Here is a 72,089-nt window from a genome sequence, read left to right on the forward strand (position 1 = left end):
AAATCGGGGAGTTTTGAAATTTGGCATGTGAGTTCAGTTTTACGTCCTGTGCAACATATCAAGTTTGCGACATCGTTCTATCTGAGAAACGCCGCTATTTTACTAAAATCAATGTATGCTTCCATTCAAAAAGTACTTAGGTATTACAAAAATTGTAGAGAAATTACAAGTTTTGTCTGAAGTATTTTTCCATTAAACAAATGGTTTTTGTGCTATATTATATCAAAGTGGGGCATATTTCTTAAAATCAAAATTTTAACCGATGGAGTTCCACTTTGACCTATCCGAGTACCTATGCTAAAATCGACCGTCTGCCGCCTCAGGTACCAATTTTAAATTGCTTTTTTTAGAAAATAAGTTATACCTAAACCAAATGAAAACGTTGATAATGACTCTTTTGGTAACTCTGTAAAAAAACAATTCTTAGTCGGTTTTTTCTGCGGATATAACTAGATTACGGTTGGATGAATGAAGCTGATTTTTTTACAGACAATGATAGGTACAGCCAATGACTATGATAGTGTTTCTTTTTTAATTTTTTTTTCTAATTATAAGATATGAGATAATCTTATAATTAGAGAAAAGATTTAAGTCAGTGGCAGTACCTACCTATCATTAGTCTGTAAAAAAATCAGTTTCATTCATCCGACCGTTAGCTAGTTAAATCCGTAGAAAGTTCGTGAGATACCGACTAAGAATTATTTTTTCCTGTGAAAAAGGCGCGTTTTCGCGATTTTAAGAAATATGTCCCACTTTAATATAATATAGCACAGAAAACCATATGTTTAATGGCAAAAATTTCAGACAAAACTTGCAAAGAATTTAGTTCTCTACAATTTTTGTAATAGGTATTTCTTGGATTAAAGCAACTGAAAAGGAGATAATGTCAAAAAACCGATTTTAAAACGGTAACGTTTCCCAGGGCAGTACGATTTCGCAAGCTTAATATGCTGTTCGGGAATTAAAACTGAAGTAATATGCCAAAAGCTCCGGTATATTTCACAAATAGTATTTTAACATCATGCCTATTAATACGATTGTTTGATATATTGATATAGACACCTCTCTATTTTTCAGCCCTTATTAGGCTATAGCCTATTGTATAGATGTATAGATAATCCGCTCTTCTCTCTGTGGAATAAAATGGGGAATTTCGCAAATTACCAAAAGTAGGACGAAGATTGGGCGGAAATTGAAAATCCTCCTGTAACTCGCATTATGCGGGTCACTCTGTAATTGGGCGCAAGCCTGTTGAGGGCCCAGAACGAGAGGGGGATAATAAATAAATAAACTCGACATTTTGCAATAATCGAGCACAAACTAAGAAGTTGGCGCCTAAATCAGCACAAAACGAGCACAGTTGAGATACGAAGATTAATTGCTCTTTAATCCATTTTGTTTCAAAATTTCCCTTATTCTTTATTAAAAAATAAATAGCATCCTTTCGGAATCCAAATTGTAGGCAAGTGGAAAGATTTTCGACTTACAACACCGCTCTGTTTAAGGTGACATGAAAAATTGGACAAGGCGTTTCACTTGAGCAAGTTTGGTTGTAATGTTTCTCATAAATAGAGAAAAACTACAATCTTATCTTGCAAATCATACACTAAAAACTACCCCTATTGTCTGATTGGATCAGAAGCTATTAACTGCTGTGCATGTAAGGTCAGTTGTGAAGCACTTTATTAGTTTTTTACTCGCTAATTATAACGTTGAATTATATTGACCTTCCTTCCGTGCTTCCTTATTTGTAATGCTTACGCTAAGAATGTAACTTTCACATAATCACGCTATTCAACGCGACCTGATATCTTCATCTTTTAATAACTTATCGTATACCCCAGTCATTCAATGATTTTTTGACAAAGTACTACCTATACGTTTTCAAATTTGGAGACACAGTTGAAGGTAAGAATAAACCCTAAGCCACAAAAAATTATTTCAGCAAACACCACAGGTCGTTGACGATCTTTTGAAATTCACGTAATCTTTAGATATAGACAAATTAATCGGCGCCAATTTTTGGAAATTTACACTTTTACTAGTTTACGGATTTTTGTTTTGGTATCAGCACTCGCACAAAATGTTGCGAGCAAAATACTAAATAGAAACAAACCTTATCAGACTTTAATCCAGCGGTGGGAGTGATATCACTAGGATCCGACTCGGGAATGGGCTCATTGTGATCCTCCAGATGTACACCGGGCCATCCTACCCAATAACCATCACCGTTAATAACAACGGGCGCAACGGCGGTCACCAAACCGCCCGCACTAAACAAACAAGAACACATTTTTATCACAGTTTACTCGCCAAAATCTAAATAATCCCACCTCGCCTTTCTAAACAACCGTCCATCTTCATCCCTCTGCAAGACGAAGGGAAGACGATTCGAGACGACAATCATGCATCCCGATGAGGTGACTGTATCTGCAACAACGGGATAATGTGCAGTTGGCATCTTTACACAAAGTACTAAACGTGGTTTATTGATACGCGAGCAAGTTTCATTTTCAAATCGGAACCGATTACTAAATAATCTTTCTTTGTTGTTTACTATATGTACAGCTTTGCTCCGCCTTAATTATGATTAGGTGTGGGCGATGGACGTTTAGGGTGATCTAACTTACCCGGGGGTGAATTTTTGGAAAATTACGGTTCGTGTCTACGAAGATTTAAAATATGTCAAGGTATCGACTATCGTGCAATACACTTACAAAATTATCTTATAATGAAATAATAGTGTTGCCAATTACATAAATGGAGCGTTTCACAAAACGTTTCTTTTGGTGATCCAAATTTCAACCTAAGTATAATAGTGTAGAACTTCTCTCCCGATCCTTTTTTCATTTGAGTCATACTTGTATCCTATATCCCGTGAATGAATATAAGGACAGACGAAACATTTTTTCATTCCTTCAGATGCTTATTTTCTCCCAAATAACCGTATCAAATATTTTGCTTCAATTCTGCTCAGTTTATAAAGTAGCTACCATTTTTTAATCTTAGCGGTAATTAAAAAACTACTCTTATGTGGTTTCTTTACAACATCTAAATGATCAAATTTGCATTGAAGGTAATTATGAATCCAGAAGACCTTTACGAAAGCCACATCTCGTTTCTTACCTGTTGCGATGACAAAATTATGTCGCAACCCCTAATTAATGTATTAATGATAGTAATTATAAACCATTCATCAATGGTCATAATAATAAACAGTAAATGTATAGCTAATTAGTTTAGTACGGAAGGAATTGCAAATGATTTGGTGGCATCTCATTAATATTTGATGAAAATTTGTTTATGCAAACCTTCATATTTGTAACCTTGCTATTGCTGTTTAGTTTTCTCCTTGGCGATTCGTCTTCCTGAATTTTAGGTAAAGGAAACAATTCTGCAAGGTGTATGGTATTCATATCACAGTGGGCTAGCGCTACAATTTTTAATACATGATTGTCAAGGAAGTATTGTAGAATAATATAATCTATACGAGGTGAAACACCTAATTACTCACTTGGTAGAACGTTCACTGCGTTTATGGTACTAATTCTGTACTTTTTTTCCTCTATATGCCGCTAGAACAAAATAATCTATACTTGGTCGGATCCACATATTTTGCCTCTACCTCCGTCTTATTACCAAGTGTAGTATTTGTAGTTTAAGTTACAAACAAAAATATGACTGTTTCATCTTTAGAAAAATAGTATGCTTACTCCAATGCGATATCTAATTTGACCTTTTACAATATTACTGGTGTGTTGATATTATTAGGTAATTTTTACAGTGTGAAATTCGGAAGTGGTTTTGGTGGTTCCAAATCATCTATTTAGAGGTTATTTTACAGTTTAAACAATTAAATCCAATAAACAAACATGTAAAATGTAGCCACTGAGTCATGTTTCAGAGAGTCTAACTTTTACAAGAGACAGGTAATTGGTTAGCATATTTTAAATTGCGGAAAAATGTGGAAATTGAATTGAAGTTTACTGGAATTTCTTACGTCTTGCTTTAACATTCGCAAACTCTACTAGTAAGTCTTTAAATAAGTCAAGATTTTGAGTCAAGTCATTTTCAATAGCTAATACTGCTAGATGGCTTCTGTTTTCTGGATTTGATTTGATTTCAAGCAGTTCGCTTTATTCTTATGAACTTGGAAAAGATCTTTCAGCACACAAAAACGCTTTTAAACATATTTATGCTTATGTTGGGATACAAGTTCAACAGGTCGTTTGATCTCACAAACATATTCAGATGTGTTAATGAAAAGTCTTCTTCCATTGCCATGTTCATTTTCAGGCCCAGAACTTCCCGATGACTCTGTTTCATCAAGAAATCTCTTCCTCTTTCTGAACCTCTGGGGTGTGTCTTCAAGTTTCAGATCTGACAGTTCACCATCAAATGCAAAACGTTTTTAAAAATATTCTTTAGTTGGTCCACAAGAGTAACGATAGATAGTTCTTTTCAAAAGTCCTGTAGCTTTGCTCTTTGTGGTGTTGTTTTCATCTTGACCATACACTCAAGTATTTTACGGTCTTTGAAATAGGCTCTAAATCTCTATTGAAACTTCCCTGGCCGATCTACTTGTTATGCTCAGTGATTTTATTGGTAAGTTCAGATTTGAAAATCATTCCAGTACGTTTCACCTATGGATCGAGGAAGAGAGAAAGGTGTACAGGCCTTGTAACAAGTAAAAGAAATTGTTTGAAAAACTGCAGCATTTTGCGCACTAGTCTCTACCAAATTAAGGGATTGGGCAGAGCATCATGGCACGTAAAATGTTAATGGGTTAACTTCTTTTAATCTAGCCTGTAATCCATATTAAATTCTACCCATATTTGATCACTGGCCCCGACAGTTGTGAATGTCTAAATCATGATCGTTTAGGAAATGTAGGACTTGGTTTTTTAAAAATTGGACAAAACATCGCAATTCGTAACGTTTCTTGTAAATCATTGTTTTTTCGTAAATCTGTTTTTATCTTTGTAAACCCTTTTAAATTTTTCAACATTTCCATCTTTATATTACTTAAATTCATTTATAGCAAAATGATCTCTAGTGGGGTCATTAACTGTCCAAAAAGTTGAATCGTAATCTAGATCAAAGATGTCAATATCACTTACAACACTTAGAACAGGGTTTTAAGAGCCCTTTTTGTAATCTTGGAGCTTCAGATGGAACTTGAACTTCCTCTTGTTGCTCCTTTGATGCTGATGCATAACAAGATCTTGGTCACCACTATCATACGATATAATTGTATCAATATTGTTGTTTTTTCAGAGATGGTGCCTAAACAAGTACTTGTTGGTTTACTTTAAACTTTAAAAAAATTTACTGTAATTAGCACAGTTAAAATACACTTTCTTTGTGCGAAACACTAGACTGAGCGAATAATAATCACACAAATCTTCACTATTTCGCTGATCTACGGACACAGTACAACTTCAATGGGGGCGAAGGGGGTTACAAGCCAACGCCTTTATAACCACAATATGCCAAGAATCTTATTTTCTTCATACCTATCAACAATATTAACTTATATACAGGGTGAGCTTTTCCGATGTTTAGAATGGGGATCTCGTAAATCGTAAGAGATACAAAGTCGCTTAGATGGGCAAAGAATTGCAGAATTTTATGTTGATTTAGTTTGTCTTGCAGATAGCAAAGATATCAAAAAATTGTATTAACATACTCTTGTTATTTTTCCTCAGAATTCTGATGGTGCGAAAATAAAATTTGTATCACTTGTAAAGTTGCGAGTAAATCACATCAATTTTATTATTTCTTATGGACGCCATATTGGATTTTTATGTCATTCGATAGAGACATTACAAAACGTATTTTATTTGGGAATCAACTTTGCATTTTTGCACTAGTAATATACAGGGTGACAATTTGAAAACTTACCACCCCCCATATCTTAGTAAATAAACGAGATATTTAAAAAAATCAAAATCCGTTTCGGTAGTTCGGAGGGGGAATCACAATGACATAGTTGGCGACGCACCCCCTCACACCCCCTGCGCCCTTGCCACCCCACCACCCCAACTTTTAAATCTTAAATTGTGACCCCCCCATGTGTGATACGTCGTCGGAAAGCTCTGAAAAAATGCTTTCCAACCATACCAAATAGCATTACATTTAGGTCGTGCAAATGAAAAAATAAACTAATATGATACATTTTCTAAAGTTGGCTTTTATTTCAATAAATGTTCAAAATGTTTTCCGTTATTGGTAAGACAGTATTACTATGCGATCAAAAATGAGTTGCTGTCGAGTCGCCCTTTGAAATTTTTGTTTACATGGAAAATCGTATTTAACTTGAACTTCCAAAGCCGACTCGACAGCAACTCATTTTTGATCGCCAGCTATAATCTATTCTCAAACTCTTGTCGAACCTTTTCAAATGTTGGTTTTGCAATATTTCGACATTCTTGAATTATTCTCTGTCTCTGTCGTCTATGTTCGCCGGTTGCGTTTTAAATACGACAGATTTCAAATGTATCATATTAGTTTATTTTTTGATTTTCACGATAATTACTAACCTAAATGTAATGCTATTTGGTATGGTTGGAAAGCATTTTTTCAGAGCTTTCCAACGACGTATCATACATGGGGGGTCACTATTTAAGATTTAAAAGTTGGAGTGGCTGGGGCGCAGGGGGTTGGAGGGGGTGCGTCGCCAATTATGTCATTGTGATTCCCCCTCCGAATTACCGAAACGGATTTTGATTTTTTTAAATATCTCGTTTATTTAGTAAGATATGGGGGGTGGTAAGTTTTCAAATTGTGACCCTGTATATTAGTAATGTAGGCCAACCAATCTCTTTGTCATTAATTGGACGAATCATTTTCTTATTTAAGGTAGGTAATACTTTACCTACTAATATTGTGCAAAACGATCGAATTGAAAAAAGTCATAAGAAAACCAAAATTGTATAATGTAAGTACTATAATAGCTGAATATGTTTGGGTATAACAGTTTCATCATATTCACAAACTATTTCCTTACAGTTATTCAGTCTGTTTCGTTTTTGTTGGGTCACCCTGTATGTTACACCGGCTATAAGCCTATATTGAATTGCAGTTATGCCAAACTTGATGGCTATCGGAAATCTTTGTTCCTAGTCGAAAAGTAGTAAAACAAGCACAAATTAGTGTTTCGGTTTAGGTTGGAATAACTTAATGCACTTGAACTGAGATGCTTTGAAATGTAATTCAGTCAGTTCATGTGTAAGTGGGACGTAAAATAATGAGTAGGTATTTAATAAAAACTTTTTAAAATTACAGTCGTGTAATCGATGCGTTCTTAAGTATAATGGACGTCTCTGAAACAAATGTAATGCAAGCAAATTTACAAATGGTGTCTTCTCAGTTACAAACGATGTTTCCGAAACACAAGAACTTATGTCAACCAAATTTCATTGGACACTTTCTGTAGGTGTTGCTACTTTATTTTAAAACTGCCACTTTCTAAATTAATACAAAGGAGCTTATAAGGCACTTTTAAATTTGGCATGTGGTTTATATTATACTCGCCAGAAGAGAATGCCGGTCGCAGAACACCCGATGCCGGACAATATTGTAGGTGGCATCAAGTATTCTGTCAGCGGGATTCTCTCGTGGTGAGCATACTTTTGCTATTAATTTTACGAAAACTTAGGCATAACTGTACTATGAAGACGTTTCGTGGAGTGCTAAATGGTAAAGCTAAGTGTAAATAAGCTGAAGTACCACATTTCATTCTCGTATCAATGCCGAATATTTCCACACACATAGGCCAATCGTACTGCACGCAGCGAAATGTCAGGAACATCTTCGCCTCACTAAACGACTATCAACATGGTCAGTTAAAAGTACTACCTACATTGCCTATTTATGGAAACGTGCTTCATCGCGGTTTTGATGTGATAATTACTGAAATAATTGCTAATTATACATTTGAAGATTAACGCACTCACAAACAAGCAATTACTACCGGTAATTTTATAGGAATTAGATACTACCTTGGTTGTATAAAATTTTGCAATACGCCAAAGAATTATTTACAACAAAGAGATTAATTTACCTTGATCCAATTCTCAAATAAAAATGCATTATGTAACAATACTTGCGGTTAATAACATTCATGGTCAATTATCTATAGTAATGAAATGGATTTTATGTTTACCAAAAAATTGTACGGTATACCAAAGGTTGTGGTCAGTTGAGTTGTATTTCGGGTGCCGGTCCCACCACAACGTCGTTACTCGTTGGTGTTTTTGTCTTCTTCAATCATAGGAACGCTAATCTTATCGCACTACGACTGCCAAAAACCAGAGCATAAAAAACAGCGATCTACTGTTAACATCCTATGTCAATACATTTGACAACTAGATATTGTAAGCATGACAATGGAAAATATTTCACCCTGGAATCGTTTCCTATCTTGCCATTTGCATATAAATATCTGGTCACTAATGACTTTAAATCTGTTGTTTTGGCGGAAAATTCCCTTCCTATATAAAAAAACATTTCAAGGTACAAAAATAGGAGGAAAATTTCTATACATAACATACACGAAACGGCAGAAAGATAATGATTAACTTCTGTAATTAACGGCAATCGTGAGTGAAAGTTGAAGTTACCGTCTGCATTGATTTGTTTATACCTCATTCCAATAAGCATGCGAAAAAGTAAAGAATTGCACGTAAAGACCTAAAGAGATTAATTGCAAAAAAAGGGCAATAATAGCGCAATCTTAATTAATTTGATGTAGAAGTTATCTTGTTTAAATATTTAAATGTGTACAAAGCAACGTGTACACAATTTAATAAGCAACTTCGCAAATGCGATTCGCATATAATATCTGTTAAACCTACGCGTTTTGATTTATGAAGGGATAAAGATCTGTCTTCAAGAACCAACTCCCAATCTCCCATTACTTCCATTACTTCCGATAGGTATTGATGCACGTTTCAAAATTAAACCTTGTACGACTTGTATTTGCAATAAAGATCTGTCTTCAAGAACCAACTCCCAATCTTTTTTTTTAAAACTTCTTACCAACTTCACCGCAATGTCAAGGGCATCAAAAGAAAAATGAACCAACAATTTTTATAGAGATATGGTGTCCTTTATAATTCCAGGAGGTACATACATTTTTTAAACAAGATACATAGTATTAAGTAATTTGTGATTGTAAACAGCCCGTTATCGTTTTATCTATTTAGTGAGTGGGTTTGTTTGAGGTAATTGTACTTGGTAAGATTCCATCATCTCGATAACAGATGATCCCAAATTTTCCGTTTCTTTCAAATTTAAAAACCGAGGAAAAGAGTTAAATATGTCTCTGTATATTAATAAATATATATAGCATCATTTGCTTTAATAAAGTATGTGTGCTGTCATCCAGTACCAACATGGATGTTAGAAATGATTAATCTAAAAGTACTTACCACCAACAGCAACCTCAGGTGGACCAGTTAGAAGCCTTCTCGAGACCATCGAAAATAAGTTTAATTTTTACTGTACTGTTGTCAAGCCTTAATTCTCAACAGCATACCATACACCAAGCATGCGTTGCACTACTATTCCCTAAACTCAAATAATGAGAGACTACCTTGCAAAGGTGGAAATGGAAATGTTTAACTATGGAACTTTCCGACGAGTTACTGATCTGTTCGTAGTACGCAAAGAGATTAGATTATTTGAATAGCATATGATCCATTTCATTTCATGGTTTTCAGAAGACCACAAGAAAATGTAGGGCAATCCCGTATTAATTGATGCACGTCTCAAATTTCTACGATCTATGTACATAATACGTAATACATTTTGTAAAAATGAAGAAAAGACGATTATCATGTTTTCTGAATCAACCAGTATGGAGATGGAGACTGTTTTCAAGACAGTTATTAATAGTACCTCCATCAGCTTCATACATCGATCATATTGTGCTGACAATAGAAGTCTTCTGATTAATGTCTACTTATAAAGCACTTATTTCTTCATAGCCTAAAAGGTTTACCTAAAACTTTTCTTAACAAATGTTTAACTATCCCTATTAGTCTCTCAAAAAACCCTACCCACCAAGATCCACTGTAGGTGGGTTTTGAACCGCCAAATAATTCGTTGTGTATTTGTGTCTTTCGTTATAGTATTCCAATCTAGAGTTTCGAAAACTTGTCCGAACCACGAAAATTAGTCCCGCTATCACTACCTACAGTATATAGCATTTTAAGTCTACCCCGTCGAGCAATAAAACTACCAAACACGTTGAATAAAATTAAGAGTAGATAATGATACGGTCTTTTCTATGTGCGCCGCACGAAACACGGCACAGGTAAAAAAGACAACACCGCGCTTTTATTACCGTCCCCCAAAAAGATAGATCCTAAAATATCGACACCCTGATCGACACCAATAATCTGGAAAGTGAGTGCATCGATAACTAAATCATTTGCTCATTTTCTCCTTCAGCACTTAAGAACTTCCAAGGGAGAGCCACCACTACCCTAGGCTGCCAAATCTTCAGTGTCATTAGCCTCGCACCACAAGAATTGAAGTTGGATCTCGCCAAATACGCAGTAAGTCTCGAGGCAAACAAGACTCAATCAAAGGAAACAAAAGTGCCGCATATTTGTCCGATGTAATGCCCAAAGTACCTGGACCCCTTAACTCGGTCTAAATCACATCATACAGTTTAGACAGGTCCTGCTTTTCTTTTGAAATCGCATTATTTAATACCAACTCTAACAACTCGCGAACATATACCTCGATTTGCAAGTCTTCGCGGCCAAATCTCGCAGTCAATAATTTTGTTAAACTCTCTATTTGACGAGCTCGGCTATCCGCAACGGTAGCTTGCACTAAGTAATCTATTTTATCGCAATTGTCTAAAGCAGAATCTGTATGAATTTTCAAAATGGAGCCTAGAAAGGCAACCGATCCTTTACATTACCGTCGTAGTTACAGTTTAAACTGAATAAGAGCTAACTTAAATTTACGTTTACCTCAAACTTAACAGCTTGCCAATCTTCACCCTGTAGGTAGTCATTCTCTTGGTATACGTCACACTGCTCCATTTCTGTGATTAAAGACTCTTCGGAGGTACCACTCTAATAACCAGCTGCAAATTCCAGAGTTGATCGTGGCAAGGTCTTCAATTTTAAGTTTAAAGCACTCCCAAAACACTTCTACTTCTTTTGTATTACCGCCTATTTCTTTACTAAAATGTCTAATTCATTAAGAAACTTTGATATGCATGAACAAAGTACTTTTCTGTGCTTTTTCTTGATTTCAATCACCTCATCCATATTACAGAATCTTTATTGCGAGGTCCGAAAACTACACAATCTAGGATAGGATTTTTTTATACTGTTTATGACCAACTTCTGCAAAGTATTTAGATATCACAATTCACCTCAGTCCTGTCACGGTCGCAAAAAAATATTAAATCCTTCGAAAACTACCCGTACTATACAATTATTATCAAATACAACTGACTCCATTTTATCTGTTATTAATACATTCCATTAATATACGACCAATCAGCTTGGTGATTGTTTCAAATTCTAACCAATCAGATGATTTATTTATTTATTTATTGAAATAAACAGGCCTGGGCCTAGTTACATATTTCCAATGATCAAGTGATTAAAAGCTAGGTAGTTTTTTTAATAGCGACAATTCAACTCATGTATAAAAAATCGCATAAGCCGCAGTGCAATTGTCACTTTGACAGCGGCAAAAGTTACCTGCATCTTTTCCAGCGACAAATGCACTAGTGGTTTTTTCACTATTCATTTTCGAACCAATTATCGCATTATCCTGTCTCATCTGACTAGTTCGACGTTTGTCAATAATTGATTAGTTTCGTGAATTTGTTGTTCGTTAAATTGTCCTGCCGAATTACACTCGAGGTTTGTATTTAAACCGAGTAAATTTGGGTTGTGGCAATTCAAATCTGTTTCCTTTTAGCAATTGGACTCGAAAAACTGTCAACCTAAAAATGCTCTACCTGCGGTGTCGCATTTTTATTAGTTGACAGTTTTTCTCGTCTAATTGCTAGGCAACAGATTTTCATTACCTTAACAACCCAAATTTACTCGGTAAAATACAAACCTCTTGTGCAATTAGTGATAAAAATGCGTGTAGAAATGCGTAATATATTTTAATTTTAATTCACTAACATTTTGTTGCCTCTTGGAAAAACTCTCGATCAAAAGCATATGATAAAATCGCTCCAGCTAAAGCTGTCTCAAAGCACATCGATATTAACATTAGATAACTTTTACCAAAGAGTATACCTTTTACATATATTAATTAAGGGAGAAAATGCGAACTAGTGCATCCAAAACTTTGGAAAAACGACTAATCGGCAGTTCTCAATAAACTCCAGGTTCTGTTTTGCCGACACGCATTATACTCGTTCCTTGTTTTGGTGAGCATTTTGTTTAACCCTGCGGTAGTCGCGCGATTTTACAGAATACCATTGGTCGCATCGGTCTAAGACGCCGAAAATCTTTTTTCTACAAAACATGAAGTGTTTCGTAGATGTTTTTATTTTTATGGTTTAGTATACCATACAGCAACATATTACCACGGATTGTTAATCTGTGATATTACGTAGGAAATCATATAATAATAATAAAGCATTTATTGAAAACAACTTAACACAATGTTCAAGATAAAGATAAAAATAAAATCGCACATTATGTTCGAAGAAAACAGAGTAACTTAAGAACTGCGCACTTGTTATTTCCAAAAGAAATGAGTTCAAACAACTACTACGTAGAAGCTCAACCCAGTTTGAATACTCAATAACATTAATTATGGCATTACGAGTGAAAAATGGTATTTTTAACAGGACAAATAAATTATAATAAAACATTTTCAAATGTTTCTTTAACACGTAAAAAAATAACCATATTTATATTTTGATTAAAATAGAAGTTATTCAAAAATAAAAATAAACTGCATACAACAAAAATAACACATCATTATCAGAGTTAAAAAAACAAAAATCGTGTATACGACAAAAAGGCATGTTCGTAGCAATTTTGGCAACACCTAACAGGTAACGCCTGATTTTTTATTCGTGCACTATCGTCCTTTGTTCACTATGGTAGTCCTCGCGTTGATTAGTGTATGATTACGTTGATGATGGTTGATTCACGAAAGATTAGTTGTTAAAGGAATATTAGTAAATAAGGAGATAAGGAAATATGTGTCAGTGTTGTCTCGTATATAAAACGTGTTGGATTTTTAGCGCATTTTTGAAAAAAAATACGCCATTATATTCGTTATGGCTGGCTGGCTGGCTGTTCGGCTGAGATCTCAGCAATTGCAATAGCTAGAGACTTCAATTTTTCACTAAAAGCTTTATGATATAGTGTAGATGTACAGGCTCTAGCCTGTTTTGAGTTAGATAGTTGTGATAGATAATTTTAAACTTCGCTAATAAAATACTGATCGGTATTACCAAAAATGCGCTTTCATCATGCATATGCTGATTTACAACTTGTTTCATTAGATGTCAGCATTGCTGGGTTTCTTTCGTGTATGAGGCGTGCGCGATTTTATATACTGGGTGGGGTCTGTGTAGACTCGGGGTGTTTTCACGTATACGTAGGTATTTTCTCGAAATCGTCTTGTTGTAATATAAACATTCAAATTATATAAAACTTGTTACCAATATATTTTTGTTTTTTAAGGAGTAACTCACCAGAAATGGTGTGAAACCGAGCACCAGTAGGGGTGACTCTGACTGTCTGTTAGTACTTGAGTGGTGTAGGATACACGATTGATTTTTTAGATTACATTTATACGAGTTTCAGGATGCCACTGTAGGTTCCTAAAATCATGCCGCATCGCAGTAATCAGTACAACATTAGGTTGGTTACTGCCTCGATGTGAAGTTCACCACTTCTTGGCTGAGTACCTTAGGGAGGTAACGTCCCTAGGTACAGTTTTTTGCAATGTCATGGGCTCTTTCCAAGACACTGCATGGGTATAGGTGCGTTTTTATAAGATTTTGGTGGTTGGAACGAGTTTAATGGTGCTTTCCTTATGTTAATGGTTCAGAATATGACGAATTTGAATTTTTTGAGAACTGCAAGCAAGGCTTGATTCTGGGCAAGAGGTATTTTTATTTTACGGTGAGAGAACCACAGTCCATTTTCCTAACAGGGTAATTACAAGAAAAGATAAATCACGAGATAGCCATCTGTCACTTTTCAAAATATTCACCATTACACAGTAAACAGTCAAAATTAATTAATATGATCAAGGGTACCCCTATATTGTAAGAAACTGTTACACCATGAAACATTGATAAAAAATATTTCGCACTCCTAATATAATTTTCTTCCTAAAAAATTGTTTTGTGAAGTGTCGTTTACGCTGGTGACGGCTGTACAAATGACATCTCCATCTGCGCGCCTTCCTTGGGCGAATTTGAATTCTTGCGTGTGTCATTTTGCTGTGGTTTTCGCCCGTTCAAGTGCCTTTCAACCCATTTTAAAAGTGTTAGGACTGAATCGGTAGATGACAATCGGCGTTCCGCCGAGGTCTTTGTAATTGGAGAGTTTATCACTCTAAATGTCGCCGCCATACCTTTCAAAGCCTAAAAAACGGGGTAGGGAGCTTCATTCTAACTATCTAAGTAACTAAATCGTACCACCATAGCATCTTCATCAGTGGTGTCGTCGCCGGCGTAAATAATTCTAATACGCTCGCTCCAATCCACACCAAAAGCCGTGCGCAAGATGTAAATCGAAGCCCTGCCTTTATTCCACTCGACAGGCGGACGAGCTTCCAAGGCGCAAAGGGATTTCGCCGCAATAAACCCAGCTCCCTCTATTAAAATTTTCGCCTGTCGCTCTAGCTGGGTCCGTAAGTGAGCGGGAGTTTCGCGGAAATGGAATGTGAGTACGGCCCCCTTGTTTTCAACCCAGGCGCCATCTCTGCAGAAGTGCTCCTGCAACTGCTGCAGGAGTTCCGACAACCTCGATTGCATTTCCGTAGGTATGTGGTGTACGAATTTGCTCCCATCCGGATGTAAAATCTCCAACCCGTGACTACCTGCGTAAGTTATCCCTTCAATTCCAACCTACAACTGAGACTTAGTCGCTGAAATCGGCTCGATACTCTTACCATGTCCTTAACGTTGTTGACGTTTCTTCCAGAAATTACCGCTATATAACAGTCTGGCATATTCGACAACCTTTGCAATACATTTTTTGTTTCCGTTGGTAGTATTGCGAGATTAGGATGTGGAGCTATTGGAGCCAAGGTACCATCGTAGTCTAATAGCAACGCAAGTTTGTGATTGTTCCCGAAGTATCTGAAAGTGCTTGAGTGTAAACATTTGCTCAAAATTACGAAGAAACCTACTTTACGAGATACTCGTCGAAATCGTCCAGAGTAACTTCGGGAATAGTTACATTGTCGATGCTCTCATCCTCATTTTGCGTAACCAAAGAACCGATCGCCTGTAAAAACGATCTTTTCCAATAGTAAACATCGTTGAGTTTCTCGCGCCTTCGCAAGTAATTCATTCTTAGTATTCGTTCGTCCTCGGGCATTGTGAGTGCTCGGTGCAGACATTCAGATGCGCCTTCGATCTCGTACGGATTGCAGATGATTGCCTCGTGCATGGTTTCACTGGCACCCGCAAAAGATGACACGATCAGCACACCTGGGGGGACGTTTAATTGACAGGCGACAAATTCTTTGGCAACCAAATTCATTCCATCTCGTAATGGTGTCACTAGCCCGACGGCCGCCTCTCGATAAAAGGCGGCGAGTTCGTCCTGAGTTACGCAGCCGTAAATGTATCTGATCGGTGCCCAATTCGGCGTACTGAACTTTCCATTAATTCGCCCGACGAGTTGATCTATTTCTTCTTTCAGATCTTGATACTCTTTAACATCAGTGCGCGAGGGTACCGCAATTTGAAGAAACGAAACTTTTTCACGATGCTCGGGAAAGTTTTCCAAAAGTGACTCAAAGGACAAAAAACGATGCACCAAACCCTTTGTGTAATCCAACCGGTCTACTCCCAAAATAATTTTCTGGTTGGTCGATAATACTTTGGGTGCCTTCTCGGCTAATTGCACAAACCTCTCGTACGGTATTCCAATGGGCAAAGCCCGCACACGTACGGTCCTGCCGACGTGCTTAACCATTAGATTTTTCTTATCAATTCGACAACCTAAACATCGTTGACAACAGTCGACGAAGTTGAGGCAGTAGTCGGTAATGTGAAACCCTACCATGTCGCACGCTAACATTCCTTGTAGTATTTCATCGGCCCATGGGAGTAATCGAAATATATCCCAAGACGGGAACGGAATGTGGAGGAAGAAACCTATCTTACAACCTATGTCCTCGTCTGTAGCCGCCTAAATGTCAAAGTTAGTTAGGTCAAATCGAAAATAAAACGCGTACCTCTCGTATCCAATTCGGTGCAATAGTCAGATGATAATCGTGTATCCACACTAAGGGAGCATCGTCTCGATTGCCCGAGTTCGAGTTATAGACTTTTTTGAGCGTTTCGAATGTGCGGTCTGCGAATTCCTTGTTGACTTCGACGTATGCTTTCCAATGGTCGCGACTAAATACTGCTCTATCTGGCATTGAGAGAAATAACGGCCACAATGTGGCATTGCAGCAACCATTGTAGTAATCATTAAATTTTGTGGAACCTATGTGAACTGGAACTACCTAGAAATTTGCTTGGAATTAGTCATGTAAACGTCTACTGTGTCATTTAATCCGTTAATGTATTTCTAAAAATTAGTTGGAAACGAGATCAATGCCTATTTCACCAAACAATGCAGGTCGTAGAAATTTTTTTTTAATCTTTTGAGATTTAAATAATCTTTAGATATAAACACTTTTATCGCCTCCAACTTCGCTAAATTTTAGGGTACTTTTACTTTTCCTAAATAGAAACAAACCTTATCAGACTTTAATCCAGCTGTGGGAGTAATATCACTAGGATCCGACTCGGGAATGGACTCATTGCGGTCATCCAGATGTATACCTGGCCATCCTACCCAATATCCACCATCGTTAATAACCACGGGCGCCATAGCAGTCACCAAACCGCCAGCACTAAACATTCAAGAACACGTCATTTTGTATCACGGGTTAATCGCCAAAATCTAAATAACCTCACCTCGCCTTTCTAAACAACCGTCCATTTTCATCCCTCTGCAAGACAAACGGAAGACGATTTGAGACAACAATCGTGCATCCTGATGAGGTGACTGCAACAACGGAGTAATGTGCAGTTTCATTGTTGTTAACGGGGTGGAAATTCTTAACACTTTTGTAGGGGAGTTGTTAGTGATATCAAAAAAGTAATATAGGGGTCATGTGCTCTTTTTGGGCCAAACTTAATAGTAAAATCAAAATTTTAAAATATTCGCTCGCTTAAAGATACGAGAAGAAATAAAAAAAAACTCAATTTCAGAATTACCGGTTCATAGCTGAAAGAGATAAGTACAGAGAAAGGTTTATTACAAAAGTTTCTTTCAAATTATTCTTGAATAATCTGCCGTTTTCAATATAAGTATACGAGGCCAGGTAAAAAGTTATCGGACTTAAATGTAACACCCTGTATAATTTAAACCATTTCCAAAGTTCCTGTCCCTGTTCCTTAAGGACATGCCCTCCATAATCTTTAGTATGGCCTTTAATTTGTTAGTGTTTACCACTTAGATTCCGCCAATTTATATTGGAAGATTAGCATAAGTAATTTTTGCTTTGAAAATGGCATGTCGTTAATCAGACTGAAACTTATGTCAGTTTTTACTACTTATCTGCGAATCTGTTACTTCGACCTTTATTGGTTAAAAACGATTGCATATTAAATCCGCTTTTCTAAAATATAACACTAAAAAATTCAATCCAAAAAGAGACGATGGACATTTCTGAAAAAATAAAAAAATGTCAATCGAGAAAGATTCAATGGAGATTTTAAAAAATAAAGTCCAAAAAGCTATTTAAAATTCTTTGTATTTATTGTAATTATTTGAACCTTTTTAATTTTTTTCAATCAAAGCTAGGATTCCCCGATGTCGACGCTGTGAGGGAAATCGGGAAATACACATGGTATCTGGGCGTTTTGGACCCTGCCGAATCCGATTTTGCAAAAAAGCAAAATTTTTGCTCACTTAAAGTAAACTAAATCAAGAATACTAGAAAACTCGGTATTTGGAGCGCCATTTCAGCCTTCATCTTAATTTTTGTTGCTTCAAAATGTTTCATAATATAGTAATAAGTGGAAACACGTATACGTTACATAAAACTCATGATGACATTCTTGTTAAAAATGTTAAAGTGAGTTTTAGCCGCCATTTTGACTGCTGTCTTGATTTGAGAATTCGAGGTGGTGACAGGCGAAATCGGATTCAGCAGTGTCCTAAAAACACATTAAAATCTTTCTCACGATTTGTTGTTAGAACGTTTACAATGCGCTTTACTGAATTTCTTGCCCAGACTATTGTATTCGTAATAAACAAGTTGTAAATCAGCATAATATTATGCATTTTTGGTAATGCAGATCAGTATTTTATTAGCAAAGTTTAAAATTATCGATCTCACGTGAGATCTAACTCAAAATAGAATAGTGCCTGCACATCTACACTATAACAGAAAGCTTTTAGCGAACATTTGAAGTCTCTAGCTATTGTAATTGCTGAGTTCTCAGTCGGGCAGCCAGCCAGCCTTATGGAATATAATAGCGTATTTTTTTCCAAAAATGCGCTAAAAATGCGGGTCATATAAAAAATAAAATTGATGATCATTTCTTCGAAACGAAACGTTGTATTGATAACAAACTAGTGGCAATGAAATTTTGTTTGTATCTGTTGAAATGATATCAGAAAAAAACAAAAAATAAATCGGGAAATTGCGGTTTGTGCTGTGAAATATCTTTGGAAGCAATCGGAATTTTCCCGTTTTCTTTACAACATGATAATAACTATTTAATTGGCAGACAAACTTACTTAATAATGAATCTGTAACTTTGTGAAGTGGCCTTTATGCATTAATGGCAACCTTGTGTGGTTTGTATGAATTCCGCTGCTAAGTTCTTAAAATTGGGTAAAATTGCAATTGAGGCACATATCCATTGTATTGACCTTAATGTGGTAATCAATGTCAAACTTAAATTTTTGATTGAAAACCTGAGCAAATTACACATTATAATTCATTTTCCTTCTTTTGTTCTAGGGCGCAAGGGATTATCACGAAGTATGCGTTCTTCTACGACTCCCTTGGTTCATTTTACGACAGCATGACTGCTATGGAGACATTTCATGAAGTGCTGAAGGAACAGAAAGGAGTGGAGGTAAAGTGATTTTATTTCCGTATCAATGGCGGTTAGCTATTCTGATTGGTCATATTCACAGAGATACGCGAAGCAAAATATGAATCTCAGTAAACACTTTCGTCCTACCATTGAATAATATACCATTGAATAATATTTATTACTCAATGGTCTCACTAAACGACTACCAACATGTCGGTACTACCTACAACCTACATTCAGCCCTGTGATGTATCAGAAATGATAAACTTAACGTGCAGATTATCTGCCAAAAAACGTTTTCTACAGATTGCCTGCACGTTAAGTTTAACGTTAGTGATAAATCACAGGGCCGCTTGTCTATTTTTGGTAATGTATTTCATTGCCGTCTTTGTTGTGATAATTACTATCTTAAATAATTAATTTATCATAAGTAATTAAATAATTACCTATGCATTTAAAGAATATCGCACTCACAAATAAGCAATTACTACCCGTATAGTTTTATACGAATTAAATACTATAGTCGCAATTACGAACGGTGGTTTGTGACTCATGGGTTTTTTTAGGATTATAGAAGATACATGATTCTATTGTATTATTTGAAAGTGTATTCAATGTATCTGATTATTCTATCATTTGTATTCACCAACACATGTACGGCGGTAGGTGAGAAAATTTATTTTGTATAGAATTTCTCATATACGAAATTACTACTATACTTTGGTTTGCAATACATTTGACTCCATGTAAATATCAATCAATCAATCATTCGTCAAACAGGTAAACAACAAACTACATTAAATAGAGAAGACAAACCGAGAGACAAATAAAACAAATTAAAATATAATAAGCCTGAGTATCACAGATCAACGGGCTGGGATTATACTGTTAGACCAAATATGGTAATGACAATGGTTAATCTTTCCTCCATGAACCGTTTCCTTATCTACATATAAATCTTTGATTACGAATAACAGTAGGTAATAACTTCCGCCGTTTGCACCGACAACCGGTTAAATTCCATGGCAACGATTATTAACGAGCTCCTAGCGAGTTTATAATTTTGCGGTGTCTGTTCGTCCGTCTGTTCGTCCGTCCGTCCGTCCGTTAGCACGATAACTCATAAACGAATGGACCGATTTCGATGAAATTTTGCAGGTGGATTCTTTACCAAATGTGTAGATCGGAAGTCGTGAATCGGCAATGTAGACCAAAAAATGGCCCTTTTGACATCTCCGTTAGGTATGAACCGAATTGCATGAAATTCAATATGCGAATAGCTTTACCCACATAAAACACAATTCCAAAAGTTGAGCCTAATCGATCTCGACCATTTACAGACCGAATTGCAAACTTTCTTATTTGGATTTAAATGAAATTTGATACATAGCCACTTGGGATAAAAGTAAATATAACGCCAGTTTCAAAATTTGGTTTTGTGTAGAATGTGCAGTGCCAACTTTCCTATTTATGGAAACAATTAAATCAAATTTCATCCACTTTAAATAAAATCAAAACTAACATCAGGTTTAAAATTTGGTTTTTCACATGCTACAGGAGCTCGATTGCTATATTTGTTTAATTTATTGCTACTATGGTCGCCATGGATTTTAAGCGAAACTCAGCTTAATTTTGTCGGCCCATAAGTCGGTTGATTGATACGGAAATTCCGATACCCTACAAAAACATAGGCAAAAAAAGTTCACTTACCTGCTGTTACTAACGGCAATCGTGAGCGAGAGTTGAAGTTATCGTCTGCATTGATTTGTGTATACCTCATTTCACCCGGCATGCAAAATGAAATGAATTGGGCGGTAGCGACTAAAGAGATTAATTCCAAAAAGAAAATAACAATAATTGCAGTTTTAATTAATTTTATGCACTAAAAAATAAAATATTTAAATGCGCACAATTAATTTGGACTTTTTTTTGTATCTTGACAAAGAGGCGCAAATGTAATTATTTTTATTTTAATTACGCGGTCCTTGAATTATAAGGCGTATGTTAAACTAACAGTGGTGCTGCGTGACCAATGATTTAATTATGCAATCAACGCCAATATATCTCAATCTTTATTGTGATAACCAAAAAACATAGTTTTGGGTGAAGTGCAACATCGCACTTGTTACATCTGAAGGTTACCACATCTAATCTCTTTTTCTTGAGAAATGACAATACGCTCTAATTTAACAATTCTTCCACTGCCCGCATCTCCTGTAGCCGTGGTTGCTTTTATTCCTCTTACAATCAAATAAATACAGTAAGAGAAAATAAAACTAATAAATACGTAATAAACTAATTAGTTAAATAAATTATATTAAACTTTCAAAAATTCGTTAACGGAAAGACAATGTCTCAAACGGTCATAAAAACTGTTGATTCCTGATTAGAGTGATTTCTTGTGAAGCTGCAGTGATTCTGTTTTTGAGCTCGTCCAAGTTTTAAATTTCTACACCAGTGTACACTTTGATCTTGAGGTAACCCCAATAAAAATAGTCCAGTGGCGTCAAATCAGGTCACCGAGCTGGCCACCAAATTGGTCCTTCGTGACCGATCCAATGGCGCCGTCCAAACGTGGTGTTCAGATATTCTCTTACAACGTGGGAATAATACACTTCAGCGCCATCATGTCGAAAGGTAATTTCTCTCAAATTCAAGTCTGTAATTGCTCCTTCGCGTTACGTTTCCATCCAAGGAAAATGTGGTTTCCAATCATACCTGCTCAAGTGCTAACTTTCTGGGTTCTTGATGCGTTAATTAGATAATGGTTTTCGTTAGACCAGTTCCTGCAATATACCTCATTAGAAATGAATGCAGCCTCGTCAGTAAAACAAATTGTATTTAAAAATTCTTCATCATTGGTTATTTTTTCGACCATAAGTTTACAAAATTCCATCCTTTGATCTGGATCATTATTTAGAAGCTCTTGGTGGTTTTGAAATGTGTAGCATGTGTATTTCAATACTTTAACGAGTGGTAACTGATTTCATGTTCAACTGCTAGCTTACGAGCGGAGAGTGACCGATTATTTTCGACTGAAGCTAAGATATTAATTCCTTTATCTCCACCAACTTGTGGTGCTATGATAAGTCTCTCATGGGCAATTCTTACACAGCCTGTATTTTTATATATGTTTACTACTCTTGTAATGGTGGAAATATTGAACGATCTGGGAACTCCACAGCAAATACAACAGAATACATTAGCACTTTTTCTTTTGTTGAATACATTTTAGCTATAAATACTAAATCACAAATACACAGTTTTTAAGTAACACGTAAATCCAGGCGTAAATCATAAAGTATATGAAATTTCCTACTACACTATTTAGTTTTTTTCCTCGATGCTTTGGGCTCAAACTCAAGTTGAAAATTGGCATATTTCGGCTGTCTCCGCAAAACACATAGTTCCTATTATTATTATTATTTGAATTGTACACGTAAGGGTGATTTTTTGAGCCCGAAGGGTTCATCGAGGAAAAAAACTAATGTAGTTTGTAGGACATTTCATATACTTTGATTTTGAATTGGAAGGTTATTTTCGAAAAGTTGATAGTGTTCGTTTCCACAAAAAATATTCCGATTTATGCTCGTAGGGAAACTCGCGCGGCCCGACTAATTTTCTCATAGATGTTCGCTATTTGCCCCAATCTAAGGAAAATTGTCTCTCTTCGAAATATTGACTTTCTAAGGAAATCGATTCAAACGCAGGTAGGTACTGTTAAAAAAACTCAACTACAACTCTAATGGGAAAAGGTATAACTTAGGGTTATTTGTCATAAACCCATAACTTACCGCCCAGAAACGTTCGCCCTTACTTTTAAGAAAACTAGGCGACGAAATATTCACGTTTCAAAAAACCTGGAAATTATACAAATGTGTTCAGAAAGTTTCTACCTAAATAGAAGCTTTGGAAATATCTCCGTCTCCCACCCTGCACTTAGAAATTCACTTACCGATAATTTTGCCTCAAAAAAAACTCGCATTGTTAAATTCAGTGACAAGAGTTCGCTTTAGAAATAATACTCGGTTGGGCTCGCATATCGACTGCCTCTATACGACTTATATAAAATATATACCTACAGCGTTTTAAAACTAGCAATAGCTATATTTTTTTAAAGAGAGGTAAAATAAAAATACTGTTTCTTTAACAACCAAGGGAAATCCAAATTAGGTACTAATTTTTTAATTCATCTGTGGCAGAGATGGAAGTTACCTTAGACCAGTTTCGAGCATTCTTCCGGCTACTCCGAATTAGGTTTTCCTGCAGTTTTCCTAATTCGTAATGTAAATACTGGAGTAGTATAGAACAACTTAAGACCTTCTGCAGAGGCACCTCTAAAAAGTATTATGCGGGTCACTCTGTAATTGGGCGCAAGCCTGTAGAGGGCCCAGAACAAGCAGAGGCACCTCTAAAAAGTATTAAAACTAAGCTAAATGTTAAGGGTCTTGGAAAACGTACAATGCCTATAATAATTAATAGAATAATTATATTATTAATAATGATAAATGTGGTTGTTGTAAAAGGTATGGAGAATTAATGATGTATTTTCATAATTTCAATTGCTTGTTCCATGCTAGAAGCCACTTTAAAATAATCAAAGAACCAAATGGAAGATAATTGCCGTTCATTAAAAAATCCTTTTTTATGACCCAATTTAAGATTTTTACGACAGTAAGCTTAAGGGATAAGGTAGTTTAAAAGTAATAATTTGGATTCCTTCTGGTTTTTACAGAAACAGTTTTTTTTTTGATTGATTAGCCATTATAAGTTGTCAAAGGCCCACACTGTATAAAAGGTCGTTTGTATTCTATCCATGGGTATTCCTTAAGAGAAAGTTTCCTTTTTAGGGTGATATTACCTGCGATCTTCTTGTTCTTTTCTTCTATGAATTTTCGTGAAGGTAAAAATTTGTCGACATGAATTGAATTCTTTTGGGCAGTACATTCCGGTGACTAATTTATGTGTTGACAAACAGTTCAGGATTAAATTTCAGGGTCTAGTGTTTCTTGTTTGGGCCCTTAAATTTGTTTATAAAATATTCGCCCTCCGAAACTTTGCGTCCATGTGTTCAATCCTCATGATCAGCTCGCCTACCGGTGTTGTCGTCTCGAAAAATTCGCTTACAAAAACTGCCCAAAAGTACTTGATTTGCAGAGAATATTCATTTTCCTAAGAAGGCACGGTATATCGCTACTATTTTATGAAAATCCCTCTCGTTTATTTTTCGTTAATTGCTTTTAATTTTTAACATTGTGTCTAATTATGTTGATGAACTGAAGAAGATATATCCTGTGATAAGATTAAGTTAAATTTTAAAGATAGTACGAGCATTATGGAAGAAAATTTATTGCCTTAAATTTTACAACAATTTATACAAACAGACTTAAAAGAGCCTCTAAGTACACCTGTTCCTTAAATATGTATTCAAATATCTTTAATTGATCAGCACAAATAATTTAGTCCAGTCAAATTAGCGCAATTTTGGACAAATAAAAACATTAATTGGTAAAGATCTGAATTTTGGTATACACATTTATTGGGACTTTCTATTGAACATATTAAAAGTCCCTGTCAAAATCTGTTGCGCTCGAGACGCCATCTTGGAAAAACGGTACACTTTTCCAGTTTTTTGCCCATGTCTCGGCAATTATTACTGACACGAAGAAATAGTTTACATGAAAAATATAGTTTACTAAATTCCCTATAAAAAAGAGTATTTACATTTTTTTGTATCTCCAGTACTTTAGCTGTAATCTCACGTTGAATACGTCAGAACGCGTTTAGGCCCCGTATCGTAATATTATAGGAGGCCGTCTTTTTTATGACTACATCGATAGCTGTAATAGAGTCAAAAAATGAACAGAATCGTCGTGCGATAAAGCATTCTACCAATGACATAATGTTTGATGATACATCATGTTTTTTTCAAAAAGGTAAGCGAAAATGTGTAAAAGAGTTGGAGCAACGAAATGATTTCTGAAGCTGAAGAACGCCCTTATCTGCATAAGTATAACGTGCCTGCTAGTGAGAGATATTAAAACCGACATCGTTATCAGACCTTCAGAATGACCTTGACCCTGTTCGGACACTCAGTGCTCACATTGAAGATGAAAGTTCTATTGAGAGAGAGTCTTATGAGAAACCTTACTAAACGTGTCTCATACCAAGCTTGAGTGCGACGACTTCGCATATATAAGAAATACTGGTAGAATTTTCAATGAATTTTTAATGATTTGTAAAAAGTTGTAAAAAAATAACTGCGCGACTGTTTCGAGAGCTCAGGATACTTGATTCCCTATTCGATGTCGGATTATAGCTAAAGTATTGGGCATACAGAAAAATGTTAATATGCTTTTTTATGGGCAATTTAATAAACTATATTTTTTATCTGAACTATTTTTCCGTATCAATAATTGTTGCCGATATATAGGCAAGAAACTAAAAAAGTGCTCCTTTTTTCCAGGATGGCGCCTCGAGCGCAACAGATTTTGACGGGGACTTTTAGTATGTCCAATGGGGAACACTAATGAACATGTGTACCAAAATTTCAGATCTTTACCGATTAATGTTTTTATTTTTTCTTATTTGACTGGACTAATTTTCATTTTGGCACATTTAGTAACAATAATTAATATTTGTATTATAACAATAAGGTTCGTCGTTGTAACTTATTTACATTCATTTTACCTTCTTACCATTAACATTTATAAAACTGCCGATTATTTCTCTTTAGAATAACAATAATGGTAAATGATTAAAAATTAGCTTTGTGTTATTAAAGCCATCAATTAGCGTTAATGGCAGTGTTAGATCCAAGAAATTAACGAAGTCATAAATTAGAATTATTTACATCGCCCAAACTGAGATATTGCCAATCGAGATACGTATTTGTTGCGAAGAATATTGCCGGACGTTGCGCATTCAATCCTATAATAATTGATCAACATTGAATATGTATTAAATTGCTTCAGGTAACTTAAGTATAATACCGGTTAAACAAGTAGATTATTGTAACACAGCTAACAACAATACGACGATATTTTTTTTCTTTTTGTTCGGATGCAAAATGGAATATACGTAGATCAGAGCGTGACGGGAGACCTCTTCCGAGTAGCTACAGTAGTTTTATCTTTATATATACATTGAAATTCATTCATTATTACAATTAATTATGAAGCTACTTCACGTTTAGAAATGTATAACAAAATTTATCATAATATTAACGCAAATGCAATTGGGCAGCTAAGGAAAACTAATAGAGTGAATTGGGATGTTGCGGCTAATGTTGCTGATGACGTTTTGAAAATCGAGCTGTTTGTATATTCACTAATTCCGGCCAAGTTTCTGGTTGCGACGCGCATTTCGTACATGGTATCCTTGTCGAGTTCCTCTAGTGTGTAGCTGTTATCTGAAAAATAGAAATTTGTTATTTTGATCTGCTGTGGTGCTAGCGAATAAGAAATTCTGTTGCTGTTGCCACTAATATACCTACAGATAGGCACAGCTAATCATTTGATATTGACATCTTAAAGATGCAGGCCCAATGGCGATTGATTTAACCTTTCCAAGACAAGCTGATTAGAAACGTGAGGAGCAAATAGAAACTGCGAATAATAATACAAATATTTGTCGAATTTGTTGCTGTAAAAAAAACTGCACTTTTGTATATAACACATTTTTTGTTGGATCAGTGATTTAGGCGCAATGCGTGTATTTACGAAATAAACTGCACCAACATAGACAACGATCAAAAGGTCACTTCTGGTTGACGAGTATTGACGAAAATTTAATCAGTTAGTCCCTTGATCATTGTAGCTATTACTGAAAACAGAAGTGGAAAATTCGAAACCGTTCGTTGGTTATGATGTACACAAATCATGAACTCATTTTTTGTTGCGCGTTAATAAGCTTCAATACACATAAGAAATAATACGTTAAAAAATTAATCTAAAACCAATCAAAAAATAATTTAATTGGTACCTTGCTGGGTAACGTAGGTACCTTATACATAAATTTGCATCATAATGGACCATAAACGACGTAACTATCAGTAATGGCACCCATTAAATAAATACAATGCAAAATTTCATTGTATGGTATATTTAAGAAACTCTCATACATCAACTTTTATAATTAATGAGATTTTTGTGGAAATTGGCAGATTTCAGTATAAGTCTTTCTTACTTCAATTATAGAAAAATTACCCATACAATTCCACTCGATCTGGAACACCACCTGGACATTGAATGTATACTATGAACGCAGTACTTAATGTATTCTCTAGAGAGACTACTTATGGGAGATGAAAGTAGTGTTCTGCAAGTTATATTGAATTTAATTAAAAATGGTAAATGGTTACAAAAGGTCCATTAGAAGATTTTATTTTTCCGTCTTGTTTAAAGAGTAAAGAGAGAGAAAAAAACCAAGTTTGTCCGTTCGACTAACGTCGGGAGAAGTTTTTGTGGTAAAAAAAATCTGCAAAAATTTCTAATTTTTCTAAAATAACTCTCCAACGGCAATTACTTGGGTAAAATCACGTATTATTCAAAATTGTAGTGTAAGTACCTTTATTTTGATATTTTATTTGGCGCCCTAGCATCTATAGTTTAGGAGATACGCCAATTTAAAGTTCCGTGTTTTTCTCAATTTTTGGAAATAATACCATTTTTAGCGCATGTTAAAAAAATTAAAAGAAATGTGGGACAATTTATTTGTCCCTGAATTCGTCTTAGATTTTTCATGTACATACCTCTAGTGACGCCATGTAAAACTTTTGAAAATGGGAGGACGGAAAGAAGGAGAAAATACACGTTCTACCCTTCATAGTATTCCAATGAAAGGTCTCTATCTTGAAAACAGTGACTAATTTTTGGGTTTTAAAGTATGACCAGACCAAGTGAGTCTTTTTTGACGCACTTATTTGAAATCTTTATTCACGTTAGGGGGTTATAAAAAACCGTTCTAATAGTTTGGCAATTGACATTATATTTTTAAAATCGCTTATTGAATATGCCACAACAAATTTAGGATACCCAAAGTATATTTTTTGGGTAGGTATATTATTTAAATAAATTCCGGGGAGGGGGTCTGGTCATACTTTAAAACCCCAAAATTAGTCTGAGAGTGTTATTTACGTATTATAGAGCTACTAAAGCTACCAGATAAAATGTTTCAACCAAGTTGACGGGTGTAATGCCCTACAACGTCTTTCCATAGATTTTTCAATAAAAATATATGTACACCACTCCCAATAACTCGAATGCCCTTATCATCGTTACGTTTTCGTCGGAACATACAACTTTTCGTTTATTAGAGAGTTCACGCAAAATTAATTCTCGTTATTCTCGTTAATATGCCTACATTATCGTCACAAGGGACTAAGTTTTTGTCATCTAAACTTCCTCTCACAAAGTCGTTCAGCACAAGATACACAATTAAATGTTACGAAGGAATTAACAACTTTCAACTCAAAATTGAAACTTTCCGTCTCCAATAATGTTACTGAGTTTGGTTACTTAAATAAATCTTTCCAGTTATTACAAACCTTCCCGTTTAACAAAATCGGCGGTTGCCGCATGATCCCAATCCAAATTTTCCTCAGTGGCCTTATACTGTATGCGATAGCCGGAAGGTAGCATGCTAGCGGCAATCGTCCTATTCGTCATATCAGGCCCTTCGACAGTTAAACTGATGGTGTGCCGTCTTGCTTCGTGCAATCTAACTATGTCTGGAGGATCGGGCTGCACTCCCTGTTGGAGTGTGATAAACTTTTCGAGCTTCCCCAATCGGTTCGTCGCTCTACATTTATAATCGCCGAAAACGATCGAATTATTCGCGTGAAGCTGAAACTTTCACTTCTAATAAATTCAAGCGCGACTGGAAGACTCACCTGAAGGATTGATCTATGAGGTTCATGGATGGCTGCCTTATCCCTTACGGTGACGAGACGATTTTTGCGGAACCACTCGAACTTCGCTGGCGGATTCGCGTCGACCTCGCAGGTCAAATTAACATCGCCGCCAATAAACGCCCAAGCCTGCTCGATCTGTTTCCACAAGTGAGGGAACCGAGGAACTGGTTTATCTGAAAAAAATTTGATCAAGTTTCTCTCACGATTTAATCTAGTTTATGGCGAAAAGTTAAATTAATCCGAGTGTCCTAAATTCCAACTTAACAATTACGGTTTTGTTTGTTCTAAGGATTACCAAAATAATTCAAAATCAGAGTAGTTAGAAGTGTGGAAGTCTGTAATTAAATTTTAAACAGTCACATTTAGTTAATCCATGTATGCTAGTTGGTTTACTCTGTCTGAAAGTTTACCACAATTTCTAAAGCCTCAATTTACATAAATTTACAGTTGAACCTCGAACGGTATATAATTTTAAATAGTTACTCCTCATTCTCACCGACTCTTTATTGTCCATCATAAGATATTCCCTCCATGATAAAGTAGTCGCATTTATAACACGTACCTATTCGCCCGTTTCTTGGCACAAATACAAAAATGTACGTTGACATAAGTGGGCAAAGAGAGTATCATTACTTTTAACATTTTGCTTTACTGCAGCGCGATATTGTAGTCAAAGTTAACAAACTGCCCGCATTACCGTGCTGTAGAAGAAAAAACCACTCGAGACTCTACGGCAGCCATAAATATTACAGATACCTAACATAAACATTCCGATAAAAATCTTATGGAAAAATTATTAAGGGTGCGGTCGATTCTGTCTATACATATATCGCGAGTTACTAAAATATCGTTGTAAATGTCCTCTATTTCCATGCGAGAAGCCCAGTTTTATACGCTTTAAGTTTGGCTAGCTGTCTAGTTATGAAGAATAGGTGATAAATGGGAGGATGGACGCCAATACTCCAAGCTGATCTCAAAGACAATTCATGTTACGCCAATATATGGGGAATTTGATCATGTAAAGTTAATTAATGAAATAGTTATTTTGTTATCAAATCTCAATTAGACTTCCATCATAACTCACATTACTCACAACCGATTTATTTTGTCGATTACAGTTATTCCGTAAACATTTTACCCAAAATCGTCATGAGACCAGACTACTTTTCCTGGCGTTTGACCATCCGCTTCTAGCACTTTACCGGCCACACATGTCACATCATCACTGACAGATTGACATTATTCAAAAGTTATATACATAAAAATTGAAATTTCACATTAAAATACGATTTGGGGTAAAGTTTAATAAAAAAAGACTCGTCCATAATAGTTATTTGTACAACTAGAGAAGAAGGTAGAGTTTTTTAACTCGAGTTCAAAGGTTGACACTTGAGCGTAGCGAGTGTGTCAATTGAACGATAGTTTTCTTCTCAAGTTTTACACATATTTTTTTCTGAAACTACAATCAAAATTGAAAAATGATCGTATACAATAATGAAGTTTGACAAATAGCAATCTAGATACGGGTGTGTTTCAATTTTAAATGTCATTATTAAGATTAACGCAGAAATTGTTTTTTACTTTCCTCACTAGAGAGGAAAATCACATTTTCTTCACCCTTTTTAGAGACGAAAGTAGTTGTTTCTAAAGTCGTTTCAGAAAAAATAGCATTACTTGACTCGGAAATTAAAGTACCTACTCGGTCTCAAAGCCTCGTGCTTCAATGTTTCCTCGACAGTGATGTGAAGGGTTTGTAGTTAGAATCTTTGAAAAAGACATTATTTTTATAAATATCTTTTGTAGTACAAGCAGTTTTTATTTTTTAATCGAGGAAGGGGGGTGCGAGCATTTTTAGTTCCGTGCGGGAGTTATGTATTCTGCTGTCAATAATCGGTCTTTTTTCCTAATGTTACAAGTAAGTTATCGGCAACAGAAACTGTTTAGTGTCAATTAAGGACGGTCTCATTTCACATTTCACAGACCCTTTACCAGATACAGACTTGATGTTCCACTACTAACACTATTTACGTTCCAACATAACCGCAATGACCACTTTAACACCACATTTTAATTGCGGTCGATCAAGCACTTTCACTTGATCCTTGTAAAATAATTTTTCCACAAACGAATTCGTATAGATTTTAGGCCCGCGGTGCTGAAGAGCTCTTCACGTTAAATTCGTCGCCTGCTTTCGAAATGTTCGAGTGAGTTGCCTTTCTGTTCTAATTTTTGAGCAGAGCGCAAGATAAGCAATACGAAATTGGAACGTACAATTCACAAGCTGCTTCAAGCGGTGGATTATTGAAAACTTTTAATTAACTGAATTGATATAATGTTCATTATTACATCCCGTCGCTTTTGTTTTTCTTTTGCCCTCTTCATTTTCCCGAATACCGCGTTTTTATTTTTACTGTAGTACCAATATTAAGAGATAGGTACTTTAATTTAAACTGTAGATCTGGATGTTTCACAGTTTTCAGTGTATTAATATTCTCGATTGTGTCACATTATTCTAATCACGTATTTCAAACTCTCGAGTTGGGAGTAAAAGGGCAATGTTCTGGCAGTTAAATTACTAAAATATGTACGAACATATTAAATCCCGGAGTCATCCAATGAATGTTCCCCTGTAACCGCGGGTTGTTGATTGCGCACAGAAATATAAAATATGAGTAATATAATTTATGGCGTTAAAGGCCGAGCTCAAACATTGCCCGCGTACATATCTGTGACAATGAATCAAATTGTGTCTGTAGTATCAAATCGGAAAAGGAAGGCACAATCCGGAACCGTGCAATAAAAACAGCATATTAGGGATGAGTTGAAAGTGTGACGCTATTGCCAAATTTTCATTTTATAATAAAAATTAGTCAAATTACTTAGACCAAATTTGATAATATGAGAAGTGAGCAGGACTTGTTGATAGTAGTTAATGCATATCGTTTATTTTTGGGGTGCGCTCTTTCAGATATCGTGCATTTGCGATTCGGAACATTTTGAATCCATTAATAGTTAGTTATTATACAAGACGATATTTTAACCATTGAGTGAAAGATGTTAATTAATTAATTTTCACGAGATGGTTAGTTTCCCTTTATTGTCGTGTATAATACAAAACTTTATTTTATAGCAGAAGCCATATAAACCATTATAAAGCTCTTTATAATTCTGAATTTAATTTAGAGACGTCAAAAATAGCAAGCTTAGGTTCCGCCGTCGCGATCGTTTATATGTTCTGAACGTCATTTTATGTCATGCATTTGGACAGATGTCATTAGAATGCACAATCATTTGTTTCACGTTATCTACTCTTACGGTTAAAGAACGGCTTAGCCTACTCATTCAAACCTATTAAAATGTCATTTTTACATAAATTCTATAAAGTAAACTAAATTTTCTTTTGCATATCTTGCATACTTTGCAAATCTTTTCATTTACCTTGTATTTAAAAATGTGTACGTAACGAAGAAAACCCATTCAAATTAGAAGTCAAACCAAATAATAATATTTTTTGTTTATCGATTTGTGCCCGTATTTTGCAAACATGGGCTGAAAAATTATTACCTCAGCGGTTCATTAGGATTTTTTAATAAGTGTAAAAAGAAATATCCATCAATGACCGTGGCACCAACTAATTCTGGTTCTCAGGGTTTTTGTCAATTTTTTCTAAAATTTGAAGAAGTGTTGATGCTTCCATCGAGGTTACAAAGCGATAAAGGAACAGGCGCGTTAAGGAATAGGTCATCACTAACTCTAGGTCTAGCTTATTATTTATTGATAACAGCAAAAGTTTACTCATTAAATGTTTCAAATTTAAGTTCACATCAGTGTTTAATTGAGTATTTAATACCTTTGTTGGCAAAAGTAGGTACATCCAGTTTTTTAAAGGCTTCCCAAACCTTGTAGAATCCAATACGCATTCTTGAATAAATCTGTCTCGTAATTCAATTCCGATTTCTTCAATATTCTAAGGAACTTCCCTATATACTGGGACTATTATAGAGAAAACTTTTCCTGTAGCAATGTTAAACAATTGGCCTTTGGGTATATCCCAAAAAGGATTCATTAAATTCTCTATAGTACTTTTTTTTTATTTATAATTAAAGAGCTTCAACTGCAAAATAGGCCATTAGCTCTTGTACGGTTTATTACTGAATTTAACGCTCTCTTGTCTTTTTTACCCGGTGTTCTGGCATCTTACTTTTTATTGCAACCTGCATCTTCAAACGTTTGTGTCACGATTGAAGTTCTTAGGGAATAACTAAGTATGCCCATCTTTTCCGAGCTTCCAGAATTCGTCACTCCTAATCGTCGTGCAGCATCTGCATTAACGGTCTGCTCGAGACTTAAATCTACCGGTGATCGAAAAAACGGTTTAATTAAAAATAAACCGTTTACAAATTGACTTTTGTAGTTAGGGTACTTTGTTTCTATGTTTAATAGATTGTCGTGGAATCTTTTTGTCCATCGAGAATAATTTGGGTGACTAAAGACGAAGAAGCGTGAACGCGTATGAATCAAGGTCCGAAGTCAATTTACTTCTAGAAAAATCCCAGTGTATCTGTATCATACGGCAATGCAAGTACCAAAACTTTGCAGTTTTTCCTATTGTAACGCATTTTCGCAATACTTTTTACCCAAAATCGTCATGAAACCTTCTAGGCTGGTCAAACTAGGCCGGTTTATACAAGTGAGGTAGAAAAAATTAGTAACAACGTGATCTCTGCCGAAATGAGTACTCAATAGAGTCCTTATTAACCCCTCAAAAATCGCACTTTGTCGCATTGGTGGAACTTGGGTAAAAATGGCCGCCATCTTGATTTTTTTCGAATTTATTAAATATTTCGTAAAGTAGGTATACATTATATCAAAAAACAAAAAAGTTATTGAAATTTATATGATTTGGGTAATTATCACATCTGTGTCGAGACTTAGATGTATTTCAAGAACTTAATGCAGATGTAGCAGTTTAAATTAAATCAGGACTTAAAATTATTTTAAATCTGTACCGGTGTCCAAAGAAGATTGATGATATTAACTAGTTACGTCACATACTATACAGGGTGGTGACTTGCGTAACGCATCATAGGGATTTCAATGTAAAATTCATAACATGCGATTATTGGCCCCCCAAATTATATTAGAGCAAAAATGTATTAAGGTTTTTTGTAGGAAAACATTTTTTACGGCAAACAACCTTATTTAGTTTTCAATTTTTTGCATAATAAAGACGGAAAATTAAAACCCCCATCTTTTTCAATAATCTGTGATGCCATGGAATTTTATAATAGAAAAACTTCGCCAATATCCGTCAAGCCATTGAATGTCTACTATAAAACAAATCAAATTCTCAAAAAGTATTACATTTCAAACAGCGAATTCAACATAAAGAAAGACTAAATTACTAAAAACGGTTTCCTAATATAACAATTTATAATAAATGTTCGAATAAGTCACCATTAACTGCAAGACAGTAACCAAGTCGATCATAAAATCCATTTCGATCTGCTGCTAATTGATAACTGGATATCTTTTTGTTTTAGAAAATTCTATGGCATCGCAGATTATTGAAAAAGATGCGGGTTTTATTTTTCCAATTTTCCGTCTTTATATGAAAAAAATTGAAAACTAACACCGTTGATTGGCGTAAAAAAATGTTTTCTACAAAAAAGCTTAATAATTTTTGCTCTAAAATAATTTGGGGAGCCAATAATCGCATGTTATGAATTTTACATTTAAATCCCTATGATGCGTTACGCAAGTCACCACCCTGTATATGCGAATGACATCAAGGCAAAGCTTAAATTCAGAATTATGTTTAGCCTCACTACCACCAACCGAAGGAGCTGCCAAATAGCACATTAATATCATGAATCTTTCTTTTTATTGATGTATTGCTCCATGTGAATTATTTGGATATATTTAATGTAGCAGGTAAGTAGAGGGAAGCAAATAATTGAATGTTTTTATTTTCTTTAGGTTATCGATTTCGAAGCTCACTTCATCATCAGACCTTGCTAAAATATATAAACGACTCTAGTGAGCCGATAACCTAATGAAAATAAAAACATTCAATTATTTGCCTCCCTCTACTTACCTGCTACATTAAATCATGAATCTTCTTTGGACACCGGTACAGATTTAAAATAATTTTAAGTCCTGATTTAATTTAAACTGCTATATCTGCATTAAGTTTTTGAAATAAGTACATCTATGTGTCGACACAGATGTGAATAATTACCCAATTATTGAGTATTTTACTTTAAAATCCTTATTTTAAAAATTGGGCATACAAAACAGTTTTAACTAATTCAGATATTTACCAATTTTTAAGATATTTATATTACACATGGATATTACACGCATCTGACGTCAAGTACTGCGATGTTAACAATGTTTGATTTAAAAAGCTTGAATACCAGGAGAAAAATACAGCTAACCTTCCTTTATAAGCTTCTTCGAGGTTTCACAGATGATAGTGGATTGCACAGTCAAATTGGATTTATCACCCATTCATACTCCAGTCGGTCGAGATAATTATTTCATATCCCATACGCTCGTACAAATGTCCTCAAACATTCCCCATTAATTAGTAGTAGTAGTAGTAGTAACACCAATAAATTATTATTATTATTGTTGCGCACATATAATGAATTACCACCACAGTTGGATATATTTGGAGACTGCCTTCACGAATTTAAAAAGAAATGCTATCTGCACGTAATGTAGAGAATCTTATAACAGCTTGTAACTCGTGTGATTCGTGATTTCCCTGCTCCAATCATGTAACTCGTTAATTTTGGCAATCGTTAATTATGGCAATTGTACAGAATGCTTTTTTGTTTAAGTTTTTGTTTAAGTTTCAAATATTGTTAGCCGTGATCGTTATAACTATAAGGGCATCTAACTTATATTTTATTCCTAGTGCCTTTTTGGTTTTTTTTGTGTCCTCTGTAGCTAGTAATTACTTAATTACTAATTATTATTTTGTTTCTTGTGTACTTTGTTATATTTGAGTTATATTTCATTTACTCACTTAAATGTAAATGTATGTAGGTACTGCTCAACTGTAATTGGGGTAAAACCTGTAGTTGAGCAAGTAAATTTCATCAATAAATACAAATTTTTAAAAAATCCATATTGCCAAATCATATAAATTTCAATAACTTTTTTGTTTTTTGATCAATAGACTTAAACTTTTTTTATTATAGGTAACTTTTGATTCTCCATAAAAAAAGTCTCCTGAGTTTTTTTGATATAATGTATACTTTACGAAATATTTAATAAATTCGAAAAAAATCAAGATGGCGGCCATTTTTACCCAAGTTCCACCAATGCGACAAAGTGCGATTTTTGAGGGGTTAATAAGGACCCTATTTGGTACTCATTTCTGCAGAGATCAGTTTGTTACTAATTTTTTCTACCTTAACCACCTATTTTGACTAGCCTATTCATTTTCATGCCTACTTTATGTCAGGGAAATGTTAGTTTCCATGACGGAGGCAAACCAGCTTACTTTTCCTGCCGCCTGTCACTTTACTGACCGCACCGGTCAGTTTACCAGCCGCACTTGTCAGTTTACCAGCCCCACTTGTCACTTTTCCTGCCGCACCTATCACATTGCGTAATATCTATAATGATTCCTGTCATCAATGACAGATTGGCATTAATCAAAAGTTCTATATGAAAATTGAAATTTTATGTTAAAATACGATTTCGGGTAAAATTTAATACAAAACTCGTCAGTAAAATGACGTTACTTGACTCGGAAATTAAAGTACTCGGCCCCAATCACTAAAAAGATAAACCTCAACACTCTCTGAATGAGATATTAAATTTAAATATGTATTTGGTTTTTTAGCGTAACACAACGAAGTTGAGGTAAAGCTTATGTGCTCGTGTTTCCGTCCGTCCGTCCGTCCGTCCGTCCGTTCCATCGAGATCTCGGCCCCTGGGCCACCTAGAGACTTCGCGTTTTCGCTAATTGATAGCTGTTATGGTCTATATTTGCCCATTTCGATCAGTTTCATTTAACTCCATATTTTGCGCAGACTGCGCAATGCCAACTTTCATATTTATAGGGATATTTCTCTCAAATTTTAACCACAGACCCTTCTAGTAAAGATAAACATTTCGCGCATAGTAAAAATTATGTGGGCATGCGCAGTGACTGCGCAATGCCAACTTTCTTATTTATGGAAATATTGCTTTGAAATTTTAACCTCAGACGCTTCTAGTAAAGGCAAACATTTCGCGCATAGTAAAAATAATGTGTGGGCATGCGCAGTGATGTGTGCGCAATGCCAAATTTCTTATTTATGGAGATATTTCTTTGAAATTTTAACCACAGACGCTTCTAGTAAAGGTAAACATTTCGCATATGGTAAAAACTATGTGTGGGCATGCGCAGTGACTGCGCAATGCCAACTTTCTCATTTATAGAGATATTTCTTTGAAATTTGAACCACAGATGCTTCTAGTAAAGGCAAACATTTCGCACATAGTAAAAATTATATGGAGGCATGCGCAGTGACTGCGCAATGGCAACTTTCGCATTTATGTAGATATTTCTTTGCAATTTTAATCACAGATTCTCCTAGTAAAGGCAAACATTTCACACACAGTAAAAATTATGTGTTGGCATTGCGCAGTGCATGCGCCGTAACTGCACAATTGCCAACTTTCTTATGTATGGGGATATTTCTTTGGAATTTGAACCACAGCTGCTTCTAGTAAAGGCAAACATTTCGCACATGGTAAAAATTATGTGTGGGCATGCGCAGTGACTGCGCAATGCCAACTTTCTTACTTATGGAGATATTTCTTTGAAACTTTATTTTACTTATTTAACTCCTCTCTTTCTCTGGACGTGGACGTGCTTCAATATGCAGATTCGACATTTTGTGTGCTTTCGATGGCAACGCATCGTTTCAATACTTTGTGTTACGCGGCAATACCCACGTGGGTTTTGGAACATTTTTCTCTTTTTTTTTTGAACGTTTTTTAAAAGTCAATCTTTCGACCTTCTTTCTCACTTTCATCTCAAGGAAAAGAGATGAATAAATTAAAGTTAATGGTATGTACTGTAATGGTAAAAGTCGGTAAAACCATAATCAATGAAGGCCGTATAAATGTAGAAGCGATGTATTTAAAATTATTATCTGCAAACATTGACATAGACAATAAGGAACTTGTCCAAAATGGCCGTCAATTTATTTCCCCGGTAAAATGGTAAACAAATCATTTTCCTCAAATTTGTTCATCGTCCTTGCTAACCTATATTCGCGAAACGGACGAGCTCCGCATATTTTTGTAAAACGCACTCAAACGACGACTTGCCCCTTTAATTTTTGTTAGATATTCAATTATCCTATGTGTGGTTGTTAGCTTCAATTGAAAGATAATAAAAGTCCATTGTATGCAAAAAAAACTGTCCTGTTATTAAATTAAACAATCGTCGCATCGTTCAGGTTATCGAACGGAATGTTTTTCTGGTTTATCCAAAATTTATTAAAGATGTCTATATTTCTCGTCCTGATAACATCCAACCTTTCGACCTCGAAGCGCATTTTGTTCAAGTGAAACAAGATTATCCTGTTGCGTTTATATCCGGTTTATACTCCTATATACGTGTGTAATACAACTCACTTTCAAGTTGAGCTGTTATAATGATATTTTTTTAAATAATAATAATAATATATTATCGAGGATAGTATCATGTCAGAATTGCTTTGGGAATTGATTTGAATTTCTTACAAACATTTGTTACAAAGAGGCAAGTCATCTAACAAAACATTGCTGCCTTTTTCTCGCTTTTTCTCTATCACCAACCTTACCTAGTAAAATACAACGGCGACAACTATGTTAATTTATTTTTGTAATTGTCATGTTTCTTCAAGCAATCAAAATTTAAATTTTATTTGAGGTTAGCAACTTTGTTGACAAATCATGATTTTCTTCTGTTGGTGGACATGTGGCAATTGAAATAGAATTGTATCATAAGAAATACAATGCAATGATTTGACCTTGCAATTTCCTTCTGAAAGTTCTTGTGCGTTGTATTGCTCCATATCAAGCGGCTTGTAAGACCTATAGTCCAGGCAATGGGTAGGAAAAAGGGGGGTGTGCTTGTAAAATGTCATAGAGATAAAATTTGGTGAGATGGTAGAGAGAATGGTTTTCTAAACATACACCCAAGTTAGCCAACTCAAAATGCCACCGCTCGAGGGGTGGAGGTAAAAAAATCATGCATCGCTTCATCATTGGGGGTATAACACCCTTGATGTACAGTCATTGACAAAAGTAATGATCGCCGAATAGATAAACCCTTCAGCATAGGCAACCAACATTATCTGTACGGTAATACGGTATAGACGGAGCGACTCCTCTCACTTAATAGGTAATTAAGAATCACGTGCCCTACAAAAGGCCCGTAAATTACGTTGATATTTGTTCGTGTTGGGGTTTTATTACTGTAACTTAAATGTAATTACGTGATTTGATTTATAATTAAAACTAACAATAAATTTATAACAGTCTTGAAATTGATTAATTTATAATAGTAAAATAGTATTTATCACGAATATACAACTTATCACAGCGTTAACTAGTTATTCCTTCGGCATCGAAACGGGAGTAAAGTCGAATGTTCCCGAGCGGTCGCGAGCATTCGAGAACAAATAACGTCATATTTCCGGGAAAGATTACGTCACATCCGCCTTCGTTCTTTTATTATCGCCGATGATTAATCTTTCATGGCGCCTCGATGTCTATGGAAATTTCTGGAATGTTCACTACATTACTTTATAATTACCTTATCATCAAGAACACTAAGTAACGTCCAATGAAACTGAAATATAATCTATGTTAAGATAAAAACCTTCGTTAATCCGGTTGTTTAATCTTTTTATGTGTTACCTATGGAAGAAATGTCTCTTTTAATTCGTTATGCGCATTTTTTGCTTCATTTTCAGTGGTTTACGGTATATTAACCAGACTGATATGATGAACATTGTTAGAAGAAAATTGAATCACGGAATATGATTTACATAATTGCGGTGATTATGGTAATATTTCTTTTGTTACAATAACAATAAAACATCAGCTGCAGTAAGAATTACAAGGCAGCTCATAATATTATTAATCTTCTAAACGCAACACAGTTTATCGACAATAGTAGCATGTCAGTCAAAGTAATAATCAAAATTAACTTCGCCAGTTCGGGCAGTACAATAATCTGTTTTCAACATTCCTACAATCAAGGTTTTTTTACCATACTGTACAAAATTCTGATTTCGACTAAATTGGATTACTCGAGATATTTGAGCATGAAAATAATGAATTAAAACTTATTTAAAAACTTTGCAATACCACCGCGTTGTTCCCCCGAAGTGTAGTATCGAAAGCAATCTTGACGAGCCTCAAACTGACACTACATAAAAGTAAAATGTCTCAATTTCGATATTGCATTCTGCCCACATTTTTATCGTTCAGGTCGCGCCGATCACTCACTGTATGTAGTGTGTACCGTCGTAGCCATACACCGTCCCTTATTACTTATTACGTGATTTATTTACTTTTCATTTAATTCACAATTAATTTATAACGTCTTGAAATGAATTGATGTATAACAGTTAAACTCACATATACACAATTTCTAACAGCGCGAACTATTTTTTACCTCGGCGTTGAAATTGGAACTGTCCTGAAACACAATCCGATTTGCTTATATAGCAAATGCGAGTGTTCCCGAATGTTCTCGAACATTCTAGAACAAAACAACATATTTCCCGGACAGTTTGCGTCACATCCGCATTCGTTCTTTATAGTGGATAACTAATCTTTCATGGTACCTAGGTATTTATCAGGATTTCTGGCATATTCGCTGCTACAATAAACCGACACAACGAAATATCGAAAGATCCTCCGTATTACAATCACTTTTAACGCCAATTATTTTAATCTTACATAATACATTTTATAGTTAACAAAAATTGAGATAATCTTCTTTGTCTTTTTCCCAACGATCTTGGAAAAAGACCAAGAACATTATCTCAATGACCAAAACATAAATTTGATCTATTTTTGGCGACCACATGGATTTTGATCAAAACATGTCATTCTTGCACTGGTATCGTTGGGAACAAGATTAAGACGTGAATTTGATGCATAAAATGTATTATGTAAAATTAAAATAATTTGTCGTTAAAAGTGATTGTAATACTGAGGATCCTTCGATATTTCGTTGTATCGGTTTATTTCCAATGCTTCCGATGGTTGCAAGGATTGCAAAATCGGTGAATTTTGAAATGTGTGGTTACTGTGGCAGGAAAATACTATTTTGAGTATTCAATTTGTACTTATTTTAATTGTATAAGCTGCAGGAGTGAGACTAATTTGGTGTACACTGTATCATAACACTGGGGAACAGTAATTTTGCGGCATGGCAGATTGAAGTCAATTCTGTATCAGACTAGTGTGCTGAATACTGGAAAAATATCAGATTTGTAAAATTGGCTCCAGTTTTTGAGATAAAAAACTATTAACTATTTAAATCAAAAATTTTAGTAAAAATACCAATTTGCACTGAAAAATACTTTTATTAAGTTTGATCTTTAAGAATGAAACAAAAGCAAATATATCTATGCAGTTCACTGACGAAATTTAATTTCTGCCATGGTTCTGCTCAAGACAATCCCTTACTAAGGCCAGCAGTAGTCTACCATCATGTGGCGGTCCCATCGACCTTGGTATCTTTCTTCCATGACCCTAATGTCCTGGTGGAACCGGTCTCCTTGTTCCTCGCTGTAATCGCCCACATTATCCGGGAATCTATCTAAAATGACAATGCAAAAAGTGCACTTTAATGCTCATATTAGCTCCTAATTTGTTAAAATTTTGAAGCATTTTTGTGACTAGTTTTGCATAGTCTGGAGCTTTATGATTCCCTAAGAAATTTTTGATTACTAAAACAAAGCTTACCCATGCCTCAGATTCCATTTGTGTCATATAGTTCACGAATTCAGTGTCTTTTATTAATAAGTGTTCGGATTTGAGGTCCATCGAAGATGCCCGCTTTCAACTTTTCCATACTTAGCGCTGGAAATTTTTTACACACATACTTAAAACAGTCACCCTTCTTATCAAGGGCTTTGATGAACTGTTTCATTAGCCCGAGCTTGATGTGAAGTGGTGGAAAAAGGATATTTTTTCGGTTTAGCAGTGGTTCATGAATCACATTTGATTTTCCTACCTTTTTCGCGCAAAGGCCAATCCTTTTTACTCGAGTTTTTACTCCAATGCAAATAAGATGAACTGATAATTTCGGTCTAATAGCTGATCAGTGAAATGTTTACTACTAAATCCATGAATAGATAACCAAACTTAGTTGGAAATATTCAAATAAATACAACTTTAGAAGGGTAGTTTAAAATTTTGCATTGATTTATTACGTTTCGTTTATCCCAAGAACCAGAATCAATCCAAAAAAACTAAATGCATATAGTGTATATCAAATACCAGTGTTGACATTTTTATTTTTTTTGTTCCGCTGTGAATTATTGGAAGATTGAAACGTCTTGTCAATTATTCATACCACCTTGAATTTCCTATTTCCGATTGTGACGTGCAACTTTATCCTTAACATATTGACTTTATAATTAAGGAACAAGGTAAGAGATAAACAAATTTCTGCACTGTCATTTTGTTCAAGTCGCATTTATTTCAAAGTTTCGCTGTTAACTCAATTTATAAAGCTCATTCTCATTTCTCGTACTTTCTAAGAAAACTCAAATTTTACGGTGTTTGATACAGTTTTACAAAAGTGGCGTGTGGAGTGTGGAAAAGTTTCATTTCATATTCATACTGTTAGTACAGGCAGAGATATATTACTTGCTTAGGTGCTTATCCAGCTTATCAATGTTTCCAACACATCTATTGAGAAAAGTTGTATATTATTTCCAAAATCACGCATATAATCACAAATTCAAAGGGGTGAACGAACCAAAGTTCTTACTCTGCTATCATAAATGCCGTATGTAACTATCTTCAAGATACTTGTTTAAATATTTTACTTGCGGTATCTTAAACCATGTATTTGTTAACTTCTCAAATAAAAATGACAGCAAACCGTGCATGATGTATTATAGAGATAGAAATGCCGTAAAATTATTGGTCGCTCAACGATGTTCCGAGCGCGTAATTTGGTTATCATAATTTAAGTAAATGAAAGAAATTGTTACATAATATATCGATTTGTATTACAGCACACTGTAAAAAAATTAAAAAGATTGAGATAACTTGAAATTGTCTGGTGAAGGTTAACAATATTGTTATTAGATAGTGCGTAATAGCAGTCAATGACAAGATCAAATCTGTTAATAAAAAATGGTAATGTGCACATAAAGCTTTTTGGCACTTAATATTCGCTACTTAAATTATTTTATGATTTTTAATCAGTCCAAAGGTCTGCCATTCGAAAAAATAAAATATTTCTTCCATATGGATCCACCTCGAAATCTAGTATTTATTATTTCAGAAGATTTTGCGGTAGATATAGCATGACCCGAAAAATCAAGCCTTTCTGTTAATAAAAGATAATAGAAATCTACCATTAAGATTAAGCTGAACCAAATAAAGCAATAAAACAACTTGTTATAAGCTTCAAGATAGTATCACTAAAATTGTCAAGTTGTGAAATAACCGCAAGAGATTTTTCTTTTATGACGGTGGGAATAAAATCAAAGAATTAAATTAAGACAGGGCTCGGCAGAGTGTGAATGATGTGATTACAGTTATACTCACAGTTATACTCATTTTTCAACGAAACCAAAATTTTATTTTTTCAACTTTCAACAACAATCAAAGAAAACAGAAATCATAACATTGACAACGTAACGTTCATTTGTTCAATTGTGTCTGTTTTCTTCACGCACTCCTGTAGATTGTTGTGAGAAGTTGTCCAGATGCCTCCGACGAATTTTTCGATGGAACCGCTTGAATTTCTTGTGTTATTGTTTCAATCAGGGCTTTAAGTATACGTGGTTTGTTTATGTAAACTCGTGTTTTGATGTACCTTCATAAAAAGTAATCACAAGGTGACACGTGTGGTGACCGAAGAGGTCACTCTGCATCTCCACGAACAAAATGCGCCGTCCAGGATAATGTTTGCCTTAAAAATTCCCTATCTGTTATCGGCGAGGTTATCGGTGTATGGCATGTCGCCCCATCTTGTTGAAACTATATAGTATTGGGGTTGATAGCGAGGGGCAATTCACGGTACGATAGCGTGTACACCAGACTTCAAAGTTGAGAGACTTCAACTAACTTCACAGAGACTTCAATGGATTTCACTAAGACTTCTGGAATGCTTGTGGACTTCATAGAGACTTCAGGACTCCTAATGGGACGCCTTCTATATGACCTAGATACATCAATTATGGGCAGTAGTATAGGCACTGTAACATAGGTCAAAAACGATGCATTTTGTGCTTGACTTTGTGTGTGAATAACTTGGACTTTTGAGGGCTGGTTAGATTTGAGAATAAAACAAAAATGTGCTCAACAGGGATTTCTTTTTATTGACTTGTACATAGGACCATTTCCTAATAAAATAATTGGGCCGTAAAAAATAAATTCCCTTTTAACAATTTGTACGTCTTCATGCTTTGGCCATTCGTATTTATCCAAATTTAATTTTAAAAATTTTATTTCAAATGTGCCGTTAATCATGATTCTAAGGCATCTCCCAATGTACCAGGTATCTGTTGGATATGGCGATCACACAATTTTAATTATACATAGAGAGTGTGTGTAGTAGTTGTTTTGATAAAAATAATGTTCTAATTTTGCTTGTCACGTTAGGTACTTCAAATAAAGTTCTTTATCCGTTTTTATTGATTAATTCTTCATCACACGGTAAATCCATTCTATTTGAAATGTGATCTTGCAAAGCTTGAATGACTATTTTTGAGCATATTTTTTGGGCAGACCGGAAGTTCATTCGGTCTTCGGATTTAATGTCGCTTTTTGTTAACAAATGTTTGTCAAACTGGTTATAGGGTTTGCTCTCTTTTCATTTTTTAAAGAATTAAACATTTAATTACAATTTGAAATTCTACACATAAAGAATTAGGAAAGGAATTTGATGGAGGAAGGCAGGGCCCGTAACTGCATTATATTTCTACTAGGCAAGGTTACTTTTTTGCGCCCCCTAGAGAAAGCGCTACCAAGGGAAGGGTGCGGGGGAGGGGGGGGGGTAAACATTAATATTTTTTTTAAGAACAAGTTTATTTTTAATAACAAAAAAATGGTAATGTGTAGTTATAAAATCAAATAGGTACTTACTTACGAATAGAAATTCTACGCTCTACTTAAATATTTGAGTAGAAAGATAATTTTACAAACAACATTGTCTGGCTTTTTGTGATGCGAAATCTGATATATATTTATCAAAAGAAATTGATTCTGCAATGATCCTTTCTATGGATAATATGGCAGTATTAGATAATCTTTGTTGGGACATGGTCGATCGTAAATAGTTTTTTAAAAGTTTCAATTTTGAAAAAGTTCTTTCACAAGAAGCACTAGTGACCGGTATTGTTAGAAAAATGTGTAATGCTGTAGCAAAATTGGGATACTCTGCCATTAGATCATATTTATGTAGGTTTTGATAAATTTCCAATGCAGATTGTCCCTGGATATCAAAAAGTTCTTGCGTTTGAAACTTAAAACTTTCTGCTTCTTGAATAAATTCAGTACAATTGAAGTCGTTGGGATATTTATCGCACAAAGCATTGATGCACTTTTCAGTATCAGAAAGACTCATTTTGGACAGAACTGACCCATTAAGAAAACTAAAATCACTGCAAATCTCATGTAAACCTTTATATCTGTTACTTAACTGCGTTATTATTGAATCGATGACTTGAAAAAATAGCTGTTTTTGTTTCGTTTTTGGGTCTAAATAAAAATCGTCAGCAAGCTCACCGCTCATCTTTTTAATTTTTCTTTTTCGAACTTCCTTATATTCCGTTGAAAGAGTGCAATTTTGACAAATCTGCAAAGCATCTCTTTCAGATTTTTCAAAATAACCATCTCTGTTTTCCTTGATTTCTTCTAATAACCCTTTAATGTGTTTGCAAGCGGTATCTAATGTTAAGTCCTTTTTCTGCAGTAAGAGATTTATTTTATTAATTTTATTTAATAGAGATGACCAAAAAACTAAAAGAATTACAAAGTCGAAATTTTTAAGATTTTTTTGAAAATTTTTTGCCCCAATTACTGTTTCACCAGAATATATTGAAACATCAGTCATTTCTTCTAAGAGATCCAAAACCAATTCAAATTGAGTGATAAGTGCATTCAACGCTAATGCTTTGGAAGACCACCTTGTATCACTAAATCCTTTTAGGGTAATATTTAATGCATTTTTTAGTTTAGTCCATCGCACAGTGGAATGCGCAAAAAAATTAAACAAATTTTGAATAATCCCAAAAAAAGTTATTATTTCAGGGCTAATTGAAGCACTGTGTAATGCCACTAAATTTAAACTATGCGCCGAGCATGGGACAAATCTTGCAGTAGGATTTTCTTGCAGTATCCTAGCTTGCACGCCTTGATATTGACCTGCCATATTAGAACCATTGTCATAAGCCTGTCCCCTAATATTTTGAATATCTAGTCCTAGTTCTTGTAACACTTTTTGAAGGATATTGGCCAATGCATAACCGGTTTTTTCTTTTACCTCAATAAACATCAGAAATCGCTCCTCAATTGAACATGTTTTCCCATTTTTCTCTACATACCTTACTACTAATGACAATTGTTCCGATTTCGATACATCAGGGGTTGTATCCAAAATAACACTAAAATATTTTGCCTGTTTTATTCTTGAGACAATTTCATTTCTAACGGCATTACCAGCTATTGCAATTAGTTCGTTTTGGATCTTTGGCGAAAAGTATTTTTTGTGATTTTCGGAGTCTATGTGCTGCTTAAGTATAGGGTCGTAATGACTTATTAACTCTAATGTTTGCAAAAATTTACCAGAATTTGGATGCCCAATTTTTTCTACAGATCCACGCAAAGCTTCGTTGTTTTTGACACAGAATAAAATTGCATCTAAGATACATTTTAGAATATGTTTCCATCTTTCAGTTTCAGACAAAATCATTTTTTGAATTTCATCTGTTAAAAAATGTCTTTTCTTTAAATTAATTTCAAATGTTATTAAATCAATAACACATTTTTTATGGGCCGTAGAATTTTCGTGACTTTTTACCCTTGGACCAATATTATGCCAATCTCTAAATCCAGTTTTCTTTGTAGAAAACTGGCTACTTGCCCCTCCAAATAACAGGCATGGAAAACAATAAATTACATCCCTTTCTATGCAATAAAACAACCATTTACGTTGAATACTATTACCATTTGGCAGAATTTTGGAAAAGTATTTTTTTGAAAATTGCCTAGTATTTGTTACAGGATAACAATCTAGGTTATCTCCATATACAGGCCCATTTTTTATCAACTGTTCTAAAAACACTTTATCTCCCTTCCAATTTACCGGATTGTTGTAATTTATTATTTCTAATTCTAATTCACTACTACTATTAATACTACTTATTCCACCTTCCTTTTCCATTGATTTCAAGTCGGAGGTTACCTGAGTGTCCGTGTCTTCTTTGCTATTGTGTGTCGATGTCGATTCAGTTTCCATTCCATTATTTTCTCCCGCCTCAATTTCTTGAATTTGTTCACTTAAAGTTGCGCTGGTATTATTTTCACATTCGTTATCTCGTTCACTGCCGATGATAGTACTTGATGAAAGAGAACGATCTTGATCTCCACTTCTACACATCTCCTCTTCAACACCTTTTTGTCTTGATCCCAATTTAATAAATGTTTGCATAAGTGAAGCACTTTTCTGATTGACATTTAACTTTTTCGCTCTAATCTTTTTAAATTCTGCCCCCGAAAGCTTTTTTTTGGGTAACATCTGTAATAATAGGTATAAAAAATAAAATGGAAATCAGAATAAAAAAGATACCATACCCTTCTCTATGCCTGCTGGCTGCTGGCCTTGTTGCTCTCTATTTATTAAAACAAGAATCACACTAAATTAAGGTCAGTGAGCTCTTTCGCGTCAATAGACTGCTGAATAGTGAAAATTGAAGAATCAGGATGCACCGTGACTGCGACGTTTACTCGCACAGTCGCACATTATATGAATAAACGTCACCAGCACCAGCGTGTCTGTCGCGTAGATCGGTGCTGCAAGTTTTGCTAAACTTGAGCTTGAATTTCAATACAAACACGTGCAAGTATGCGCTTGGCTGGCGAGTGGCGATGATCTTTTAGGATTGCAGGAAGGGCATTTATTTATGATTTTTGCGCCCCTAGCGGCTTGCGCCTATAGGCATGGGCCTACTCTGCCTATAGGTAGGTACGGCCCTGGTGGTAGCGCTTATATACGATAGTTTTGAAGCAAGCATTTTTGCCTAGAATACATATCAGCTTTAGGGGATGATTTATTGGGGTTTAACTGGATAAGCGAGGCGAATTTATACAAAATCTTCTTCATATGGAGAGGCCAATTTAATGATGCTATGCATATTTTCGCCTAACTGTCTTTAAGAGACAAAGGTAGGGCGACTTAATTTATTCAAATAGATTTTATTGAATATTCTTATTTTACATCGACAAAATAATAAGCTTTCTTGGGAAACGTTTTTTTCCTACACTCAATGAATCATCCAAACCAAGCGTACGTTCAACAAAACAACGGAACGTTACAATAGAATAATGTGTGCAGTACTTAACAAGCGTTTCTTCTTGGGGTATTAGGTAAGGGTACACAATCTTACGGTTAGAGTTTTTTTAAACAAAATTTGTAAGGGCATACACAACACAATCTCTAGTGAACTTTTTTCGGTTTAGTCAAAGACCTTTTCATCAAAAGAAAACTTAATGATGTTATGGTCATATAAACGAGCATAATAAGAAATCTTAGAAACGTTTGTGCGCAATTTTTAACTTGCGGTAAGTTAAAAGCAGTAATTTTCTTCACTATGAATGCATCCACCTAGAAAATTATTTTTCCCGGACAATTAATGTTTGTGTTAGTGTAACAACGGAAATTATTAAACCAGAAAATATGCTTCTATTTCAGAAAAAAATGTGTAGTCATGGAATTATTCGCTTTTATTACCTCCGTTATGTACCAGAGCATATAGGTACTCTTACTTGCAGTTGGAGATATAGTCTTAAAAGCCACTAAATTACGTCCTTTATTGTTTTTCAAAACTTTGGATTTAGATTCATTCGCTTTTTCAGCGAATGTGCGTATGTTCAACCATGATTAAAAATTGGTTTACCTAATGATTTGGCACATGTATATCAAGGCAAGAAATTGCATTGGTACATTTTTACGCAACTACTAAAAAAAGTGTTAGATTACTTTTTTAAACTATTCCTAAATCGAGACAGAACTAACACTGACTCTTATGGTAGTTCATTGAGCTTAAACTATGACTATGAAAATAATTAGACATTTTTTCTTTACTTCTTGATTTCAAAAGGACAACATTTGTAACGGGAGTCGGTTCACGAATGTTACTTAAATTTTGTTTTAAGATTTTATATCGATATTTTGTGGTATGTTCTGGTCAAATTTACCTGTGTAGGGGCGTCAGATAATAATCCCACTGCAGAGGACACTGCGTGTCGTAGGAGGCGACTAAGCAATGGCAAATCCGCCGCAAACCTAGCGCTGGAGTTTGGAGGGCGAAGGATGTTTGTGGATTGACACGATTTTGACTTCTATATTTTACCGATAATGACTAATTTTTCGATTATGACGACTTTAGTATTACACTTTTTTCATTTCTCCATCCTACCTCTGGTTAATCTTCATATATCTTTAAAAAATTTAACTTGGGGGTGGTTCTTGTTATGTAATTCGAGAAACAAATGTGCTTCGGCTCAGTGTTGTTAATCAGTGATCCTTTTCTGACCTCTTAAGGATAATTTTGGATTAAGGATATTAACGTCTATGCCATGGTTCTCTGTCTGAGAATAAGCAATATTGATCATTATATTCGTGGATTAAACATTGACTCGCCACGTCGATTTTGGTGTGCCCGTTTCATGTCGCAAAAGATTGTCAGCAAACAAACATAAAGGAAAGATTCAATTGATTTCAATGGGCACGTAATTCGAAGTCTGATCTAAGTTTTAACCTCTAATCGTTTGATGTTTTTTTACGAACTATCCTCAATTATCCGTATATAGGTACCCTTTGGTCACTTGGTGATGTTATTTTGTGCGAGGGCTGGGATTAGAAATTTTCCAAAAATTTCCAACATAACTGTAGAAGGCATAAACGCATAAATGACGAGATAAATGACTTGTAGAACTCTGGTGTTATTTCAATTACCAATAGTTCTGCGGGTAAGCGCCAAGTAACTCCATGTCTCATCACGACGCATAAAATGTCGGTCGTGAGAAAAGAACCGTCGCCTACATTTTATATAAATAGTTCAGTACTTAGATCATTAACAAAGATGAGCAGCATAAAGTATTTAGGTCACAACAGTAATGAATTATAAAGTAATAAAGTTTATGTTGTAGGTACTTCAATTTGGTTCCTTTAGGTCAAGGCGAACATAATTAATGTTGCATTCTAAGACCGAGATTAATTTACGGAAATTTTTTGTTTGTTTATTTCTCACCGCATTTGCATACTATTGAGGGAATTCTATAAACGATTGTGTTTTTGAAAACAGACGCTAATTTATTTATTTTTTAGGGAAATATAAATTTCATTTGAATAATCATTACGAATTTTTATTGCCGTTTGTATTTGTGGGAAATTTATTTTGCATAACTGTATTTACGTTAGAAATATACATTCAAACTGACAATTTCAAAAGTGACAATCGCCAAAACACAATTAGATTTGGATAGCGAATAGAAAGAGAGGATACAAGAGGGATGCCTTCTTGCATAATTTCATTTGGAAACGATTGACGACAAAGTAAAATTGTTGAGTGATTAATTACTCAATGGTAAAATAGACTGGTCCACTTTTATAAAAAGCAGCGTTTTAACAGGTTCTAGGGGCATTTCAGACAACATTTGGCCAAATAGGCGTTTTTTACTAATTTGGACCTGCTGAACACGAATATCGATGTTGGCATCTCGAAATCTGAACAGGAAGTTCAGAATTCAAGATGGCGGCCAATTTCCGAAAATGTTGATCTTTTCACTCATGCGACCGATTTTTTCGATCTAAAAACGGATTATAATGTTATTCCTGACGGAGGTACGGCACGATAATAATAGTGAACAAATGTTTAAACAATGATTCCATAGTTTTTCTAACGTCAAAGTGCGTAAAAGTGGAAACCTTTTTTTCATAGTACTGTATGGCTACTGTTTAAATTTGTTCACATCGTGTAATTATTAAATTATTTCTGTTTTGGCAAGCATTTTGGTTCCTGTGCGTCGTGTGATAGATATCCGCGATGTTCCATTACCTCACATATGTATGGAAGAATTTCCTTTCATTAGAGGAAAACAAAAGAAACGAGTTATTGTCGCATCACCTTGAAGACGCCTCATTTGACGGCGTACTGGTGATTGCTGGAGGTTTCAGTGATGAAAGAAAAGTTTTCTGTAACCGTCAGACGACACAGATTTCCTCCTTACAAGCTTTTCACAAGGAAGCGGATACTAGGATAACGCTACATATACATATGTATTTCTGTTGCTTCTTCATCACTTCGAGAAAATACTGGCAAACTAAGTTTGGTTGCTGACCGGTACTTCAAGAAAGATATGTATTTGTTCCTATCCATAATGTGGTGCAGAGGAACTGGCCAAAAGCAGTAACGAATAGCCTGTTCTTTTACGCTATCACAGGAAGTGATGTCACGTCATTGCTGTTGTGAATTTCCACGCTTGGATACATTTTTATTTATTTATTTATTTATTTTTGACCTTTATTTTTAAGCAGGGGGTTTCAGGCAAGGCTGGTCTACCAACCCAACCCACTAGACATTTACAAATATCTATATATCCGAACTCGGATGTGAACCAGATAGTGTTTCAAAAGCGCTCTTCCTTACTGTTCACGCTGGGTACCATACTCCTCAGCGAGAAGATATATCTTTTGCAAAAATCTTCGTGGAAAAACTATACAAGGTTGGTATCATAACTAAGTACATGAAACTTCACTTGTTCAGAGTATCGACCTGGCTCGCATATTTTAGGTGGCGCCTTTTCCTCTATTTAGGTAGCTGATACCATAGTTTCCACCGATGGTGCGCGTCCCGCTTAGTTCGGTAGGGAGAAGTCGCTACCAGACGTCCGTTTGGAAGAATGCGCACGTCCCTGGCCCCATCTCGGTTAATCAAGTAGGACTTCCCAGAGTGGAGAAGTATTGCCAGGTTTCAGAAGCTGCGAAGCTTTAGATCTAACAATTCTGAACTCCATTCTCTTGGGATTCCATCTAATCTTTTCTAGCATTTCGTCCATTTCCCTAATTACGACATATCAGGTGTAAATCGCAAGAGGTACTTCTTTGACCCTAAACTCTGAAATGTCGCTCAGACTAGTATATCTATCCTTCATTTCCTGGGGAAGGAATTGAAAATGGCTACATTCCCATTCTCCCAACGTTAGATTAATTCCGAAGGCTGCTCTAGATATCGTCCTTTGTCGTTGTAAATAGGATTGCTCGTCAAAACTTTGTTAATGTTGCAAGGCTCAACTGACTTGTACATGTACTCCCTATATTCTCAAGAAGACGATTGACCTAACACCATGAAAATAAGATAAATTTGGCTACACTTTTCTATATGCTTTCATACTGGCATAATAATAATATATCCTGAGTAATTAATACCTAGCAAAATAAGAATCTTCCGAAACACCGCAGTTTAGTTTAACTCCTTCATTTTTTTTTCATTTAAAATTCGAAAGATTGTAGTTATCTAAACTTTATAAGGAGAATTATGCAATATAAACGCTTGTCGGGAATACTTATACGTGTCAGGATTACTAGAAACAATCGTTTTGCAAATCCTCCTTTTGGCAAGGAGAGCTAGGAATTTCTTAATTTTACGCATCCTGCCGCTAAAAAAACTATTACATTATTGTTAAAACAATAGTTAACTATTATTATCGTGACGTACGTCAGGAATAACATTATAATTAGTTTTTAGAACGAAAAAATCGGTCGCATGAGTGAAAAGATAAACATTTTCGGAAATTGGCCGCCATCTTGAATTCTGGACTTCCGGTTCAGATTTCGAGTTGCCACCATCGATATTCGTGTTCAGCAGGTGCTAATTAGTAAAAAAAGCCTTGTTGGCCAAATGTTGTCTGAAATGCTCCTAGGACAGAAAAACTTCGAAAAGTGAACCAGTCTAAAACCTAATGAAATATACCCAAAATAGTAATCCAAAGTTTCATCAGTTTAAAAGGCAATTGGAAACCAATTTCTGTGCGAAAACTACTTACTTTTTATAATTTTCTACATTAGATGAAAAACATGAACAATAACTGTAAATAATAATTGCATAATTATTTTCATCTGCAAAAGTTAATGTGTTTTGTTTGAGTTTCAATTTTCCACAAAGGAAATAGTCACAAGGGTATCTGTTGTATAGGAGACATCGAGGGAGACATCCTCGGAGACATCTTTGGAGATGTGGGTCATTTTAAATATTACCTAAACGGAAAGAAATTTATTTGTTTGTACAGGGTGTAAATCGAAAAGTGGAACATAGGCGTTTAACATGGGAAATTACTTTTTCTTTGCGCAAACGTTTCCTAATTATTTTACGCAAAAATACTTCAAAAAAAGTTATAGAGATATAAATTCTGCATCTAAATCATGTGAAACGATTATTCTACCTCTTCTTGTACGCGAAAAAATTAATTATAAAGATTCTGTTTTCACGAGTTTTTAGTCTAAGTAGCCATGGGCTATGTTTTTCTTTTATCATAGTCCATGGCTTTATAGAATTGTAGTGAAGATCTAGAGATATATGACGCGAAATCAATTGTCTGAGTGCAATCAGAATGACAGTGATCATTTTACATTTTTGTGCGTTTTTATTTGTTGAATTGTTCGTGTTTAATTAATATGTACGAATGAAAATAATAATGGACTATTTGGCATTTCCGTAAGTCATCAAGGTAACGTGCTTTCTTCGGCCAGCATCAATTTTCATCACAACAATTACATTGTTTGAATGAATTTTGAAAATGATAGTTTAGCGAGTAAAAATAGAAATAGGCTGGGAAAAAAAGAAATCACCAAGAAAAAAAACAGCCAATAAATTAATATTAAACTGTATACCAGAATTATTTATGAATGCATATTAGAGACTAAACATGAAATATTATAATAAATCCAGATACTTTAGATATTGGGTGACCAGTCCAAATATCCTACACATCAAACAGAGTTCTCTTTATAGGCCAGTCAAAATCGACACAAAAAATCGCTAAATTCGCAAAACATGATGTATCTCTGATTTTTTAGTATGTTGTTTGGACCCATTAGAGTAGTGTATACTCAAGTTTGCAACTCTCTAAAAGTTGTGGAAAAAGTGTAGTATACGAAAAACCGCGAAATTTTCGGAATTTTTGGAGAGTTTGCGTTATATTTCCTTAACTATGCATTTTTCGACTTTCGTCACTGTATACGTTTTTGAATAGTATTAAATGTGTAACAATTTGCGCCTAACCCGAGCTCTGTAGGTCAATTAGTTACCGAATTACGGCACTTTGAAGATAGTCATTTTTTTCCAAAAAGTGAACATTTGAGTTTTACACCTTCTTTAGATAGAAATTGCGGCTAAACTATTGATCCTACGAGTAGAACTTATGAAATAGAAGTTGTAGATAATTTAATTAGCTTTAAGTTAAGCGTAAAGTGGGGTCTGCAGGTCTCTTAGTTCTCACTAAATCTAAAAAAAAACCGATATAAGGTAAAATCGCATTTATCCAGAAATGTTCCAAAAGCTTTTTATTTTTTTGTTTTTTGGTGTGGTAAACAAAAATTTGCCATGCAATCATTAAAAAAACGGTATGTAACCAATAAATCAAAGATAGATCAAAATGGTCTCCTTGTTTTGAATGGCTCTGGGCCGTCACTTTCGCTGCACTCTTTAACAACCAGGTCCTCTACTATTGGTGGATTGTTGTCGCGATCCTTTATAGGTAGGGAGTCCATTATTGCTGGATGTCAGGGCTGTCTTGAGGCTCGTCATCGTCGCCCTCTTCGATGATGATAAGAGCAGCGTTCTGGCACGTTTCCCCAGCGCAGGTAGCACACATCACAAAGCATTTGAGACCTGCTTTCAGGCAAATACAGCCACCTCTGCATCCCTTTTTGCATTTGCAAGAAAGGAGCTCTGGGGGGGCAAGAAAACAGAAACCGAAAAAAGAAATTACCTGCACAGAAGTGAAGTTTTAATGACGATCAATTAAAATATAAATAAGTCAATTAGTTACCGAATTACGGCACTTTGAAGATAGTCATTTTTTTCCAAAAAGTGAACATTTGAGTTTTACACCTTCTTTAGATCGAAATTGCGGCTAAACTATTAATCCTACGTGTAGAAATGATAAAATAGAAGTTGTAGATAATTTAATTAGCTTTAGGTTAAGCGTAAAGTGGGGTCTGCAGGCCTCGTAGTTCTCTCTAAATCTCAAAAAAACCGATATAAGGTAAAATTGTATTTCTCCAGAAATGTTCCACAAACTTTTTATCTTTTGTTTTTTGGTGTGGGAATAAAAAAGCAATATGTCAAATCACTTTTTTGCTGCATAGAGTCAATTTTAAATATCCAACAATTTCATAGATTTAAATTAAGGCACAAATCAAAGTTTAGTAAGTCGTAGATAGGGGTCGCAATGATATCATTGTACATAAAGTCCCTAGATTACTAAAGTAACGCGAATAGCAGCCATTTTGGCTCAGTTTGGGAACCGCGAAATTTGAAATTGAACAACAGTTGGAAAGTATATGTATTTTGCAGTCGGTCTTGGATAGTGCGGATACTTTTGGATAGGGAATAAGTTTTGTGAGCGTATCGTTTAAGCCTTTAACATAACAAGAAAAATATAGTTGCATCGCTTTTTTCAATCGTTTCACGACTCCACATAAAACCTTTGTGTGTACCCAATTCTAAATATTTTAATTGATCTTCATTAAATGTTTTCGAAAAATTGCAGTCTTCACTTCTGTGCAGGTAATTTCTTTTTTCGGTTTCTGTTTTCTTGCCCACCCCATCAGAGTTCCTTTCTTGCAAATGCAAAAAGGGATGCAGGCTGTATTTGCCTGAAAGCAGGTATCAAATGCTTTGTGATGTGTGCTACTTGCGCTGGGGAAACGTGCCAGAACGCTGCTCTTATCATCATCGAAGAGGGCGACGATGACGAGCCTCAAGACAACCCTGACATCCAGCAATACTGGACTCCCTACCTATAAAGGACCGCGACAACAATCCACCAATAGTAGAGGACCTGGTTGTTAAAGAGTGCAGCGAAAGTGACGGCCCAGAGCCATTCAAAACAAGGAGACGATTTTGATCTATCTTTGATTTATTGGTTGTATACCTACAATTTTTATGACTTATGTTTATATTAAAATACACCTCACCGTTTTTTAATGATTGCATGACAAATTTTTCTTTACCACACCAAAAAACAAAAAATAAAAAGCTTTTGGAACATTTCTGGATAAATGCAATTTTACCTTATATCGGTTTTTTTTGAGATTTAGAGAGAACTACGAGACCTGCAGACCCCGCTTAACTTAAAGCTAATTAAATTATCTACAATTTCTATTTCATAAGTTCTACTTGTAGGATCAATAGTTTAGCCGCAATTTCTATCTAAAGAAGGTGTAAAACTCAAATGTTTACTTTTTGGAAAAAAATGACTATCTTCAAAGTGCCGTAATTCGGTAACTAATTGACCTACAGAGCTCGGGTTAGGCGCAAATTGTTATACATTTAATACTCTTCAAAAACGTATATAATGACTTTCGTCGAAAAATGTCTAGTTAAGGAAATATAACGCAAACACTGCAAAAAGTCCGAAAATTTCGCGGTTTTTCGTATACTACACTTTTTCCACAACTTTTACAGAGTTGCAAACTTGAGTATACACTACTCTAATGGGTCCAAACAACATACTAAAAAATCAGAGATACATCATGTTTTGTTGATTTATTGTCGATTTTGACTGGCCTATTATTTGCACTTGGTTCAACAAAAACCAAACAAACATGGATTAATATGTCATAATGTATGAAAAACGCTGGGAGTTGGCATCTCTTAAGAGAATTTTACACAGAAAGGATAAGTGGATACATGAAATAAAGGCCACAACGAGAACATGCGGCACGCTTTTAGTTGATCCTTAAGTAACTTGAGGCAGAGCTTAGCCGACTGCCCCACGTTCCGATAAGGCATGACCCCAACTCTTTCATTCACCCATCGCTACCCACTAGTTATAAATGGCCGGGTTAGAACTCGAGATTTAAACATTCATATGACAACCCGATAAAAAGACAAATCATGACATCTATAACAACATTAATAGAGCAACCATCAACATATACAGGGTTGTTCAAATTCGTGCCACCCCAGTGGGATCTCCGTCACGGTGAGAGATACAGTGTTGATTAAATGGGGTCAAAGTTGCTCCTTTTTTTGACTAAAAACGCTTTTGAAATTTAAATCTTTGAAAATAAGTGAGATATCACGGAAAAACCGAAAATGTCAAATTTTGTTTTTTCCCTAGCTTAAACGGTCCCGTTGGCACTTTATATGGGCACTTGTTTCGGAGAATCTGAATCTGTTACCTATCAAAATTTCCATAGCACGCTGGATGTAGAACGTATACAGGCTACTACTTTCTTATTTTGTTATGGACGGCATATTGGATTTTTACGGAATGAGATCCAGGAAAAAAGAAAGAATAATGACGTGTCACACTAAACTTTTACATAAATTTACAAGAAAAATTTCTCAACAAAACATCCACGGATAACTAGATCATGCTAAATCAACGTGGCTATATCGCAAAAACGCATATTTTCTCATCCATTTTTTTTACGTCAGATTCAAAATAAAGGCGCCAGAGGTAAATATAGTCCGAAGATCGGCAGTTTTATTAAAATTTCACATATTTGACCGCCCCTCCCAACCTTAAGCCACGGGATCTCTCTGGCAGACATGACTTCTTCTACTTCACTATGTATCAGGATACTTTACACAAAAAATCAGCCATGTAGCGATAAGTCACTTTTTTCCGTAGCCAGCTCTAATTACTGTATACGTCTAAATGCGCATATAAATAAAGTGAAACAAATGATTGTGCATTTTAATGACATCTGTCATTCTTATTTCAAATGCACGATATAAAATGACGTTCAGAACATTTGACAATTCTGTTTCTATGGAAACGATCGTGACGGATTGCTGCTTTTGACGTCTCTAAATTAAATTCAGAATTGTCGGAAGCTTATGATTTATATGGCTTCTGCTATAAAATAAAGTTTTGTATTGTACACAACGTTAAAGGGAAACTACCCATCTCGTGAAAGTTTCTTTTACTCAATGGTTAAAATATCCCTTTATCGTCTTGTGTTATAAATTACTATTTATTCGTCTACTTAATTTCATTGGACTCATGGAATAATGTTTCAAATTAGTGCACTTACGGCAGCGTGGCGACCGAAAATTCGCAACCCTAATAAACTACTACTAAATTTAAATTATGAGTAAATTCGCTATGAAATTAGTCACCTGTGACTTATCGGAGGCGATTTGGTTTTGACGGACCACCCTGTACCCTCGTCAGGTGGATATATCATACGAAAGTTCGAGGAAAAATTTGTAATTAAAAAATGTAACACGAGGACCTCTGTAAATATCAATACTTATAACAGTATATAAAACAAGAAAATAAGTTCACTACTAAACCTTGTGGATAAGATGACTGTTTATGTTTCCAATGTGTGTAGTCAGTTTTTGTACAGCTTCGTAACGTGCGGCTTCGGCAACATTACTTGCACCGTTCATCACTAGCACTTGTTTAACTTGATCGATACGTCCCTGAATCAAACCATCCAAAATGCACAAGGCAATTAAATTTTCTGTATCATCGTCTGGAATTTTTAGCTCGTCGCTTATAAATTTCAGCTTGATTTTGCGATAGGGTTTAATTAATGAGAGCAGAACTTGAGTTCGAACGCTCTTTATCAAATCTTCGATGTGCTCACCGATGAAGGAGTCGTCCAATAAGGTCTTCTTATTTTGTTGGAAAATCATCTCGAAGTGTTTCATGTCGGTGTTATGATAGGCGGTAATTAAATCGGTCATCGCTTGAATCTCCGGATCGAGTTTGTAGGGCTTGACTTCTTGAGAGTCGAAAGGATTTATATCAGATTTCATTAACATACTCGTTAAAAGTAGGTATTTTAAACAAGTTGTGCGTCTGGGGTTTCCCGATTCGTCATAGTTTTTAAACGCCTCGAAGAAGTCGCTGTAGGCCTTCTCGTAGTCGGACGCTCGGAGATGCATTTTGCCTCCGCACTCCCTTATTATTCCCATTATGACGGGGTGGGGGACACCAGATCGGACTTTCAAGCAACGTTCGTACAATTCTTTAAGCAATTTGTGATTCTTTTGGCGAGTATGCATTTGTATTTCGAGAGCGTAAATTTCCAGAAGTTGACCGTCACTCGAAGCATCGCTCGTTCCATCTCTTTTTTGGAAATATTGGTATAACTGTTTGATGATGTAGTTCAGCTTAGAGAAATCTCCTCGATCTAAGTAGACTTTACCAAGCTTCGTGTTGGTTTTAAACCAGAGGCGATCATTTTTCGCATGCTTCAAAGTATCGAGCGTAACTTCATAGAACTCTTGTAAAAGTTCAATATTTTTCGATGTGGATGTGTAATCCAGAATCGAATTAATCGATTTTTCTCCATGGTTTTTGGTAACTGATTGCTTGATATACGTCAGCAATTCTTTGTATCGATTTATAGTCTCGGTGTATTTTTTCTGCTTAAAATTGAGTTTTAGTATTTGTTTCAAAGCCTTAAATCCCCATTCGCCCTTTTGACCACATTGCATGTCTATAACTCTTTGAAACTCTTGCAACGCTTCGTCGGGATGCTCCTCTTTCATGGATTTGCTGTGATAATATTGATTTTCCAGGTCCACGTCTGGTTCTGATGTGCTTTCTTCTGAATATTCCAATTCATAGTCTTCATCGTCCGTCATACTTATGCTGTCATTTTCTGCGCGCATTTTTATGTTGTGTTGGTGTTGGTCCTGCAATTCGATACACCTAAATTAAAAAGATTGCTGGATTAGAACCTTTTTATTATGAGGATTTACCTACCAAGTTTTTGATCGTCAAGGCTTTTTATAGATCGTCGAAAACGTTAACCTATTCATTAGATGTCAGAATAACTAATGCACTCTTGCCGGATTGATGTAATTGTTTTAGATTATGACAGTCACCGAAGCCTACTGTGGTTTTCGCACGACGCCCACCATTTTTAAAAATTTGTGTGAAGACCATAAAACTTAGTGTAACCTTTAAATTAAATACTAACAATGGCGTTTTTGTCTTTGTAAATAATAAATAAATAATTTTCATTGTCAAGTCTTCCACGTTTTCAATGTTTTTTTTACACTCTTAATGAGTATAACGGCGATGCCCTGGAAATCAGATTTTTTAGTTTTAAGAGTTTATTTTTATCCCTCGGGTTTAAGCAAAGGGTCCACACTTTGATCTACGGATCATGTGATTTGGGTTGATCCAGTTTGATCCGGTTTATTATTTCAAAGTAAAGTTGTGTTTACCAGAAGTCTAAACAACCAAGCGAAAATCAAAACGTGATGAATGGCGTCCACCCCCCTCAATACACGATTACATTTTTAAAGAATTCATTTGTGATATTTAAGGTCAGTTTCACAAAATAAGGATAATCAGTTGATGATCCATCCTATCCAATGTTTTAAGTTAGATCATTGAATAAATAATATTCAGATTTATTGTTCAATGGTTGTATCGTCCATACGTTCGCGTACCATCGGCCGACCGATGAAATAACGCGGGCATCGGTTCTTCGTAATAAAAAGTTCTCCGGTAGCGTGGGGGTATCATCAGTTGCGGTTTTGATATAGTGCTCTCACCCTCACCTCTCAAAATATGTTGACGACTGATTTGATACCGGTTTTGTGAAAACAATTTAAATTTGGCATAATTTAGGAAACGGGATTAGAAGATTATAAAAAAATCGGAAAAAAATAAAGAACGAAGCACAAAGGACATCAACGCGTTGCTCCGCGCTCTCCACGTACATTTTCGCGACTGATCATACGCATTACGCATGCATGTGAAAGCAAGATACTTCGTCTTCAGTTCGACCGACCAACAGGACTGATCATAAGTCGTTTGTGAAACATACCTATAAAAGTGAAACATTCTCCTTCGGTTTTTCTCTTACAAAGGACCGATGATTAGGACTGCCGACCCATGCTATACATTGTTTTAGGCCCGTTTCACAAAGGACCCATAATCAGGATTTATGATCTCGCTTGTAGCCTCAAACATCCCTTGATATAGTTTATCCACAGGGATAAACAGGGATCTATTATTTCTTCACCGCCTTATCACAGCGTCAAAAGTTGCGTTATTCCATCCCACCACCGCCCTTCTTGCCCTAACCTTACACGCCACTATCTGGTACGCCTTCCCCCAGATGTCTTTGACTAGCTCGTTGCACAATCATTTCCAACACCTCCTCTTGCTGGCGCCGGTCAGGTACTTCAACTGGTCTTTTTCTCTTTTCAGAGCCGCCTCTGCCGTTCGTAACTTGTGTTGGAACCTAATCTTTGGCACAATGCAGGCCTACGTTTCTTGGCAATCTCGTCTGTCCATGAGCAGAGTTGGACTAGGTCAAGCATAGAGTGACCCAGTGACCCGGTGACCCAGTTAGTTTACTGACCCAGTGACCCGGTGACCCAGTGACACAGTTGACCCGGTGACCCAGCTTGACCCGGTGACCCAGCTTGACCCAGTTTGACCCGGTGACCCAGCTTGACCCAGTTTGACCCAGCTTGACCCAGTGACCCATCTCGACCCAGCTTTACCCGGTGACCCATCTTGACCCGGTGGTCCAGTTTAAACCGTTATTTGGATTAAGCTAACTAGTAGAAGAAAATTAATGAACACCAGTAAGCAACTGGTAAGCCCTGAAGCAAAGAAATGAAGGAAGGAACTGTTTAGAAATAATATTACTATAATACAATTCGGGACATGGAAAGTTTTTTATGGCAGTATATTAAAGCAAACATCACAGAAATGGCAGTTGTCCAGCAATCGAGTATTATTTTCAACAAACCAGCATTAAGTTTCATTTATTTCATAATCTGTACACTTGAACCGAGGTCACTGACTTAACTGCGTTATCGATCAAACTAGGATACTGGGCCAAATCGGGTCGCTGGGTCAAACTGGGTCAAACCGGGTCACTGGGTCAAACCGGGTCACTGGGTCAAACTGGGTCTAACTGAAGAGAATATGACGTGACCCAGTGACCCAGTTTAATTCAGTGACCCAGGTGACCCAGTTGACCCAGTGACCCAGTCCAACTCTGTCCATCAGTACACTCTTTTCTCAGCGCCATCGCCTTTTCACATACTCGTATGCTCACGACGGTATGATTGTAACATGTCGCCCGTTTGGGGGGTTCTCCATATCGTATCCCATACTAGCATGCCAAGCGCTACGGAATCTAACTTTTTAGTGTTTCTGCCTTTAGCCTACGTTCTCACTCTTCTTCGCATTGGTATCCTCCGCCACTATAGTTTCCCGAGCACCATTCGTCCTTATGGTTGTCTAGACTCTAGAGTCCCTTAAAATTGAGCCAGCATGTCGTTTGGCGGGAATGTACTTCCTGGACCCACACCATTGAATTTATAACTAAATTCAATGCCCACACGTAGGCCATGTTAGGGTGATGAAATTCACTGTGTATATGTGCTGTCACTCATTAGGTTATGTCCATTTTATACAAAATGATAATTTCCTGTCAATGTGCAAAACCTAGTTGCCAGATTTAGTTTTGGATTTTGTGGCAATTTTTTTATAGGTTAATACGTATAAATTTCATGAGAAACAATTTGCTGAATACGTTTCGTACTTTATTGAGTAGGCAAATTGCTATTATGAACAAGCGACAAAAAGCGATAGTTAACGCTTTCGAATTTCTAATTCTGTTTTTAGCAATAGGTAGACAATGATCAAGGGACTAATTGATTAGATTTTGGTCACTATTCGTCAACCGGAAGTGACTTTGTCGCGCGTGGTCTATATTGGAATTGGTGCAGCCGAGGCCTACGATACTTACAGGCCGGAGCGCTCGAAAAAGTCACGTGACGTTAGGAGTCATGAAATACATTACGGCTTATGGAAAATCCGTGCGCGGCTCCACTATTTATTTTTTTACTCCGGATCCGTTCAACATAGAGCCACGAAATTTCAATGAGAGCTTCTCAATAGTACACACAATCAAATTATGGTGTTCGTTAATTTTTAATAACACTAAAAATAATTAATTTTTAGGTTTAAAGTATTGAAGATAAAACGATGTTAGTAAACCGCGTTTTTCTATCTTTACATCATCATATTTCTTTTTCTAGGAACTATATCATTATAATCCTTTCGGTGTCTTAAACTAGAATGATATCCGCCTCCAATTAGGTATGCGTATATATATGATGCCTAATCTGATATTAGTATAGTTTTAACAGGCCCTACAAAATCGCGCATTTATTATCCGCGCAGAAGGAATTTTTAAGAAATAGTCTCTTGTTTCCTTTTTTTCAGCAGCTGAAGTAAATAGCGCGATTTCAGAATAAGTGAACGCGCAAAGGAATTATTATGTTTCAAATAATTGTTAGTAATCGATTTCCAAATTGTGTTTGTGAGATTCAAGAGGAGTATTTTGCATCAAAGATTTTGTTTCGTCGTGTAATTTAGCAGAAGATGAGGCGATGTTAAATATAAGTATTGAAATATTCTAAGATTTAGAAAACGACACAACAGTTACTTCTGAAAACGAAAAAAAACGGCACTGCCTATTCCTTACAAGCTGTACTTTTTACTAAAGTAAGTCAGTTGGATAGAAAATGCTATTTTTTAAAACTTCCTTATTCAAAAGGTTATTTTTATTTATTCATAGAATGAAGATGAAAGCCTACGATACTTACTAGGGCTCTTAGGCGGACAAGGCAAATTTCCCATTTCACTTTAACGCGAGAAGGTATAACTAAAATACTTTATGTACTGCAAAATTCATATTAACGAAGATATAAGATATACTCCATACTTTTGACTGATAATATCGTTAATTTTATAGTTTAATGTAAATTTGAATCTCACAAACACAATTTGAAAATGGATTACTAACAATTATTTGAAACATAATAATTCCTTTGCGCGTTCACTTATTCTGAAATCGCGCTATTTACTTCAGCTGCTGAAAAAAAGGAAACAAGAGACTATTTCTTAAAAATTCCTTGCGCGATTTTGTAGGGCCTGTTAAAACTATACTAATATCAGATTAGGCATCATATACGCATACCTAATTGGAGGCGGATATCATTCTAGTTTAAGACACCGAAAGGATTATAATGATATAGTCGCCATGAGCGCCCCCAATTGTTAAAAGTAAAACTAATCTTATGGCAAAATTCTTCCAAATGGCAAATATAATGACCCTATGTAATGTAAACGCAATGGGGGAACTTTCGGGTATTGTCATACAAAATATATAAATACCCATAGAAAATATTTAGAATAAGTGAAACAGATGAAGAAATAAATCCTTATCATAGATAATTAGATTTAATTGTGCTGTGTGAAATTTGTTGCGCGATAGTAAATGCCTACAAAGCTAATAAACGGTACAATAATGAGTTGTATATTAAATATTATTCCAATGATTACTGTTTTGAGTACAAACGCAATTCTATTTTTATCCCATTCGAAATACAAAGGCCAAATAGTGAGCGCTTGTAAATTGATGATACCGTTGGCCGGTTTCGGAGAAAGGAACTTCGATTACAAGATTCGTACTGGGAATAATGAACTGTGTTATGATTGTTGGCATTGTACATTTTTCTCATAATATATTAATCGACGTTGATGTCATATCTATATAATTATCTAACTCGAATTTTTATGTTAAACGCATCTATTCAACGAGACGAACAAAAGAATTGATTCGCACTGAGTTTCGAGCGCAAAGATATGAAGTGACGATTTACTTGTTGTAATTTTAAGTTCCTGTTCTCACGAGAACATTTCCACCTCCAAATAATTTTGTTTCAATAAATCAATAATTTTTAGGTTAGGCCCGTCTAATGAGAGTTCAGAACTGTAACTTATTATTGTATCTAATGATATAGTCGAAGATGCCGCCTTTCACCTTGTTGGTATTTAAGGTTAATGTCGATCATTCTGAGAAATAAGCATCACTGACGTAATTATTCACTTTAATTTCAAGAAAGTATTTAGTTCACGAAAATTGAAAATAATGCACCACAATAAACGACGGTTGGAAATGTTCCTTTCTTTAAAATTACCTGGATGAGCATCAGACAGAACAGATAAAGAATAGTAAAAATATGATGTATTTAAACTTCCTCATGTTCTATTTCACAATTTTAAGACATTTTGATATTAAATTGCGAGATTTGTGTAACATTAGTTCATTCGTTTGTCAGTAATGTAATTTAATAATAATAGTATATGTATATTGAAAGTGAAAGACAAGTGTTACAATAAACATACGAATATTACAATAAAGCATTGTAACACATGTTTTTCTATTTCGATTTTTAAATGTTCTTATTAACGCACTGTTTTCCGCTCAAAACAGTGCGTTAATGAGACCTATTAACGCACCGTTTTTAAGTTGGTATTAAAGAGGAAAACCTAAATTCACTACCCTATTTGACATTCGATTGTATTTATTTACAAATTAGGGTTATGTTTTGATATACAGAAAGACAAGATTCCCTTTCTATTTGATTAAAAGCGAGACATGTAAGGCTGATAGTGTTAATCAAATTACAAGAACAATATGAAAAAACCACTTAATTACTTTCTCCTTCCAAAACTCAAAAGGGAATTAAATATTACGGTATGTAGCGTAAGAACCGAGATATCAAAAATGTGGGGCTTTGAGGTAAATTTGTACATTAATGATTAATGCCTCTTTTTGTAGCACGTTCAACATCTACGTACAATCTGTGAACAATGATTACTAGTACGAATAGTGTACCTATCTTCCAAAAACGACCTACAGGTTATAAAGGAGATTTCGAATGGGGAATGGATGACAACGAGGATACCTTCGGAACACATTAAACAATATTTTAAAGGAGCAGCTATTGCTTTTAGCACTTGTTCTGCGTTATTCATATCGTGAGCCTGATTTGTGTAGTATCGTTATGCTCCTAAGAGGAAGTGACGATCCGAAGCCGAACCCGTCGTAATGAGTGACACCTATCACGTAACAACAACCCACTAAGGACCGATCCGTTAGTGACCGTTAATGGCAAATCGCAAAAAGAAACCTTTGTTTTTCTTTTTATGTCAGTCACCAATATAAGTAGAAGCAGTGTCATATGGGCGAAATCTGTTAGCTGTTAGCTTTGTCGTTAATCGACAGTGACACGACTGAATTTCACATAACTTATATAAAAGGACGAAGGACTGCATTTTGCCTTTATGAATTGTTCCACAATTAATGTACTAATTTCTGAAGTTTATTAATTAAAACAAAATTGATAAGAGTGTATTTAAATAAGTGAAATATTTGGGACGTGGTACTGCCAACTTAATACAACCTGCACTAATACAACTTCTATATCAAAATTCCCTAGTTACAAAAAGTTACTATAACATCATTTTGATAAAAATTTCTCGAAAATATCTTCTCAATAGAAAAAATAGTATAAGAAACTTGTTTCATAAGACGCCCCATCGCACTCGTTCATTAGAAAACTCGTTTTTTAAACTTGAACTCGTGCGTTAAACGCGCCACTTATGAAACTTGTTTCTTAATATACTATTTTCTTACTATTTTTGTATTACGGTGCTTTAATTTAATTAAAAAATAATAGTTTTCAGCCTGTACGACAACATCGGGGTATTTTATCTCCTTCATAATCGTGATTTTACACCGCCCCCCATCGATAACTACAATATGCCCTAATTTGCATTAACACCCTGTTCAATCTATCTATAGCAAAGATATGGTAACATTAGCTAAGCTTCATTGTGAATGTCGCTTTAATTATGTTTTAAAAATTACGAATTATGTGACCAGTAGCGGTCCCAGGATTTGGTAAAGGGAGGGGCCCAAACCCGAACTTTGTCCCAACACGGAAAAAAATAAAAGAAATCTGATGAAAAAAGTGGACAAGTTCCCCCCCCCCCCCCCCCCATCATGAAAAGACCAAGAGCAATATCTCAATTCCAAAGACACGCCTTTTTGGCGACCACATCGGAATTGTTCAAAACATGTCAAAATAGATATTCTTTCACCGAGATCGTTTGGGAAAAAGACCAAGAGCATGAATTTGATGCATTTTCGTTGACTATATGTATTTTGCAAGATTAAAATAAATGGTCGTTAAAAAGTGATGGAAATACTGAGGATCCTTCGATATTTTTTTATTTTTATTTATTACCCCTCTCTTGTTCTGGGCCCATTACGATACGATAGATCTCCTCCGTGTCCAACTTCTCGGTCAAAAGCCCCTCAAAATCAGAAGACACCAAGTACAATTTTTTTGGACGTAACCGATTTCTCCACCATGTTAACGGTACTGGATTTTCATTTTTCCCAATTCCTATTAATTTTAAACGACGATGATGTTAGGCCACATTGCTACCTTTTGAGCAGCTTTAAATTTCTTTGTTGATCTCCGGATAACTTCGGTCCTAGCGTAAAGATTTCCACAATGGTTCAAGCTAAAGGATCGCTGTTGTTCAGTTCCATCGATCCCGTGCCACGCAGGAGTTTCGGACAAGTTCCCTTTCGAACCCTCAACTTCCACTGCCGGGTTATAGTTCATATTTTGTTTATCTGTCTGGTCAATATGAGTGTTTCTGGGAAAGGAAAATCCATGTCAGCATAAGATGCGGAAATTGCCTCATAGGAAGGTCCAGTCACAGCTGACTTACCAGTTTGCCTGAAATCTTGGACTTGGTTTTTTGTTGAGGTTCTCTCCTCTTGGTCGGTGCGGTTAAGCATCTACACAATGTTCTTTAGTCACACTCGGATACAACGGTAACGATATTATGGAACGACTCAATCCGTTCCCAATGGGGTATCTCGCGTTTGCCATGTCAATATGCGCTTATTGCTTATCGCGGACATCTTGAGTTGGTTTGGTCCGCGGCACGATATTTCGGTGCTAACAAATACAGTTCTATCAGCACAAGCACTATTATTCTGGTGTGGGCCGGTCAAGGTAGAGAACCAATAAGGGGGTAGGTATGTTGGTTTCCTAATCCACAGGCAGACACCACTAATGACTGAAACAGTAGGTACATGGTATAAATCGCACTTCGGTTTAAAACATTCCCATCGGCAATTATGATTATGTGATCTTTTGGTAAACTAAACACCTTTTGCAAACAACACAGGACACAGTCCTCACACAGTCTTATATTATTAGGTGATTACAAACGGCCAAGTGCATCAGTGACACAGCCGTAATCCGACCTGTGAAATATATGTAAATCAACCTTAATCCGCCCATAAGCGCTCATAGTGTACAATGAAAGTGTTTCACTCGTGTCATGGACACTAAAGGAAGGTGATCGCCTCTCCTTCAAATTTCAATAGCTAATACTTATCCTCTTAAAACGTTTAACCCAAATTAAAGCATATCAAATCAGATAGAGATTGATAGTTTTGTCATGGCGGTAAGCATTCTATTAATCGTTAATTAAATATTCAAACATGTCTTGTGTAATAAAAAAAAAACGTAGCCAACTATTTATGTTCTTAATCGAAGATGCATTCATTACGAGAAATAACGCTGGTGTTGATTGAGAAGCGAAATATAATCGTGCATCTTGTATTAACATACAATAATATATTTGAAGTTTTAAGAAAGCAATTTTTTACTATTTCGTTGGCGGATATATTATTATTATGGAGCTGGTTTGTAGGCGTTATTTATTATATCCGTCATATTGTCCTGAACTAATTCTCAAATTTTTCCTCTTGACCCCCTCTCATTTTTTCTGTCACTATCCTGAAATTTCCCCTCATATTTTTCCCCAAGTTCCTCTAAAATCCTGTTATTTCAAATTGTTCCCCACAAGCGTTCATTACTCTCCTTTGAAGCATTCCTTCAGTCCTTTTTAAACTTTCTAACGTTCCCTTTAAATTCTCAAATTCTTCTTAAGTGCTCATCGAGTTACTTTTGAGTTTATTGGCCAATTTCTTCCTTAACTTCCCGCTCCCCTTAAGGCAACATTATTTTAAGCTGCACCAAGTTCCGTCAAGCTCTCTCTTTCCTCGCATCTTCCAGGACACTTGTCCAAAACCTTGGCCAAGATAAAAAGACCATCAAATCTAGTTACGCAGCGTCAAGATAGTGTGCATAAGTTATTCAGAAATCTACTTACTTTAATACGAAGGGCCTAAATTTAGCCCCATAACTTTTACTGGCGCTTCGAATGCCCGAAGAAATGTACCAAAATTTGATATACTTCTACAGGGGCGGACGAACGAGCATATAGTATTATCCTCCTCATATAACAGCTCGTGTTTTAATGACAACAATGTTCTAATTGAGAAAAACATGAATTGCTTAAGCTGCCCTTTGTTACGCTTAGTTACATTTACAAGGGTCGAAAACATCACTTACAATAAAATTGAACCTCTACGGCTCTGGCAATCATTTTAATATGACAATTAATTCTTATATAGCCCACGGCTAGCTCAGTAATAAAATTGTTCTCTTGCGAAAGTTTGGCCCTTTATCTCCCTTGGAAAGCCGAAATTCAAAATCTAATGCTCTGATTGAGAAACTGGTTTTTAACTAGCCGCTACTATTAGCGATCCGAAAAAAAGGAAATTCTTTGTTTATAACAATGAGTTTTAAATCACCGTTTGGAATGCCGGTTTCCGACTCGAAAATGTTCCTTCGCGTAAATTTATAACTCGTAAATAAACGGCCTTGCTATTACCAATCAGGCTGCCAGTCCGTTTTATTTTTCTACTTTTTGCGTAAAGTTAAACTCGTCGGTAACTCGTGCAACACATTCGACTTCGTTTAAATGTTTTCAAATGATCTCTCAAGTCCTCCTGTTTCCTCAAAATTCTCATCAAACGTTCTTCAACTAAATTGCTCCTCTCAGGTTACTCTTAACTTGTTTTCGAGACCTCTTTTTGTTCTCCAATTCCCTTCAAAGTTTAATTTTTGTCACTTTCTCTAAACAACTCCTTTTATGTTCCCGTTCAGTTTCGCTTCAATTTTTTCATGACTCGTTCCTAAACATCCACATGTTGCTCTCAAGTTATTTTTAAGTGTCCCTTTCTTTAGAATTAGTTAGACAAACTGTTAATTATCAAAATTGTGTTGTTTTTTCTGCCGAATTGAAATCTGGAATTTAAAAAACAAACATCGCATTTTTCATATTACATTACATTATATGCTCGATTATATGACAGCTTATTAAATTCTCTACAAAAGTTCTTAATACGCCATAGGCAAAATAGGTCAAATAACAAACATTTCCGAATTATTTTCATTACGATCCGATTTTGATAAAATATGAAATGTTAAATAGGATTCCAGAGTGCAGAAAGCCCTTTTGGCATTCTATCGCCATCTAGTAAAGTATTCAATAGATTTTGATCAAATTTGAGATATGGTAAATTTGAAATGCATAATTTGTCGTTTTTTAAGAGTAGTGTTTTACAGCATTTTTCTCTCATCTTACTTATTTATTGAACGCCTTGCTTTTGCTTTGTTCGTACTCTTCTCATAGATTGCAATAAGAGGCACCAGGATCACGACAAACAAGGTTACTCCTTACTTATGCGACCGAGAAACTCCCTTCACCTAGGCTATGATTTGTTTTTGTCGGAAAAATTCCAAAACCACGACTTTATCACGAAACCAGGGAAATCCCAAGGCCACCACATTGGCTCAAAGTACAAGGCCACGACCTTGGTTCAAAGTTCAAGGCTCAATTAATAGGGTCGGCATCCAAAGCCACGACCAGGCCATAATCTTGTGACGTCACAAGAAGTGGTGGGAAGGGTTGTCGCCTACGTAACGTGAAAGATGCTGCCATTCACATCCCATATTGCAGATGATTTTTATGATGGAGAGATGGGGAGTGAGGGATAGCCCTAACGCAAGGTTACTGAGTTTATTAAGTGGTAACCCTTATTAATAATATTGGCAAATCTGTTGATGTTTTTGCGCTCATTTTGTACTTATTTGAATCGTAGGTATCCAATTTTGTAGCATTGCTTTTTAACTGTTACGACCATCGTTGCATTGGGGTTGTAACAAGTACACTTATTCATGTACCGCTTTTGGGTTGTAATTGTGTAACGTAAGCAGTTTTGTATACCACTTCTTTTTAAACACTAGGACTAGATCTATGTTAGGGGATTTCGATTGAAAACAAAGTTTTCGCACGTTAAACATTGAAGGCTTTTACCACCAATTTTTGTGCACTCTATATATAATTTGGAACAATCGGCACACATTATTCCAA

At 35.5% G+C, this 72,089-nt stretch overlaps 5 protein-coding genes across 6 annotated transcripts; all 5 read right to left on the reverse strand.

The window, feature by feature from the left end:
- Positions 1 to 2,041: 2,041 nt before the first annotated feature.
- Positions 2,042 to 9,622, reverse strand: LOC116163980 (trehalose-6-phosphate synthase-like). The gene is made up of 3 exons (XM_031478106.1): positions 9,435 to 9,622; positions 2,334 to 2,430; positions 2,042 to 2,273 (listed from the first exon to the last, which is right to left on the reverse strand). Exons 1-3 carry the CDS (start codon positions 9,481 to 9,483, stop codon positions 2,042 to 2,044), a joined length of 378 nt encoding a protein of 125 aa, XP_031333966.1. The 5' UTR covers positions 9,484 to 9,622.
- Positions 9,623 to 14,260: 4,638 nt separating this feature from the next.
- Positions 14,261 to 19,777, reverse strand: LOC116163202 (alpha,alpha-trehalose-phosphate synthase [UDP-forming]-like). The gene is made up of 7 exons (XM_031477059.1): positions 17,165 to 19,777; positions 16,944 to 17,100; positions 16,432 to 16,707; positions 15,376 to 16,385; positions 15,136 to 15,325; positions 14,660 to 15,091; positions 14,261 to 14,605 (listed from the first exon to the last, which is right to left on the reverse strand). Exons 2-7 carry the CDS (start codon positions 17,076 to 17,078, stop codon positions 14,378 to 14,380), a joined length of 2,271 nt encoding a protein of 756 aa, XP_031332919.1. The 5' UTR covers positions 17,079 to 17,100; positions 17,165 to 19,777; the 3' UTR covers positions 14,261 to 14,377.
- A 6,020-nt stretch (positions 19,778 to 25,797) lies between these two features.
- Positions 25,798 to 29,858, reverse strand: LOC116163981 (neural cell adhesion molecule 1-like). Its single transcript, XM_031478107.1, has 4 exons — positions 29,779 to 29,858; positions 29,196 to 29,427; positions 28,851 to 29,148; positions 25,798 to 26,714 (listed from the first exon to the last, which is right to left on the reverse strand). Exons 1-4 carry the CDS (start codon positions 29,856 to 29,858, stop codon positions 26,518 to 26,520), a joined length of 807 nt encoding a protein of 268 aa, XP_031333967.1. The 3' UTR covers positions 25,798 to 26,517.
- Positions 29,859 to 45,481: 15,623 nt separating this feature from the next.
- Positions 45,482 to 48,663, reverse strand: LOC116164877 (zinc finger MYM-type protein 1-like). The gene is made up of 2 exons (XM_031479125.1): positions 48,270 to 48,663; positions 45,482 to 48,213 (listed from the first exon to the last, which is right to left on the reverse strand). The coding sequence occupies exon 2, from the start codon at positions 48,211 to 48,213 to the stop codon at positions 45,613 to 45,615; it is 2,601 nt and encodes an 866-aa protein (XP_031334985.1). The 5' UTR covers positions 48,270 to 48,663; the 3' UTR covers positions 45,482 to 45,612.
- Positions 48,664 to 59,171: 10,508 nt separating this feature from the next.
- LOC116164538 (COP9 signalosome complex subunit 2-like) lies at positions 59,172 to 60,752 on the reverse strand. Of its 2 annotated transcripts, none has more exons than XM_031478734.1 (2): positions 60,654 to 60,752; positions 59,172 to 60,599 (listed from the first exon to the last, which is right to left on the reverse strand). In XM_031478734.1, the coding sequence occupies exon 2, from the start codon at positions 60,557 to 60,559 to the stop codon at positions 59,222 to 59,224; it is 1,338 nt and encodes a 445-aa protein (XP_031334594.1). In that variant the 5' UTR covers positions 60,560 to 60,599; positions 60,654 to 60,752; the 3' UTR covers positions 59,172 to 59,221. The 2 variants fall into 2 exon arrangements, with proteins under 2 accessions (XP_031334594.1, XP_031334595.1); XM_031478735.1 differs by having other exon boundaries at positions 59,172 to 60,583; positions 60,654 to 60,749.
- Between the last annotated feature and the right edge of the window lie 11,337 nt (positions 60,753 to 72,089).

Source organism: Photinus pyralis, unplaced genomic scaffold (assembly GCF_008802855.1).
Source record: "Photinus pyralis isolate 1611_PpyrPB1 unplaced genomic scaffold, Ppyr1.3 Ppyr1.4_LG2, whole genome shotgun sequence".
NCBI classification, from domain to species: domain Eukaryota; kingdom Metazoa; phylum Arthropoda; class Insecta; order Coleoptera; family Lampyridae; genus Photinus; species Photinus pyralis.

Bases quoted from the DNA above. Each gene is read 5' to 3' on its own strand.
- LOC116163980 (XM_031478106.1), bottom strand. From the start codon at position 9,483: ATGGTCTCGAGAAGGCTTCTAACTGGTCCACCTGAGGTTGCTGTTGGT. The intron at 2,431-9,434 runs GTAAGTACTTTT...CCGTTGTTGCAG, and splicing joins ACCTGAGGTTGCTGTTGGTG to ATACAGTCACCTCATCGGGA. The intron at 2,274-2,333 runs GTGGGATTATTT...TTGTTTGTTTAG, and splicing joins CGGTTGTTTAGAAAGGCGAG to TGCGGGCGGTTTGGTGACCG.
- LOC116163202 (XM_031477059.1), bottom strand. From the start codon at position 17,078: ATGGCGCCCGTGGTTATTAACGATGGTGGATATTGGGTAGGATGGCCA. The intron at 16,708-16,943 runs GTTTGTTTCTAT...GCAAATTTCTAG, and splicing joins CTGGATTAAAGTCTGATAAG to GTAGTTCCAGTTCACATAGG. The intron at 15,092-15,135 runs GTAAGAGTATCG...TCTCAGTTGTAG, and splicing joins TCAACAACGTTAAGGACATG to GTTGGAATTGAAGGGATAAC.
- LOC116163981 (XM_031478107.1), bottom strand. From the start codon at position 29,858: ATGTTAAAAGTAATGATACTCTCTTTGCCCACTTATGTCAACGTACAT. The intron at 29,428-29,778 runs GTACGTGTTATA...GCCATAAACTAG, and splicing joins GCCAAGAAACGGGCGAATAG to ATTAAATCGTGAGAGAAACT. The intron at 29,149-29,195 runs GTGAGTCTTCCA...TGAAAGTTTCAG, and splicing joins CTCATAGATCAATCCTTCAG to CTTCACGCGAATAATTCGAT.
- LOC116164877 (XM_031479125.1), bottom strand. From the start codon at position 48,213: ATGTTACCCAAAAAAAAGCTTTCGGGGGCAGAATTTAAAAAGATTAGA.
- LOC116164538 (XM_031478734.1), bottom strand. From the start codon at position 60,559: ATGCGCGCAGAAAATGACAGCATAAGTATGACGGACGATGAAGACTAT.